The 72089-nt window shown below is 42.7% G+C and overlaps 2 protein-coding genes across 4 annotated transcripts; one reads left to right on the forward strand and one right to left on the reverse strand.

Annotated features, from left to right (window-relative positions):
- Positions 1 to 26081: 26081 nt before the first annotated feature.
- Positions 26082 to 26615, reverse strand: LOC127913372 (zinc finger protein 853-like; the record flags this gene model as incomplete). The annotated part of the gene is made up of 1 exon (XM_052485229.1): positions 26082 to 26615. A coding segment is annotated over one exon (525 nt), but the record flags the coding sequence as incomplete, so codon positions are not given.
- Positions 26616 to 26835: 220 nt separating this feature from the next.
- LOC118362940 (ice-structuring glycoprotein-like) lies at positions 26836 to 35456 on the forward strand. 3 transcript variants are annotated; one of them, XM_052486599.1, is made up of 13 exons: positions 26836 to 27598; positions 27781 to 27845; positions 28001 to 28155; positions 28249 to 28700; positions 29663 to 29727; positions 29883 to 30037; positions 30131 to 30456; positions 31416 to 31480; positions 31636 to 31790; positions 31884 to 32209; positions 33174 to 33232; positions 33329 to 33462; positions 33589 to 35456. In XM_052486599.1, the coding sequence occupies exons 4-13, from the start codon at positions 28260 to 28262 to the stop codon at positions 33690 to 33692; spliced, it is 1830 nt and encodes a 609-aa protein (XP_052342559.1). In that variant the 5' UTR covers positions 26836 to 27598; positions 27781 to 27845; positions 28001 to 28155; positions 28249 to 28259; the 3' UTR covers positions 33693 to 35456. The 3 variants fall into 3 exon arrangements, with proteins under 3 accessions (XP_052342559.1, XP_052342561.1, XP_052342560.1); XM_052486601.1 differs by lacking the exons at positions 28001 to 28155; positions 28249 to 28700; positions 29663 to 29727 and having other exon boundaries at positions 27277 to 27598; XM_052486600.1 differs by lacking the exons at positions 27781 to 27845; positions 28001 to 28155; positions 28249 to 28700 and having other exon boundaries at positions 27277 to 27598.
- Positions 35457 to 72089: the final 36633 nt, after the last annotated feature.

Below are 72089 nucleotides of genomic sequence, written 5' to 3' on the forward strand. Positions count from 1 at the left end.
ACCGCCGTGTCTTTGTGAGACACGGTATGGTCGAACGGATGATCTCTGCATGTGTATTTCACAACGTAAAGCATGGAGGAGGAGGTGTTATCATCTGGGGGTGCTTTCCTGGTGACACTGTCTGTGATTTATTTAGAATTCAAGGCACACTTAACCAGCATGACTACCAAATCATTCTGCAGCGATACGCCATCCCATCTGGTTTGGGTTTAGTGGGACTACCATTTGTTTTTCAACAGGACAATGACCCAACACACCTCCAGGCTGTGTTAAGGAGAGTGATGGAGTGCTGCATCAGATGACCTAGCCTCCTCAAATCACCCAATCTCAAATCATCAAATCACATTTATTTATAAAGCATTTATAAAGCCTTTCAGCTGATATCTCAAAGTGCTGTACAGAAATACAGCCTAAAACCCCACACAGCAAGCAAATGCAGGTGTAGAAGCATGGTGGCTAGGAAAAACTCCCTAGAAAGGCCAGAACCTTGGAAGAAGGGGGCAACCCAGACAGGAAGATCACGTCAGTGACTCAACCCACTCAAGTGACGAACCCCTCTTTGGGACGGCATGGAAGAGTACCAGTAAGCCAGTGACTCAGCCCCTGTAATAGGGTTAGAGGCAGAGAATCCCAGTGGAAAGAGGGGAACCGGCCAGGCAGAGACCGCAAGGGCGGTTCATTGCTGCAGTGCCTTTCCGTTAACCTTCACACTCCTGGGCCAGACTACACTCAATCATAGGACCTACTGAAGAGATGAGTCTTCAATAAAGACTTAAAGGTCGAGGCAGAGTCTGCATCTCTCACATGGGTAGGCAGACCATTTCATAAAAATTGAGCTTTATAGGAGAAAGCCCTGCCTCCAGCTGTTTGCTTAGAAATTCTAGGGACAGTTAGGAGGCCTGCGTCTTGTGACCGTAGCGTACGTGTAGGTATGTACGACAGGACCAAATCGGAAAGATAGGTAGGAGCAAGCCCATGTAATGCTTTGTAGGTTAGCAGTAAAACCTTGACATCAGCCCTTGCCTTAACATGAAGCCAGTGTAGAGAGGCTAGCACTGGGGTAATATGATCAAATATTTTGGTTCTAGTCAAGATTCTAGCAGCCGTGTTTAACACAAACTGAAGTTTATTTAGTGCTTAATCCGGGTAGCCGGAAAGTAGAGCATTGCAGTAGTTTAACCTAGAAGTGACAAAAGCATGGAGTAATTGTTCTGCATTATTTTTGGACAGAAAGTTTCAGATTTGTGCAATGTTACGTAGATGTAAAAAAGCTGTCCTTGAAACAGTCTTGATATGTTTATCAAAAGAGAGATCAGGGTCCAGAGTAACGCCGAGATCCATCACAGCTCTATTTGAGACGACTGTACAACCATCAAGATTAATTGTCAGATTCAACAGAAGATCTCTTTGTTTCTTGGGACCGAGAACAAGCATCTCTGTTTTGTCCGAGTTTAAAAGTCGAAAGTTTGCAGCCATCCACATCCGCCATCCAGACCTCAACCCAATTGAGATGCTTTGGGATGAGTCGGACCACAGAGTGAATGAAAATCAGTCAACAAGTGCTCATCATATGTGGGAACTCCTTCAAGACTTTTGGAAAAACATTCCAGGCAAAGCTGGTTGAGAGAATGCCAAGAGTGTGCAAAGCTTTACTAAAATAATAGTGAAGAATCTAAAATCTAAAATATGTTTTGATTTGTTTAACACTTTTTTGGTTGCTACATGATTCCATATGTTACAGTTTTTCTCAGTCGCTTTGGTGCATTTCTTAGATTAAAAGTGCAATTCTTGATACTACTTGTACAAATTCCAAATCATCTAGTCACTTGTGCACATCATTAAAGCACTTTCCTATTCCTTTGAACAAATTGCAATTGATAATGTACAAGTGTCAGCTTTTTTCCACATTATCAATTGCTCATGTCATGTTGATCAAAATATAGTAGATGGTTCTCTGTTGAATAGTCTTACCCCTCAAAACATCTAGGCATTAGTTACTTGCATAAGCCATTACATGCAAAATTGTTGAACTGTTTGTCATAAACTGTCAAGCATGGTTTTACACATTTCTATTAGACCTTTTGTACAAAAATGTGAATTGATGAATTGTGCAGCTGAAATTGACCCTCACTCATGAAGGAATGTAAAAGTGTTAGTTCAACCAACAATCAACCAGTTGTCTAAATTGCTCAAAGGTGCATCACATGAAGAATCAATTGGCAAGCATATATAGACAGACCACAACACAGAGTTGCAATTTTCCAATAATGGATGGACCAGGAAACGAACATGGTCAACATCCAAGAGGAGGAAGAAGAGGAGCAAGGATGCGTGGTGGAAGGCAAAACAGAGGAAGAGGCAGAAGAGGACATAGGCTCATATCTGATGACATAAGGGCCACTATTGTAAACCATGTTGTCAATCATGGCCTTACAATGGCTGAGGCGGGTCGAAGGGTGCAGCCCAATATTGGGAGATCAACCGTGTCCTCAATAGTTCAAACGTTTCGAAGAGAGAACAGGTATGTCCACCAATGTTACTGTATATAAGCAGTATACTGTATACTTCCTACAATTCTTCATATTACAGTAGTCCACTTGTATTTCACATACAGAGACGGACGGATGGACAGACAGAAAGATCAACATCTTACAGTGCCTTCATTGGAATTTTTCACTGAGCTGCACAACCTTCTCCACATGTTCAGTGAAAGACATTGTCCTGATCCAGACAATTCTGTCTATTCACTCCTCAGCAAGGGAGAAATATGGGCCATTTGCTCGAGGCAAAGAAGACTTGACATATGGTTTCAGGTTACAGAAATTCCTACCATAAAATGTCATGTACCCTGTCAATCCTGAATTAGCTAACATGTATCCTCAGAAAGCAATTCTGTCGATACATACAGTACGTACTGTATGTTTTGTCCTAGACCTAGAATATTCTTTCGCATTTTTGTGCTGTGAGCGTCATTAGTTCCGTTACCTTTACACCTTTTGCATATTTGGAATGCCTTGCACTATCTGACCGATCATCTCAGTTCATTAGCCGGAGCTCTTTTTCACAGAGTGCACATTCCCCAACAAACCTCCCACTGAGTGACAGAAAGACCAGTTTTAGGTTGGGCTGTCTGAAAGGGTCAGAGAGAACACAAGAACAAAAGCAGTCACTCATCACAGGCGGCAGTCACTTTGGACTAGAGTCCAAAATTAGATTCATATTCATGTACCTGCACATTCTTGATTGATGCCTCAACACCTAAACAGCAATAAAGACGTATGAAAGGTCAAACATGTGAGTGCAGCTGATGAAGACAGCTGCTAAGAACGGATAAGAAGTTCAACCTGTTCTGGCCATCCTCCCTTTACTGCTACACACGTTACTACTCAATGATCTATTGTTGTATTGGTTGTAATGTTGCTATGTTTTATTTCAAGGGTGGCCAACCATCCTCCTAGTGAGCTACTGGGTGTGCAGGCTTTTGTTCCAGCACTCCTCTGACACAGCACATTCTACAAATCAAGCTGCTCAGCAGGACCTTGATAAGTAGACTAGGGTGTTTTTCAGGGCTGGATCAGAAGCCTGCATACCCAGTAGCGCTTCAGATGGATGGTTGACCACGTATTTTACACAGTAAAGTTGTCCGTAGAGCTCTGAGACAGGATTGTGTTGAGGCACAGATCTAGGGAAGGGTACCAACAAATGCATATGCAGCACTGAAGGTCCCCAAGAACACAGTGGCCTCCATCATTCTTAATTGGAAAAAGTTTGGAACCACCAAGACTCTTCCTAGAGCTGGCCGCCCGGCCAAACTGAGCAATCGGGGGAGAAGGGCCTTGCTCAGAGAGGTGACCAAGAACCCGATGGTCACTGTGACAGAGCTCTAGTGTTCCTCTGTGAAGATGGGAGAACATTCCAGAATGACAACCATTGCTGCAGCACTCCACCAATCAGGCCTTTATGGTAGAGTGGCCAGACAGAAGCCACTCCTCAGTAAATGGCACATGACAACCCACTTAGTTTTCCGAAAGGCAGCTGAAGGACTCAGACCATGAGAAACACAATTCTCTGGTCAGATGAAGCAAAGATTGAATTCTTTGGCCTGAATGCCCCGCGTCATGTCTGGAGGAAACCTGGCACCATCCCTACGGTGAAGCATGGTGGTGTCAGCATCATGCAGTGGGGATGTTTTCCAGCTGCAGGGACTGGGAGACTAATCAGGATCGAGGCAAAGATGAACGGAGCAAAGTACAGAGAGATGCTTGATGAAAACCTGCTCCAGAGTGCTCAGGACCTCAGACTGGGGCGAAGGTTCACCGTCCAACAGGACCGTAAGCACACGGCCAAGAAAACGCAGGAGTGACTTCGGGACAAGTCTCAATGTCCTTGAGAGGCCAATGCTGTAATCGCTGACAAAGGTGCTTCAACAAGTATTGAGTAAATAGTCTGAATACTATTTCAGTTTTTTTTTTTTTCTAAAAACCTTTTTTTGGGGTCTGAATACTTTCCAAAGGTGCTTTATACCTGGATTCGTGTGGTATACAGCTGTCACACAATTTTCCCATACCACAAAAAGTACCACATTATGTGGTACCACCAAATTACCACACACAAAAACATAAAATAATCACATAAAAAACACAGGATTTGTAACATAGCAAAAACAAATTCCTGTGCTAAAATTTCCCAAAATACACACAATGGCTTGATACCAGAAGAATACCACAGGACAGGTACCACCTGAATAGCCCAGACAACATTAAGACTACCACTGGAGAAGTACCACAGGAATACCTGACTGTATGTGGTAAAATTACCACAGGATTACCGCAATACATTTTTGTAAGGGATGTCAGCACATAAATCTGGTTTAAAAAAATAAAAAAATAAAAGGTTGAATAAAGTATGGTTAGCCTCATATACATTGCGAGCTCAACAATATATAGCTAGCTCAACATTATGTAAACAATGATGTACAATGACAAGAGGTGCACTGCCCCCCATCCAGTGATGCCATCATACTTTTGGCATATAGAATGCCATACGATAAGCTGCAAAATTAGTACCCATGCCTCATGTCCTGAGAGAGAGTGACAATCAAACAAAACAGATTGGAGAGCTTATAACTGGACCAAAGGCAATGTTCATTTTAGAATACAACACAGAAACACAGACAAATTAGAGACACATCACTCCTTTAAAATGGATTAAATTGATATTTTCTGTCTCTGGCTGACACACAATACGCCATAACGTCAAACTGGAATATATTTTTACCAAAATTGTCCAAATTAAGAAAAAATGAAAAGTTGAAATGTATTCAACCCCTTTGTTATGGCAAGCCTAAAGTTCAGGAGTAAAAAAGAGTTTCAGCCTTGATTTTTGAAAAATTTGCTAGAATTTGAAGTTTTTCTAGGTGGCTCCCATTTTGGCTGTGGGGGCGTGGATGAGGGCGAGCACTTTGTTGATTATCTACGGTAATGAACATACAATTCTCTGTCTTAAATTTGATCGTTTATTTACATATTAGGGTACCTGATTAGGAACGTTGTTTGACTTGTTTGGATGAAGTTTATTGGTAACTTCAGGGATTCATTTGTCTGCATTTTGAAAGAGGGAAACCGGTGGTTTACTGAATCAAGCGCACCAACTAGACCAACTTTTTTGGGATATAAAGGACTTTATCGAACAAAACAACCATTTGTTATGTAGCTGGAAACACTTGGGATTGCAAACAGAGGAAGATCTTCAAAGGTAAGGGTAAGGTAAGGTAAGGGTAAGTAATTTATCGCTATTTCTGACTTTCGTGATGCCTCTTGTTTGGATAATATTTGTAATGCTTTTTTATGCGGGGCGCTGTGCTCAGATAATCGCATGTTGTGCTTTTGCCATAAAACCTTTTTGAAATCTGACAAAGCGGCTGGATTAACAAGATGTTAAGCTATTAAACGATGCAAGACACTTATATTTTCATGAATGTTTAATATTACGAATTTTGCACTTTGAATTTCGCTCTCTGCAATTTCCCCCGGATGTTGTCGAGGTGGGGCGCGAGCGGCACGCCTAGCCCAAAGAGGTTTTAAACTTGTGGTTCTTCAGTGATAAACATCAAGATTGCTACATTCCCTTAGCTCTATAGTAAAGTTAACTAACTAGCAGCTTGTACACAGTGGCCTCAATATATTTGCTTACAGAAATAAGTTATCCAACTGCCTTTTGGTCCTTAAAAAAACAAAATACTCTGCAATCATCCGATTTTTTGGCCTCTCTATTTCAGCCAATGGAAAACCTAATTATTGTGAACAAAATAGTGCAAGGGTGACAAGTGAAGCTTGACTAGAGCAAGGGTGATAATTTAGGATGATAATTGACCAATGCAGGGGTGAGAGTTGAGGAGGAGGGGTGACATTTGACGAGTGCAGGCTTGATTCCTGACCACGGGAGGGGTGAGGGTTGAGGAAGAGGTGTGACACTTAACTACTGCAGGGTTGATACTTGACTAGGGGAGGGTTGACTTGTGCAGGATAGGGCTGCAACAACGGGTTCCGAAAGTGGATTCTCAATCCTTGTAACCCGTGGTGATATCAAATAAATATAGCGATATTACTGTGCAGCGTAGACATTCTATTTTCTACCGAGATTGTAAAACAATTCGTATATTGATGTAGTGCCCATTGGTAATGAATGTTTCAACATCTGTGTTGAGAAAGAGCACTAAAACCTCCACTCATCATAATCCTCGCGGTCTGTATCGTACAATCACGCATGGTGTGCCGTCACATGTTTGCTAAAAGATCACGTGACTTGTGTCTGCTCTGTCATTGGACGATACTGCAGCTATCGAGTGCCATCATGTGATCGCTAACAGATCACATGACTTGTATATGCTCTCTAATTTAATGATACAGACCACAATGTTGTATGGAATGAGTAGTTTGTTTGCCCCCTAACTCTGGTATGTACACAGTGTTGTACCCTTGTTTTTTTTTTCTTCATACATCAAGGGATTTCTAATCTTTTAAATGAATGGTTCACCCCAGAGATTTTTTTTTAGCTATTGATCGTTTAAACCACAACAACCAGCATGTTGTTGAAATGTGTAAGCTAAAAATTATACTTGATGAGAAGGGTTGAGGTCTGAGCAGGAGGAATGAGGAAGTTCCTCATATATATTATGTTTCATCATCGCCACTGCATCTCTACCTGGATTATAGTAGGCTACCCAGTGGATATGCTTTTTGACAGGCATGAATGATGCTCAGCAATGGCAGCTGCCAAACAAGTCCTGCAAGTCTGAACAGCCTATAAATGGGTTAGAACCTCAATGGGTTGAACAAATTTCAAGTGTCATTCTTTGCCATCTTCCCAGAAGTTGTTCATCTTCAGTTCACAGAAAACGAGGAGGATACGTTCTTTGTACATCATTTCTCATTTCATTAAGCTACAATCTGCAGGTCCTAGCTGACAACGTCCCGGATATAGGACCATTTATTCTCAGGTAAAATACAGCTGCAGTGAATTTGATGGCCATGATTGCTTGTTCAAATTTCAAAGCATTTTATCTTCATGTTTCAAGACCCTGTAGACTTACCTTTGCAATTGAAAGCTGGCACATCTGCACCATCTGTTATTAACGGGGTCATCTTCCAAAGACAACATAGACAATTAATTCTGATGTACTTTCGATATGTTTTGGTGGCAATTAAAGGCATGGTTGCATCCACAGGGTAAACCCATGGATGTACAACTGCCGAGGGATTGTTTGACAGGATATTTGAATAGCGGGGCGCAAAGATGCTGATATAGCCATTGTTTCTCAAACCTCTCCTCCGGGGACGCCTGGACTGGTTTGATGATTCGTTGACAAATTAAATCAAGTGTGCAAGCTCTGGAATAAAGCAAAAATATAGAGAGGCGAGGAGAGGTTTGAGAACCACTTATAGGCTATGGAATATTTCTGGTTTAATTGATATTTGGAATAACATCCTGCAGTCATCTTTGACGTATTTCCTGTTGGTCAAACACATATTTCAGAAAACGTCCTTAATTGGGTCATAAAAGCATGTTTACACGCACACTAATCATTTGATAAGAAACTGAGTATGGAAATATACTGAACAAAAAGAAATGCAACATGCAACAATCTTCAAAGATTTTACTGAGTTACAGTTCATATGAGGAAATCAGTCAATTGAAATGAATTCAATTGGCCCTAATCTATGGATTTCACATGACTGGGAATACAGATATGCATATGTTGGTTACAGATACCTTAAAAAAAATGGGTATGGGTTTATGCCTGCCCATACCATAACCCCACCGCCACCATGGAGCACTATGTTCACAATGTTGGCATCAGCAAACCGCTCGGCCACACAACACCTTACACATGATCTGCCAAATTCTCTAAAACGACGTTGGAGGTGGCTTATGGTAGATAAATTAACATAAAATGATCTGCCAACAGCTCTGGTGGACATTCCTGCAGTCAGCATGCCAATTACATGCTAACTCAAAACTTGAGACATCAGTTCCATTGTGTTGTGTGACAAAACTGCACATTTTAGAGTGACATTCTATTGTCCCCAGCACAAGGCGCACCTGTGTATTGCTCATGCTGTTTAATCAGCGTCTTGATAAGCCACAACTGTCAGGTGGATGGGTTATCTTGGCAAAGGAGAAATGCTAACTAACAGGGATGTAAACACATTTGTGCTCAAAATTTGAGAGAAATAATATCTTTGTGCGTCTGGAACATTTCTGGGATCTTTTATTTCAGCTCATGAAGCATGGGACCAAGACTTTACATGTTGCATTTATATTTTTGTTCACTGCAGTATGGAAATAGTGATTTAAACACTTTACTTTGCTTAATCGGAATATCAGATTTCAAGGTAAGATCCAGATGCAGACCGTGTCGAAGTAACAATGTTCATTACAGCAACAGGGGCAAAGGTACAGGACAGTATGCAGGCTCAGGGTCAGGTCAGGCAGAGGTCAGTAATCCAGAGGTGGGGCAAAGGTACAGGACGGCAGTCAGGGGCAGGGGCAAGCAGAGTGGTCAGGCGGGTGGGTACAGGGTCAGGACAGGCAAGTGTCAAAAACCAGGAGGACGAGAAAAGAGAGACTGGGGAAAAGCAGGAGCTGACACAAAAACGCTGGTTGGTTTTACAAACAAGACAAAAAGGCAACAGACAAACAGAGAACACAGGTAAAAACATACAGGGGATAATGGGGAAGATGGGCAACACCTGGAGGGGGGTGGAGACAATCACAAAGACAGGTGAAACAGATCAGGGTGTGACACGGAGTAAGGTCAAAATCGAATGATTTTATGGAAACTGCAGTGCGCTTCCAATATTTTGAGCCATCCTTTCCTCAACAGCCTCCTGTGCAACTTGAAGTAGTTTTCACATACTTATTTTATATGTCCCTGAACTCAGAATTTAAAAGGATGTGGTAGAACGTTTAATTTGATTGATCATTTTCTCCATTCATCAAGTCTTATCACGGAGAGAGAGAGAGAGAGAGAGAGAGAGAGAGAGAGAGAGAGAGAGAGAGAGAGAGAGAGAGAGAGAGAGAGAGAGAGAGAGAGAGAGAGAGAATGTGACACAAATTATTTGGCATTATCACATATCTTATCAAGACTGGTTCTGTGAGGTTTGTTCGAATGCCACACTATTCCCCCCCAACAGATTTTAATGTGGCTATAAAATGGGTCTCATCTTTCAGCAGCACTGGGTGTTTGAAAGTGCAGTTATAGATTGCAAGAGAGATGGACCAAAAGCATTTCTGTTTCGGCCTCCTTTGCAGTTCTAGTCTCTTATGTGTTTTAAAGAGTATTTTAAATGTAGGAGTTGTAACAGCGTTCAGGACACCCACTGAGATAGGATCTTCAAAGATTACACAGTAACAAAGAATTTGGATGCGCAGGTTTGGATGTTATGTTTTGAAGTTCTGATCTGGCTGGATAAACTCATCACTGTGTGTGTATATTACAGTCAGTAAAATACCAACCTATGGTTTGTCAATTGTAGTCAGCAGGAATTCTCTGTTGGAATTTTGAGCTGTCACCCTTAGGTGTTGAGTCCCGGTGGTAATCCTTGAATTCACAGATCCCTGCTTCATAACATATAGAATTGCAAAATGCAGTTATCAACAAATCTACATAATTACTAATAATTGGCTGCAAAGGCCAAACATATATAATATTTGAATTTCAAGCCTTGCTTACATTTGTATACAAACACATATATATCTGTATTATGCATGGGGATACTTTGGAATAGATTTCCAAAATTAAAATCACTTGGAGCTGATTTGCTGGTATTTTTACAGTGTTTATCTTCAACAATAAAAAGAAATGTCATGGAGCAGAAAGCCCTTCAATATGGGTTAATGTCATCTAAGATTTGATGTGCGTGTATTGATGTTGTACACCTCAACAGGGACATGGCGGATATGGAACATCTGATGATTCTCCTTCTGCTAGCAGGTAATACACTGTGTGTGGGTAGTTGTGTGTGTGTACATCAGTGTGTGTGTTTTGTGTGTTTGTGGGTGGGTTGGGTGGTTGTCTGTGGGTATGTTCCTCAGGGGTTAAACCTCACAGGTTAAAATAGCTATTTGCTCATGAGGGGTTGCACAGCCACCTTTTACCACTATCGTTGGAAATAGTTTTGACTTTCTTTTTCTAACAGGACTAGTAGGGAAGACATCAGCAACGACCACAAGTGTTTGGGACAAAACAACAACGGGTAATGTACCTGTATATGTATCAACATTCCAACTACTTCAACACAATCCATTGCAAGGAAACCCCAGTTGATAAATGTGACCACACTAGATGCAGTCGAAAATCCCTGCTTCCTAACATTTAGAATTGCAAAACGCAGTTATTATTAACAAAGCTACCGAACAATGCCTCAAAGAGATGCTACCAAGTGGTTAGGGTAAACGTAGAAAACGAAGCCACACAAAAAACAAGCCTGCATTCAATTCATTGCCACTTGTGGGTGGTGTGATTTCAGGCTGAATATGACTGGAGTGTCACCAGATACCAACCGTACGTAAACACTTGGACAAAATAGTTGGTAGCCGGAGTACTTGTCTTATCTTTGCATGCAAAATTTACTTTGGATCCCACTTCACAATAAATGTCCCGAATACTTTTAAATGGTAGTTACATACAGTGAATTTGGAAAGTATTAAGACCCCTTGACCTTTTCCACATTTTGTTACGTTACAGCCTTATTCTAAAATTTATTTTTTAAATCATCAATCTACACACAATATCCCACAATGACAAAGCAAAAACAGGTTTTTAGAAATTTTTGCAAATTTAGTAAAATAAATGCAAAACTGATGTATTCAGACTATTTACTTAGTACTTTGTTGAAGCACCTTTGGCAGCAATTACAGCCTTGACTCTTCTAGGGTATGACACTACAAGCTTGGCACACATGTATTTGGGGAGTTTCTCCCATTCTTCCTTGTTGAGCGGCCTTTCAGATTATGTCGATATAGGACTCGTTTTTACTGTGGATATAGATACTTTTGTACCTGTTTCCTCCAGCATCTTTACAAGGTCCTTTACTGTTGTTCTGGGTATGATTTGCACTTTTCGCACCAAAGTGCGTTCATCCCTAGGAGACAGAACACGTCTCTTCCTGAGCGGTATGACGGCTGCGTGGTCCCATGGTGTTTATACTTGCGTACTATTGTTTGTACAGATGAACGTGGTACCTTCAGGCGTTTGTAAATTGCTCCCAAGGATGACTAAGACTTGTGGAGGTCTAACATTTTACTTTGCTGATTTATTTTGATTTTCCCATGATGTCAAGCAAAGAGGCACTGAGTTTGAAAGCCTTGAAATACATTCACAGGTACACCTCCAATTGACTCAAATGATGTCAATTAGCCTATCAGAAGCTTCTAAAGCCATGACGTCACTTTCTGGAATTTTCCAAGCTGTTTAAAGGCACAGTCAACTTAGTGTATGTAAACTTCTGACCTACTGGAATTACAGTGAATTATAAGTGATACAGTGAATTATAAGTGAAATAATCTGTCTGTATACAATTGTTGGAAAAATTACTTGTGTCATGCTTGTGTCATGCTTGTGTCATGCACGAAGTAGATGTCCTAACCGACTGTCAAAACTATAGCTGGTTAACAAAAACATTTGTGAAGTGGTTGAAAAACAAGTTTTAATGACTCCAACCTAAGCGTATGTAAACTTCCGACTTCAACTGTAGGTATTCCTCTTTTCCAGATGGGATAGGGCTGTGTGCAGTGTGATGGCGATAGCATCGTCTGTGGACCTATTGGGGTGGAATGCAAATTGGAGTGGGTCTAGGGTGTCAGGTAGGGTGGAGGTGATATGATCCTTGACTAGTCTCTCAAAGCACTTCATGATGACAGAAGTGAGTGCTCCGGGGCGATAGTCATTCAGCTCAGTTACCTTTGCCTTCTTGGATACAGGGACAATGGTGGCCATCTTGAAGCATGTGGGGACAGCAGACTGGGATAGGGAGAGATTGAATATGTCCGTAAACACACCAGCAAGCTGGTCTGCGCATGCTCTGAGGACACGACTAAGGATGCCGTCAGGGCCGGAAGCCCTGCGACTGTTAACACGTTCAAATGTCTTACTCACGTCGACCACAGAGAAGGATAGCCAACAGTCCTTTGTAGTGGGCCATGTCGGTGGCACTGTATTAGCAACCACTGTGGCTTCAGCAGTAAATCCTGTTTCATTTCCCACTAAGCGGGTATTTAACAATATCAGCTCAGTCTCTGAGCCCAGTGCTGTGGCAGCCATGATGGTAGAGGCAGTTTCAAGCAATAGCTCGAATTTCTCTCTCCCAGTGAGCACAGACTCTATTGTGGATACAAGTAGGACTCAAATATTATTTGCACTTGTTGTTCATTACAGATTCACTGGTACTACTTTGTTATAATACATCAGTTAATTATAGCTTGCATATGCAAGGGATGGTTAATTCAATGCTCTGCAATTCTATTAAAATAGATCACAACGTGGGAGTTGTGATACGGTCCCAAAGAGGGAGCTGAGGTGGAGTAGGTCATTTCCATTGAACTATGCAGCCTTGAGTTGATAATCGGTCTTTTATTTTTTACCATAGCAGTTTCTACATCAACCTCAGATGCTACAACTACAGCCGTCTCCACAGCTCCCACAACAACTACAGCCATCCCCACAACAACCCCAGCTGCTCCCACAACAACCACAGCAGGTCTCACAACAACCACAGCAGGTCTCACAACAACCACAGCCATCCCCACAACAACCACGGCTGCTGCAACATCAACAACCATCCCCACAACATCCACGACTGCTGCAACATCAACAATCATCCCCACAACAACCACAGATGCTCTTACAACAACCACAGCCATCCCCACAACAACTACAGTCATCCCCACAACAACCACAGCTGCTCCCACAACAACCACAGCAGCTCTCACAACAACCACAGCCATCCCCACAACAACTACAGCCATCCCCACAACAACCCCAGCTGCTCCCACAACAACCACAGCAGGTCTCACAACAACAACAGCAGGTCTCACAACAACCACAGCCATCCCCACAACAACCACGGCTGCTGCAACATCAACAACCATCCCCACAACATCCACGACTGCTGCAACATCAACAATCATACCCACAACAACCACAGATGCTCTTACAACAACCACAGCCATCCCCACAACAACTACAGTCATCCCCACAACAACCACAGCTGCTCCCACAACAACCACAGCAGCTCTCACAACAACCACAGCCATCCCCACAACAACTACAGCCACCCCCACAACAACCCCAGCTGCTCCCACAACAACCACAGCAGGTCTCACAACAACAACAGCAGGTCTCACAACAACCACAGCCATCCCCACAACAACCACGGCTGCTGCAACATCAACAACCATCCCCACAACATCCATGACTGCTGTAACATCAACAATCATCCCCACAACAACCACAGATGCTCTTACAACAACCACAGCCATCCCCACAACAACTACAGCCATCCCCACAACAACCACAACTGCTCCCACAACAACCACAGCAGGTCTCACAACAACCACAGCCATCCCCACAACAACCACGGCTGCTGCAACATCAACAACCATCCCCACAACATCCATGACTGCTGCAACATCAACAATCATCCCCACAACAACCACAGATGCTCTTACAACAACCACAGCCATCCCCACAACAACTACAGCCATCCCCACAACAACCCCAGCTGCTCCCACAACAACCACAGCAGCTCTCACAACAACCACAGCCATCCCCACAACAACCACGGCTGCTGCAACATCAACAACCATCCCCACAACATCCACGGCTGCTGCAACATCAACAACCATCCCCATAACAACCACAGATGGTCTTGCAACAACCACAGCCATCCCCACAACAACTACAGCCATCTCCACAACAACCCCAGCTGCTCCCACAACAACCACAGCAGGTCTCACAACAACCACAGCAGCTCTCACAACAACCACAGTCATCCCCACAACAACCACAGCTGCTCCCACAACAACCACAGCAGGTCTCACAACAACCACAGCCATCCCCACAACAACCACGGCTGCTGCAACATCAACAACCATCCCCACAACATCCACGACTGCTGCAACATCAACAATCATCCCCACAACAACCCCAGCTGCTCCCACAACAACCACAGCAGCTCTCACAACAACCACAGTCATCCCCACAACAACCACAGCTGCTCCCACAACAACCCCAGCAGCTCTCACAACAACCACAGCCATCCCCACAACAACTACAGCCATCCCCACAACAACCCCAGCTGCTCCCACAACAACCACAGCAGGTCTAACAACAACCACAGCAGGTCTCACAACAACCACAGCCATCCCCACAACAACCACGGCTGCTGCAACATCAACAACCATCCCCACAACATCCACGACTGCTGCAACATCAACAATCATCCCCACAACAACCACAGATGCTCTTACAACAACCACAGCCATCCCCACAACAACTACAGCCATCCCCACAACAACCCCAGCTGCTCCCACAACAACCACAGCAGCTCTCACAACAACCACAGCCATCCCCACAACAACCACGGCTGCTGCAACATCAACAACCATCCTCACCACATCCACGACTGCTGCAACATCAACAATCATCATCACAACAACCACAGATGCTCTTACAACAACCACAGCCATCCCCGCAACAACTACAGCCATCCCCACAACAACCACAGCTGCTCCCACAACAACCACAGCAGGTCTCACAACAACCACAGCCATCCCCACAACAACCACGGCTGCTGCAACATCAACAACCATCCCCACAACATCCACGACTGCTGCAACATCAACAATCATCCCCACAACAACCACAGATGCTCTTACAACAACCACAGCCATCCCCACAACAACTACAGCCATCCCCACAACAACCCCAGCTGCTCCCACAACAACCACAGCAGCTCTCACAACAACCACAGCCATCCCCACAACAACCACGGCTGCTGTAACATCAACAACCATCCCCACAACATCCACGGCTGCTGCAACATCAACAACCATCCCCATAACAACCACAGCAGGTCTCACAACAACCACAGCCATCCCCACAACAACCACGGCTGCTGCAACATCAACAACCATCCCCACAACATCCACGACTGCTGCAACATCAACAATCATCCCCACAACAACCACAGATGCTCTTACAACAACCACAGCCATCCCCACAACAACTACAGCCATCCCCACAACAACCCCAGCTGCTCCCACAACAACCACAGTCATCCCCACAACAACCACAGCTGCTCCCACAACAACCACAGCAGCTCTCACAACAACCACAGCCATCCCCACAACAACTACAGCCATCCCCACAACAACCCCAGCTGCTCCCACAACAACCACAGCAGGTCTCACAACAACCACAGCAGGTCTCACAACAACCACAGCCATCCCCACAACATCCACGACTGCTGCAACATCAACAATCATCCTCACAACAACCACAGATGCTCTTACAACAACCACAGCCATCCCCACAACAACTTCAGCCATCCCCACAACAACCCCAGCTGCTCCCACAACAACCACAGCAGCTCTCACAACAACCACAGCCATCCCCTCAACAACCCCAGCTGCTCCCACAACAACCACAGCAGCTCTCACAACAACCACTGTCATCCCCACAACAACCACAGCTGCTCCCACAACTACCACAGCAGCTCTCACAACAACCACAGCCATCCCCACAACAACTACAGCCATCCCCACAACAACGCCAGCTGATCCCACAACAACCACAGCAGGTCTCACACCAACCACAGCAGGTTTCACAACAACCACAGCCATCCCCATAACAACCACGACTGCTGCAACATCAACAATCATCCCCACAATAACCACAGATGCTCTTACAACAACCACAGCCATCCCCACAACAACTACAGCCATCCCCACAACAACCCCAGCTGCTCCCACAACAACCACAGCAGCTCTCACAACAACCACAGCCATCCCCACAACAACCACAGCTACTGCAACATCAACAACCATCCCCACAACATCCGCGACTGCTGCAACATCAACAATCAGCCTCACAACAACCACAGATGCTATTACAACAACCACAGCCATCCCCACAACAACTACAGTCATCCCCACAACAACCACAGCTCCTCCCACAACAACCACAGCAGCTCTCGCAACAACCACAGCCATCCCCACAACAACTACAGCCATCCCCACAACAACCCCAGCTGCTCCCACAACAACCACAGCAGGTCTCACAACAACCACAGCAGGTCTCACAACAACCACAGCCATCCCCACAACAACCACGGCTGCTGCAACATCAACAACCATCCCCACAACATCCACGACTGCTGCAACATCAACAATCATCCCCACAACAACCACAGATGCTCTTACAACAACCACAGCCATCCCCACAACAACTACAGCCATCCCCACAACAACCCCAGCTGCTCCCACAACAACCACAGCAGCTCTCACAACAACCACAGTCATCCCCACAACAACCACAGCTGCTCCCACAACAACCACAGCAGCTCTCACAACAACCACAGCCATCCCCACAACAACTACAGCCATCCCCACAACAACCCCAGCTGCTCCCACAACAACCACAGCAGGTCTCACAACAACCACAGCAGGTCTCACAACAACCACAGCCATCCCCACAACATCCACGACTGCTGCAACATCAACAATCATCCCCACAACAACCACAGATGCTCTTACAACAACCACAGCCATCCCCACAACAACTTCAGCCATCCCCACAACAACCCCAGCTGCTCCCACAACAACCACAGCAGCTCTCACAACAACCACAGCCATCCCCTCAACAACCCCAGCTGCTCCCACAACAACCACAGCAGCTCTCACAACAACCACAGTCATCCCCACAACAACCACAGCTGCTCCCACAACAACCACAGCAGCTCTCACAACAACCACAGCCATCCCCACAACAACTACAGCCATCCCCACAACAACCCCAGCTGATCCCACAACAACCACAGCAGGTCTCACACCAACCACAGCAGGTCTCACAACAACCACAGCCATCCCCACAACAACCACGACTGCTGCAACATCAACAATCATCCCCACAACAACCACAGATGCTCTTACAACAACCACGGCCATCCCCACAACAACTACAGCCATCCCCACAACAACCCCAGCTGCTCCCACAACAACCACAGCAGCTCTCACAACAACCACAGCCATCCCCACAACAACCACGGCTACTGCAACATCAACAACCATCCCCACAACATCCGCGACTGCTGCAACATCAACAGTCACCCTCACAACAACCACAGATGCTCTTACAACAACCACAGCCATCCCCACAACAACTACAGTCATCCCCACAACAACCACAGCTCCTCCCACAACAACCACAGCAGCTCTCACAACAACCACAACCATCCCCACAACAACTACAGCCATCCCCACAACAACCCCAGCTGCTCCCACAACAACCACAGCAGCTCTCACAACAACCACAGCCATCCCCACAACAACCACGGCTGCTGCAACATCAACAACCATCCCCACAACATCCACGACTGCTGCAACATCAACAATCATCCTCACAACAACCACAGATGCTCTTACAACAACCACAGCCATCCCCACAACAACTACAGTCATCCCCACAACAACCACAGCTGCTCCCACAACAACCACAGCAGCTCTCACAACAACCACAGCCATCCCCACAACAACTACAGCCATCCCCACAACAACCCCAGCTGCTCCCACAACAACCACAGCAGGTCTCACAACAACCACAGCAGGTCTCACAACAACCACAGCCATCCCCACAACAACCACAGCTGCTGCAACATCAACAACCATCCCCACAACATCTACGACTGCTGCAACATCAACAATCATCCTCACAACAACCACAGATGCTCTTACAACAACCACAGCCATCCCCACAACAACTACAGCCATCCCCACAACAACCACAGCTGCTCCCACAACAACCACAGCAGCTCTCACAACAACCACAGTCATCCCCACAACAACCACAGCTGCTCCCACAACAACCACAGATGCTCTTACAACAACCACAGCAATCCCCACAACAACTACAGCCATCCCCACAACAACCACAGCTGCTCCCACAACAACCACAGCAGCTCTCACAACAACCACAGTCATCCCCACAACAACCACAGCTGCTCCCACAACAACCACAGCAGCTCTCACAACAACCACAGCAATCCCCACAACATCCACGACTGCTGCAACATCAACAATCATCCCCACAACAACCACAGATGCTCTTACAACAACCACAGCCATCCCCACAACAACTACAGCCATCCCCACAACAACCCCAGCTGCTCCCACAACAACCACAGCAGCTCTCACAACAACCACAGCCATCCCCACAACAACCACGGCTGCTGCAACATCAACAACCATCCCCACAACATCCACGGCTGCTGCAACATCAACAACCATCCCCATAACAACCACAGATGCTCTTACAACAACCACAGCCATCCCCACAACAACTACAGCCATCCCCACAACAACCACAGCTGCTCCCACAACAACCACAGCAGCTCTCACAACAACCACAGTCATCCCCACAACAACCACAGCTGCTCCCACAACAACCACAGATGCTCTTACAACAACCACAGCCATCCCCACAACAACTACAGCCATCCCCACAACAACCACAGCTGCTCCCACAACAACCACAGCAACTCTCACAACAACCACAGTCATCCCCACAACAACCACAGCTGCTCCCACAACAACCACAGCAGCTCTCACAACAACCACAGCCATCCCCACAACATCCACGACTGCTGCAACATCAACAATCATCCCCACAACAACCACAGATGCTCTTACAACAACCACAGCCATCCCCACAACAACTACAGCCATCCCCACAACAACCCCAGCTGCTCCCACAACAACCACAGCAGCTCTCACAACAACCACAGCCATCCCCACAACAACCACGGCTGCTGCAACATCAACAACCATCCCCACAACATCCACGGCTGCTGCAACATCAACAACCATCCCCATAACAACCACAGATGGTCTTGCAACAACCACAGCCATCCCCACAACAACTACAGCCATCCCCACAACAACCCCAGCTGCTCCCACAACAACCACAGCAGGTCTCACAACAACCACAGCCATCCCCACAACAACCACGGCTGCTGCAACATCAACAACCATCCCCCCAACATCCACGACTGCTGCAACATCAACAATCATCCCCACAACAACCACAGATGCTCTTACAACAACCACAGCCATCCCCACAACAACTACAGCCATCCCAACAACAACCCCAGCTGCTCCCACAACAACCACAGCAGCTCTCACAACAACCACAGTCATCCCCACAACAACCACGGCTGCTGCAACATCACCAATCATCCTGACAACAACCACAGATGCTCTTACAACAACCACAGCCATCCCCACAACAACTACAGTCATCCCCACAACAACCACAGCTGCTCCCACAACAACCACAGCAGCTCTCACAACAACCACAGCCATCCCCACAACAACCACAGCTGCTCCCACAACAACCACAGATGCTCTTACAACAACCACAGCCATCCCCACAACAACTACAGCCATCCCCACAACAACCCCAGCTGCTCCCACAACAACCACAGCAGCTCTCACAACAACCACAGCCATCCCCACAACAACCACGGCTGCTGCAACATCACCAATCATCCTGACAACAACCACAGATGCTCTTACAACAACCACAGCCATCCCCACAACAACTACAGTCATCCCCACAACAACCACAGCTGCTCCCACAACAACCACAGCAGCTCTCACAACAACCACAGCCATCCCCACAACAACTACAGCCATCCCCACAACAACCCCAGCTGCTCCCACAACAACCACAGAAGGTCTCACAACAACCACAGCAGGTCTCACAACAACCACAGCCATCCCCACAACAACCACGGCTGCTGCAACATCAACAACCATCCCCACAACAGATGGGCTTGCAACAACCACAGCCATCCCCACAACAACTACAGTCATCCCCACAACAACCACAGCTGCTCCCACAACAACCACAGCAGCTCTCACAACAACCACAGCCATCCCCACAACAACTACAGCCATCCCCACAACAACCCCAGCTGCTCCCACAACAACCACAGCAGGTCTCACAACAACCACAGCAGGTCTCACAACAACCACAGCCATCCCCACAACAACCACGGCTGCTGCAACATCAACAACCATCCCCACAACATCCACGACTGCTGCAACATCAACAATCATCCCCACAACAACCACAGATGCTCTTACAACAATCACAGCCATCCCCACAATAACCCCAGCTGCTCCCACAACAACCACAGCAGGTCTCACAACAACCACAGCAGGTCTCACAACAACCACAGCCATCCCCACAACAACCACGGCTGCTGCAACATCAACAACCATCCCCACAACATCCACGACTGCTGCAACATCAACAATCATCCCCACAACAACCACAGATGCTCTTACAACAACCACAGCCATCCCCACAACAACTACAGCCATCCCCACAACAACCCCAGCTACTCCCACAACAACCACAGCAGCTCTCACAACAACCACAGTCATCCCCACAACAACCACAGCTGCTCCCACAACAACCACAGATGCTCTTACAACAACCACAGCCATCCCCACAACAACTACAGCCATCCCCACAACAACCACAGCAGGTCTCACAACAACCACAGCCATCCCCACAACAACCACAGATGGGCTTGCAACAACCACAGCCATCCCCACAACAACTACAGTCATCCCCACAACAACCACAGCTGCTCCCACAACAACCACAGCAGCTCTCACAACAACCACAGCCATCCCCACAACAACTACAGCCATCCCCACAACAACCCCAGCTGCTCCCACAACAACCACAGCAGGTCTCACAACAACCACAGCAGGTCTCACAACAACCACAGCCATCCCCACAACAACCACGGCTGCTGCAACATCAACAACCATCCCCACGACATCCACGACTGCTGCAACATCAACAATCATCCCCACAACAACCACAGATGCTCTTACAACAACCACAGCCATCCCCACAACAACTACAGCCATCCCCACAACAACCCCAGCTGCTCCCACAACAACCACAGCAGCTCTCATAACAACCACAGCCATCCCCACAACAACCACGGCTGCTGCAACATCAACAACCATCCCCACAACATCCACGACTGCTGCAACATCAACAATCATCCCCACAACAACCACAGATGCTCTTACAACAACCACAGCCATCCCCACAACAACTACAGCCATCCCCACAACAACGCAAGCTACTCCCACAACAACTCCAGCAGCTGCTCCCACAACAACCACAGCAGCTCTCACAACAACCACAGCCATCCCCACAACAACCACGGCTGCTGCACCATCAACAACCATCCCCACAACATCCACGAATGCTGCAATATCAACAACCATCCCCACAACAACCACAGATGCTCTTACAACAACCACAGCCATCCCCACAACAACCCCAGCTTCTCCCACAACAACCACAGCAGCTCCCACAACAACTACAGCCATCCCCACAACAACCCAAGCTACTCCCACAACAACCACAGCAGCTCTCAAAACAACCATAGCATCTCCCACAACATCCACGGCTGCTGCAACATCAACAACCATCCCCACAACAACCACAGATGGCCTTGCAACAACCACAGCCATCCCCACAACAACTACAGCCATCCCCACAACAACCCCAGCTTCTCCCACAACAACCACAGCAGCTCTCACAACAACCACAGCCATCCCAACAACAACCACGGCTGCTGCAACATCAACAACCATCCCCACAACATCCACGGCTGCTGCAACATCAACAACCATCCCCACAACAACCACAGATGGTCTTGCAACAACCACAGCCATCCCCACAACAACTACAGCCATCCCCACAACAACCCCAGCTGCTCCCACAACAACCACAGCAGGTCTCACAACAACCACAGCCATCCCCACAACAACCACGGCTGCTGCAACAACAACAACCATCCCCACAACATCCACGACTGCTGCAACATCAACAATCATCCCCACAACAACCACAGATGCTCTTACAACAACCACAGCCATCCCCACAACAACTACAGCCATCCCCACAACAACCCCAGCTGCTCCCACAACAACCACAGCAGCTCTCACAACAACCACAGCCATCCCCACAACAACCACGGCTGCTGCACCATCAACAACCATCCCCACAACATCCACGAATGCTGCAATATCAACAACCATCCCCACAACAACCACAGATGCTCTTACAACAACCACAGCCATCCCCACAACAACCCCAGCTTCTCCCACAACAACCACAGCAGCTCCCATAACAACCACAGCTTCTTCCCCGACATCCACAGCTGCTCCCACAACAACCACAACTGCTTCCACAACGACCAGAGCTGATTCCATAATAACCACAGCATCACCAATGACAACCACAGCTGCAGTTACCACAATCACAGCTGCTACGACAACAATAGCAGATCCCACAACAACCACATCTGTTTTCACAACAAATACACCTGCTCCCACAACAACAGCAGCACCAACGACAACTACAGCTGTGGCTACAACAACTACAGCTGCACCCACAACAACCACTGCAGCTCACACAACAACCACAGCTGCAGTTACCACAACCACAGCTGCTGCTACTACAACAGTAGCAGACCCCACAACAACCATAGCTTCCCCCACAACAACCACATTTGCCCCCATAGCAACAGCAACAGCAACAGCAGCTGCTGCAATAACAACCACAGCTGCGTCAACAACAACCACAGCCATCCCCACCACAACCACAGCTGTTCCCACAACAACCACAGCTGCTGCTACGCCAACTACAGCTGCTCCAGCAACAACCACAGCTGCTCTGATCAAAGCTACCACAACACCGGCACCTCCATCACCGGAGGTGAAGTTGGAGTTCAAATTAGAGCAAAACTTCACGGCAGACTTGAATAATACATCTTCAGCAGAGTTCCATGCATTAGCAACCATTGTGGCTACAGCGGTAATTTCATTTTTATATTCTTTACTACTGTTCATATTTAGTAGTACTTTCTGTCAGGTTCATAAAGAGGGATATTATCCCTCAAATAAGTTTTCATATTTGCCATTATGTCAGATACTTTCCCTCAAATTGTGCATGTCAACATTTAAGTTTTCAAGATAAATTGCTAAAATTGGTTATATTACATTTACAGTTGGACATAGTTTACCAAAACAAATATGGATCCCGTTTCAATCGCACAGAGGTCCTAGGTTTCAGGTTGGTAGTTATTCTTGAGTTTGTATTTTTACTTTGGGCCATTCTTGGAATTAATTTTAAGATAGACATTGTATTCATTAATTATTTTTACGGTAAATTATTAAATTGTGTAAGTGTTCATAATTGTCATATCATTTAAATATGAATCTGCTTTACTGACGGTATCATATTAATTGTTTTTCATTTTGTTGTTTTCCAGTAAAGGTTCGGTTGTGGTAGACGCTAAGCTGATATTTAACAATGCCAGCTCAGTCCCTGAGTCCAGTACGGTGGTCACAACTTTGACAGAGAGTGTCTCAAGCAACAGCTCTAATTTCTCTCTCCCAGTGAACACAGCTTCTATCACGGCAACAAGTATGACACCTTCATTTTCTCAATTCTGCACTCTTAGTAACTCAATATTTCCCTGCACTCTCTCTACCTCATGTTCGTAAAATACCAAGTTATCATACAGCTGCACTTCTTTATATGTCTGCATTTTACTTTTCTATGTTTCATTATATTATATTAATTATATTGATCTGGTCTCTATATCACTTAACTGTTCAACATTATAAGAACATTATGACAACTGACACAAATTCCTGTAAACAATTGTTGATTGGATATTAAAGCCATCTATTCTATCTTTTCATGTTCCAATAGAATTCTGAGAGTTAACAATGATCAGATGTTGTTGAAGCTGTGTGCAATGCTTAATGTTTTATAGAAGACCTATTTTCTTTGAGACCAGTACATCTTCTATTATACGTACATCATGACGTCTGATGATTTGCTGTCTTCCAGGAGTTGTTTCAACCTCAGCTCCAACTACTACTTCTACTCCGGTTCCTCCAATGTCAACAACGTATATGGTCGTGCACGCAACGTCCTCCCCTTTGAACATGTCAATGCAGCACATTACAGTGAATGCAACTTCGGCTCCCTCAAACGTGTCAACTACAAACACGGTAGTTGACACGGTAGTCAACACAACAGCCCCTGCAACGAACACAGTAGTCAATGCAACAGCACCTCCAACTACTCCAGTAGTCAATGCAACAGCACCTCCAACTACTCCAGTAGTCAATGCAACAGCACCTCCAACTACTCCAGTAGTCAATGCAACAGCACCTCCAACTACTCCAGTAGTCAATGCAACAGCACCTCCAACTACTCCTGTAGTCAATGCAACAGCTCCTCCAACTGCCCCAGTAGTCAATGCAACAGCTCCTCCAACTACCACAGTAGTAAATGCTACTGTAGCTCCAACCGCTCCGGTAACCAATTTGACCGAAACACCAAATATCCCAGTACCAACTATCCAAGTACCAACTACCCAAGTGCCAACTACAAAGGCAGCCCCAGCAACAGAGGAGCCATTGACCAGCCCTCAACTGTCACTGCAGTTCAGCCTGACATCTAACTTTACTAGCTCTCTGAGCAATAGCAGTTCACCAGAGTTCCTGGCATTGGCTAAACAAGTGTCTACACAGGTAACTTACATTTGATTTCATTTTACCAACGATAGTGCCCTTAGTTTTCTTGAAAGGCGCTTCACAAAATCATAACCATGATCATCGTTGTCATAATTCATCATATGGCATCTTGATACCAGCCAAACATGGTTGAATTGTTAATATAATATAACTTTTAATTCCGTATCCACTTTTTTCAGCTGGATAACTTGTTCAAGGCTGAATTTGGAGCCAGATTTATTCAAACTGTTGTCAATAGATTCCGGTGGGTACATGATTATAATTTGAATGACTTTGAAACATTGTGGATGATGAAGAAAAATAACATTTCTATGAATATTGTTATTTAGTATGCCTTGGGATGGGTTCTTACTGAAGTAACGCTTTCAAAAGATATTTAAAAAATCATATTATTTTCAGGTCAGGATCAATTGTGGTGGAGTGTACGTTGATTTTCAACAACGTCAGCTTAGTGCCTAACACTAGCCTGGCAGCACAAACTTTACAAACTGCCATTACTTCCAACACCTCTGGCCTGACCTTGCCTGTCAATTCATCCTCCATTGTGGTCACGCGTAAGACAATTCACCAACATATCACTTTACTTTTTCTCATACACTACTTTATTGCAATATGTAAAGATTTCATTGACTGTTACAATATTGCAGGCACTACTACAATGACTACTGCAGCTCCAACCGCAGCAACCACCACCGTTGCAGCAACTGCTGGTTCAACTGCAGCAACTGCTGCTTCAACTGCAGCAACTGCTGCTCCAACTGCAGCAACTGCTGCTCCAACTGCAGCAACTGCTGCTTCAACTGCAGCAACTGCTGCTCCAACTGCAGCAACTGCTGCTCCAACTGCAGCAACTGCTGCTTCAACTGCAGCAACTGCTGCTCCAACTGCAGCAACTGCTGCTCCAACTGCAGCAACTGCTGCTTCAACTGCAGCAACTGCTGGTTCAACTGCAGCAACTGCTGCTTCAACTGCAGCAACTGCTGCTCCAACTGCAGCAACTGCTGCTCCAACTGCAGCAACTGCTGCTCCAACTGCAGCAACTGCTGCTCCAACTGCAGCAACTGCTGCTTCAACTGCAGCAACTGCTGCTCCAACTGCAGCAACTGCTGCTCCAACTGCAGCAACTGCTGCTTCAACTGCAGCAACTGCTGCTTCAACTGCAGCAACTGCTGCTCCAACTGCAGCTGTCACCACGCCACCTCCAACAGTGGCCACCACCACCAACGCTGCTCCGGCGGCAGCCACCACCACTGCTGTCGCATCAACTGATCCTCCATCTTCTAGTGAAGGAACCCTGAGTCTTCGGTTTAGCCTCAACCAGATGTTCACCTCAGATCTTGCCAACTCGTCCTCTTCAGCATTCAAGGCTCTGGCTGGCACAGTGGTCTCGGAGGTAAGTATCCAGAGCCCTTTTCATCAATATACACCACACCAGAGAGACTAGATATGAGTGGGCGTCCTATTGTTAGATAGAACCAAAGATAATTCAGTATGAATATATCGTACTCTGGGACCTCCCCATCCAGACTTTTTTACGGTCTTCTTAGTGGACATGAACCCTTGTGTCTGCCTAACAGCTGCTATAGGCAACAGCGAGTGCAATGCGCACAACATGGGAAACATTTACAGTTTTGCATGTCAGTAATCAAGTCTTCAAGGTACATAACTTTTAAAATGCAGAAATACATCCAGAATTTTCTCGCCAATTTCGTGGTATCAAATTGGTAGTTACAGTCTTGTCCCATCGCTGCAACTCCCGTATGGACTCGGGAGAGGCGAAGGTCGAGATCCGTGCGTCCTCCGAAACACGACATAGCCAAACCGCACTGCTTCTTGACACAATGCCCGATTAAACCGAAACCGGCCGCACCAATGTGTCAGAGGAAACACCGTACACCAGGCAACCCTGTCAGCTCCAGGCAACCCTGTAGCTCCAACCGCTCTAACCGCTCCGGTAACCAATTTGACCGAAACACCAAATATCCCAGTACCAACTATCCAAGTACCAACTACCCAAGTGCCAAATACAAAGGCAGCCCCAGCAACAGAGGAGCCATTGACCAGCCCTCAACTGTCACTGCAGTTCAGCCTGACATCTAACTTTACTAGCTCTCTGAGCAACAGCAGTTCACCAGAGTTCCTGGCATTGGCTAAACAAGTGTCTACACAGGTAACTTACATTTGATTTCATTTTACCAAAGATAGTGCCCTTAGTTTTCTTGAAAGGCGCTTCACAAAATCATAACCATGATCATCGTTGTCATAATTCATCATATGGCATCTTGATACCAGCCAAACATGGTTGAATTGTTAATATAATATAACTTTTAATTCCGTATCCACTTTTTTCAGCTGGATAACTTGTTCAAGGCTGAATTTGGAGCCAGATTTATTCAAACTGTTGTCAATAGATTCCGGTGGGTACATGATTATAATTTGAATGACTTTGAAACAGTGTGGATGATGAAGAAAAATAACATTTCTATGAATATTGTTATTTAGTATGCCTTGGGATGGGTTCTTACTGAAGTAACGCTTTCAAAAGATATTTAAAAAATCATATTATTTTCAGGTCAGGATCAATTGTGGTGGAGTGTACGTTGATTTTCAACAACGTCAGCTTAGTGCCTAACACTAGCCTGGCAGCACAAACTTTACAAACTGCCATTACTTCCAACACCTCTGGCCTGACCTTGCCTGTCAATTCATCCTCCATTGTGGTCACGCGTAAGACAATTCACCAACACATCACTTTACTTTTTCTCATACACTACTTTATTGCAATATGTAAAGATTTCATTGAATGTTACAATATTGCAGGCACTACTACAATGACTACTGCAGCTCCAACCGCAGCAACCACCACCGTTGCAGCAACTGCTGCTTCAACTGCAGCAACTGCTGCTTCAACTGCAGCAACTGCTGCTTCAACTGCAGCAACTGCTGCTTCAACTGCAGCAACTGCTGCTTCAACTGCAGCAACTGCTGCTCCAACTGCAGCAACTGCTGCTCCAACTGCAGCAACTGCTGCTCCAACTGCAGCAACTGCTGCTCCAACTGCAGCTGTCACCACGCCACCTCCAACAGTGGCCACCACCACCAACGCTGCTCCGGCGGCAGCCACCACCACTGCTGTCGCATCAACTGATCCTCCATCTTCTAGTGAAGGAACCCTGAGTCTTCGGTTTAGCCTCAACCAGATGTTCACCTCAGATCTTGCCAACTCGTCCTCTTCAGCATTCAAGGCTCTGGCTGGCACAGTGGTCTCGGAGGTAAGTATCCAGAGCCCTTTTCATCAATATACACCACACCAGAGAGACTAGATATGAGTGGGCGTCCTATTGTTAGATAGAACCAAAGATAATTCAGTATGAATATATCGTACTCTGGGACCTCCCCATCCAGACTTTTTTACGGTCTTCTTAGTGGACATGAACCCTTGTGCCTGCCTAACAGCTGCTATAGGCAACAGCGAGTGCAATGCGCACAACATGGGAAACATTTACAGTTTTGCATGTCAGTAATCAAGTCTTCAAGGTACATAACTTTTAAAATGCAGAAATACATCCAGAATTTTCTCGCCAATTTCGTGGTATCAAATTGGTAGTTACAGTCTTGTCCCATCGCTGCAACTCCCGTATGGACTCGGGAGAGGCGAAGGTCGAGAGCCGTGCGTCCTCCGAAACACGACATAGCCAAACCGCACTGCTTCTTGACACAATGCCCGATTAACCCGAAACCGGCCGCACCAATGTGTCAGAGGAAACACCGTACACCAGGCAACCCTGTCAGCTCCAGGCAACCCTGTAGCTCCAACCGCTCTAACCGCTCCGGTAACCAATTTGACCGAAACACCAAATATCCCAGTACCAACTATCCAAGTACCAACTACCCAAGTGCCAACTACAAAGGCAGCCCCAGCAACAGAGGAGCCATTGACCAGCCCTCAACTGTCACTGCAGTTCAGCCTGACATCTAACTTTACTAGCTCTCTGAGCAACAGCAGTTCACCAGAGTTCCTGGCATTGGCTAAACAAGTGTCTACACAGGTAACTTACATTTGATTTCATTTTACCAAAGATAGTGCCCTTAGTTTTCTTGAAAGGCGCTTCACAAAATCATAACCATGATCATCGTTGTCATAATTCATCATATGGCATCTTGATACCAGCCAAACATGGTTGAATTGTTAATATAATATAACTTTTAATTCCGTATCCACTTTTTTTTTCAGCTGGATAACTTGTTCAAGGCTGAATTTGGAGCCAGATTTATTCAAACTGTTGTCAATAGATTCCGGTGGGTACATGATTATAATTTGAATGACTTTGAAACAGTGTGGATGATGAAGAAAAATAACATTTCTATGAATATTGTTATTTAGTATGCCTTGGGATGGGTTCTTACTGAAGTAACGCTTTCAAAAGATATTTAAAAAATCATATTATTTTCAGGTCAGGATCAATTGTGGTGGAGTGTACGTTGATTTTCAACAACATCAGCTTAGTGCCTAACACTAGCCTGGCAGCACAAACTTTACAAACTGCCATTACTTCCAACACCTCTGGCCTGACCTTGCCTGTCAATTCATCCTCCATTGTGGTCACGCGTAAGACAATTCACCAACACATCACTTTACTTTTTCTCATACACTACTTTATTGCAATATGTAAAGATGTCATTGACTGTTACAATATTGCAGGCACTACTACAATGACTACTGCAGCTCCAACCGCAGCAACCACCACCGTTGCAGCAACTGCTGCTTCAACTGCAGCAACTGCTGCTTCAACTGCAGCAACTGCTGCTCCAACTGCAGCTGTCACCACACCACCTCCAACAGTGGCCACCACCACCAACGCTGCTCCGGCGGCAGCCACCACCACTGCTGTCGCATCAACTGATCCTCCATCTTCTAGTGAAGGAACCCTGAGTCTTCGGTTTAGCCTCAACCAGATGTTCACCTCAGATCTTGCCAACTCGTCCTCTTCAGCATTCAAGGCTCTGGCTGGCACAGTGGTCTCGGAGGTAAGTATCCAGAGCCCTTTTCATCAATATACACCACACCAGAGAGACTAGATATGAGTGGGCGTCCTATTGTTAGATAGAACCAAAGATAATTCAGTATGAATATATCGTACTCTGGGACCTCCCCATCCAGACTTTTTACGGTCTTCTTAGTGGACATGAACCCTTGTGTCTGCCTAACAGCTGCTATAGGCAACAGCGAGTGCAATGCGCACAACATGGGAAACATTTACAGTTTTGCATGTCAGTAATCAAGTCTTCAAGGTACATAACTTTTAAAATGCAGAAATACATCCAGAATTTTCTCGCCAATTTCGTGGTATCAAATTGGTAGTTACAGTCTTGTCCCATCGCTGCAACTCCCGTATGGACTCGGGAGAGGCGAAGGTCGAGAGCCGTGCGTCCTCCGAAACACGACATAGCCAAACCGCACTGCTTCTTGACACAATGCCCGATTAAACCGAAACCGGCCGCACCAATGTGTCAGAGGAAACACCGTACACCAGGCAACCCTGTCAGCTCCAGGCAACCCTGTAGCTCCAACCGCTCTAACCGCTCCGGTAACCAATTTGACCGAAACACCAAATATCCCAGTACCAACTATCCAAGTACCAACTACCCAAGTGCCAACTACAAAGGCAGCCCCAGCAACAGAGGAGCCATTGACCAGCCCTCAACTGTCACTGCAGTTCAGCCTGACATCTAACTTTACTAGCTCTCTGAGCAACAGCAGTTCACCAGAGTTCCTGGCATTGGCTAAACAAGTGTCTACACAGGTAACTTACATTTGATTTCATTTTACCAAAGATAGTGCCCTTAGTTTTCTTGAAAGGCGCTTCACAAAATCATAACCATGATCATCGTTGTCATAATTCATCATATGGCATCTTGATACCAGCCAAACATGGTTGAATTGTTAATATAATATAACTTTTAATTCCGTATCCACTTTTTTTCAGCTGGATAACTTGTTCAAGGCTGAATTTGGAGCCAGATTTATTCAAACTGTTGTCAATAGATTCCGGTGGGTACATGATTATAATTTGAATGACTTTGAAACAGTGTGGATGATGAAGAAAAATAACATTTCTATGAATATTGTTATTTAGTATGCCTTGGGATGGGTTCTTACTGAAGTAACGCTTTCAAAAGATATTTAAAAAATCATATTATTTTCAGGTCAGGATCAATTGTGGTGGAGTGTACGTTGATTTTCAACAACATCAGCTTAGTGCCTAACACTAGCCTGGCAGCACAAACTTTACAAACTGCCATTACTTCCAACACCTCTGGCCTGACCTTGCCTGTCAATTCATCCTCCATTGTGGTCACGCGTAAGACAATTCACCAACACATCACTTTACTTTTTCTCATACACTACTTTATTGCAATATGTAAAGATGTCATTGACTGTTACAATATTGCAGGCACTACTACAATGACTACTGCAGCTCCAACCGCAGCAACCACCACCGTTGCAGCAACTGCTGCTTCAACTGCAGCAACTGCTGCTTCAACTGCAGCAACTGCTGCTTCAACTGCAGCTGTCACCACGCCACCTCCAACAGTGGCCACCACCACCAACGCTGCTCCGGCGGCAGCCACCACCACTGCTGTCGCATCAACTGATCCTCCATCTTCTAGTGAAGGAACCCTGAGTCTTCGGTTTAGCCTCAACCAGATGTTCACCTCAGATCTTGCCAACTCGTCCTCTTCAGCATTCAAGGCTCTGGCTGGCACAGTGGTCTCGGAGGTAAGTATCCAGAGCCCTTTTCATCAATATACACCACACCAGAGAGACTAGATATGAGTGGGCGTCCTATTGTTAGATAGAACCAAAGATAATTCAGTATGAATATATCGTACTCTGGGACCTCCCCATCCAGTCTTTTTTACGGTCTTCTTAGTGGACATGAACCCTTGTGCCTGCCTAACAGCTGCTATAGGCAACAGCGAGTGCAATGCGCACAACATGGGAAACATTTACAGTTTTGCATGTCAGTAATCAAGTCTTCAAGGTACATCACTTTTAAAATGCAGAAATACATCCAGAATTTTCTCGCCAATTTCGTGGTATCAAATTGGTAGTTACAGTCTTGTCCCATCGCTGCAACTCCCGTATGGACTCGGGAGAGGCGAAGGTCGAGAGCCGTGCGTCCTCCGAAACACGACATAGCCAAACCGCACTGCTTCTTGACACAATGCCCGATTAACCCGAAACCGGCCGCACCAATGTGTCAGAGGAAACACCGTACACCAGGCAACCCTGTCAGCGTGCATTGCGCCCGCCCGGCTAAGCACTCCCCTATCCCGGACGACGCTGGGCCAATTGTGCGCTGCCAAATGTTTTATTTATTTTTACCTTTATTTAACTAGGCAAGTCAGTTAAGAACAAATTCTTATTTTCAATGACGGCCTAGGAACAGTGGGTTAACTGCCTGTTCAGGGGCAGAACAACAGACCGTGTCAGCTCAGGGGTTTGAACTTGTAACCTTCCGGTTACTAGTCCAACACTCTAACCACTAGGCTACTCTGCTGCCCTAAATGTGGCTCCTGGTCACGGCCGGCTGTGACAGAGCCTGGACTCGAACCAGGATCTCTATTGGCACAGCGCCTTAGACAACTGCGCCACTCACCACTGTGAGTTCTGGCCCTGTTTACATTTTTATGCGAATGATGTTAAGCTTTGCTAATCGTATTTAAATCTTTCAATGCAGGTGAACAAGATTTTTGTTAACACCCTAAGCTTCAATCGTTCCATTGTCAACTCATTCAAGTAAGTATAAATTCTCATTACTGACTGACTTAAAAACTTTGATGATGACAGCAATGATGATAATGATTTCTGTGGGTTGTCCATTTTCTTTCCTAGGAGTGGCTCCGTAGTTACCAACATGACACTTGTGTTCAGTAACAAAAATTCGGTTCCCAGTGCAGGCAGCGCACAGGCAACTTTCACCAGCAGTTCCACCTCCCTGAACATCCTACAGGGCAGCGTCAGTGTTGGTAAGTATTAATCGTCACCACACTACACATATGTAAGAGCAAAGTCAACATTTGAACAGAAACATTAAAAGACATTCACCTTTTATCATCCAGTAAACCATATCTTTATTGTTCCTACTTTTTCAGAGTCATCAGTCAATTCAGGAAGTGCTCCCCGACCCACTGCCTTCTGTCTGTCTGCCTTGCCTCTCACGTTGGCACTGCTAATGGTACAGTTGCTGGCTAACTAATAGCTTGTGTCATAGCTACTGTGGCATTGGCTTGACCAATGAACTTGACCAATTTTGACCAATTTTCCAGCTCTCATAGAGACACCCTTAAGATGAATGACCTGCTTTAGCAGAAGAATGCACAATGGACTGTACCTGTGTTAATTACAAAATAAGTATCTATTTCATACATACCCCCAAGTACACAAAAACAAAAACACACCTTTTTGATGTCAAGTATGATATTTGTGACATTCCTTAAGACTTCGTGTGTTTTTTTTCTGCTTATGAGTATTGATATTCATAGTATTGATAATTAAGGGATAAAACAAAGGTATGGATTTTTTTTGACAAACCAATGCTAAAATGTGGCAAGGTAAAATGCCTTATCTTTCAAGTGACTGTATTTCCACTTATCCATATAGGCTCTCAAATACATTACTTATTTATTTGCAGCTTGCACATGTTTTATCTGTTAGATTTATATGGAAAATAACTTAAACAATTAGAAAACCTTCCCTGCAACATGAGACATCCAAATCCTATTGTATAATTTGTTTGCTTTTGTGTTGCCTCTTTAATTAGGAACTGCTTGTAACTACTGCATTTAACTACTACATTTAACTACTGCATTTAACTATTGCAGACCAAATACCTTTATGATATTTACTTTGAGTTATTTTGGGCATATCACTGAAGTGTCAAAGTGGCCGAGGAACTAATGCGGACCACTGCCCTGTTTTAAAAACATTGTAACGTCTTACCTTGTTAATAATATTCAATCCAGTATGTAAAACCCATAGAAGTACATTTTCTTCATTACTGTTTTAATATAATTATATTTTGGGTCATGTAAGTGCGTTGAATAATTCATTTATAAATCATTTACAATATGAGTTACCATGTAAGTAACAACTTACAAACAAGCGCCCCAAATGATGTTATGAACAGTAATCATATATTTATACTGAACAAAAATATTAAACGCAAAGTCTCATGTTTCATGAGCTGAAATAAAAGATCCCAAAATTTGTTAACATCCCTGTTAGTGAGCATTTCTCATTTGCCAATATAATCCATCCCCCTGACGTAAACTCAGATATTTGGATATAAATATGAACTTTATCGAACAAAACATACATGTATTGTGTAACCTGAAGTCCTATGAGTGTCTTCTGGTGAAGAGCATCAAAGGTTAGTGATTAATTGTATCTCTGTTTCTGCTTTTTTGTGACTCCTCTCTTTGGCTGGAAAAATGGCTGTATTTTTCTGTGACTAGATGCAGACCTAACATAATCATTTGGTGTGCTTTCGTCGTAAAGCCTTTTTGAAATCGCACACTGTTTATCTTTAAAATGGTGTAAAATACTTCTATGTTTGACGAATTTTAATTATGAGATTTCTGGTTTGAATTTGGTGCCCTGCACTTTCACTGGCTGTTGTCATATCAATCCCATTAGCGGGATCTAAGCAATAAGAAGTTTAAACTAGACATTTGTGGAGTCTTGATGAGATTTGATGACTCCAACCTAAGTGTATTTAAATTTCCGACTTCAACTGTGGGTTAGTATTGTGGAGTAACTCAAATGTTGTTGATCCATCCTCAGTTTTCTCATATCACAACTATGAAACTCTGTAACTGTTTTAATAAGGATCGGATATGACTATTCTTGATACCATTTGAAAGGAAACACCTTGAAGTTTGTTGAAGTGTGAAATGAATGTAGGATAATATAACACATTAGATCGGGTAAAAGATTATACAAAATAAAAAAACATGTTTTATTTTTTGTTGGTTCCATCTTTGAAAAGCAAGAGAAAGGCCATACATTAAGACAGGAGCCTAGGTGTAATTTAGATGTTGTCCACAAGATGGCAGCAGTGTGTGTGCAAAGTTCCAGACTGTTCCAGTGAATAATTACCTCAATACACAATATTTTGCATCAATACTGCCAAGAGTTTGCTCAAATTTGCCAAATTGGTCAATTTATACATTTTTCAAGTAGATAACTTTATTGCATTCAAATGATCTGTTTTAAGGTTGCAATTGTTTTTGTCTTTCACAAATGGTCAGAAACAGCAAATGTCACTGCAAAAGAAAACATTCTGGCGAAACCTATAAAGACATTTGATGAAGTTCCCCATTACTATTTCCTTTAGATACTGTATTGGCCTATTTTCAAAGTATACAGCATACAAGGGTGTGATTGTCACCATAAAAGGTTAAGGATGGGCGTTTCTGAGGTGGAGTTATAATGCTTATTCACACACACAATTTTATGACAGGTCTGATTTATAATGGGAAACATGCGTAGGCTATGTATGGCGTGCACCAAGTTTATGAATCTCAATATATTTAGACTTATGTATTATTTTCAGAAATGGGGTACGCAGATATTTAATGTGAAATTTACTCAACGTTTATAAATTAAGCCCCTGAGTTCTCATTTATGAACATTGCACGAGCACAACATATGCCCCAAAACATGCTGTGTCAGTTTTATATAATAGTTGGCATTTATAAAAACTGAACTTGACTTGAGAATGTGCAGACTTCAGACCAGGCATATGCACATTTTATAGTGGTTGAAGTTGTCACACCCTGATCTGTTTCACCTGTTTTTGTGATTGTCTCCACCCACCTCCAGATGTCACCCGTTTTCCTCATTAGTCCCTGAGTACTTATTCTCTTGCCAGCTCTCTTGTTTTGTCAAGTAAACCAGCGTGTTATTTCCAGGCTCCTGGTTTTCCCTTTTTTCTGTTTCTGCTAGTCCTTCCGGTTTTGACCCTTGCCTGCCTCGACTCTGAACCCGCCTGCCTGACCTGACCTCGAGCCTGCCTAGCACCCTGTACCTCCTGGACTCTGACCTTGTTATGCCTATCCACGACCATTCTCTTGCCTGCTCCTTGGATTATAATAAATATCAGACTCGAACCATTTGCCTCCCATGTCTGCATCTGGGTCTCGCCCTGTGCCAATATAGAAGTTGTTAATATCAAGCAGTCAAAGTAGCCAGGTAGCATTGTGGAGGAATATATGATGACACTCGTATTCATTTAAAAAAACGGGTAGATACATTTAATAACTAGATTTGCAATTAGTGAGAAACAACTCTATTTAATTTGGGCATTCTAAAATAATAGAAAATAGGCATCTATATCCTATTATTTTTAATATCCATGATCATTGCAGAATAAATTCCCCACCTTTTCCGACTCTGATAGTTTCATACTCGCAAAATAGCCTACAGGTCAACAACATGTTAGGTTAGGCTATCATTCATCTCATCTCATTTAATTGGACCCACTTCACAGTGGTAAATACAGTAGGTAAGATATTTCAAGTATTTTACTCTTTGCAATTTGCAATCTGATCTGAAGCGCAGTGTAACTGTAGAACAGACGGTTCACCTTTTCCAATGATCTTTGTAGGCTACGTACTATAAATGTCAAATTACTTGTAGACAATATTTAATTTATAAACATAACAGTATAGCATAACCATTGCAGAATACATTTCTCACTCTTTCTGCCCATGATGAGTATATATTCCTGAATAAGCCATATGACAAACTACCATATGCGTATCTCATTTACAGTGCATTCGGAAAGTATTCAGACCCCTTGACTTTACACATTTTCTTACATTACAGCCTTATTCTAAAATTGATTAAATAGTTTTCCCCCCTCATCAATCTACACACAATACCCCATAACGACAAAGCAAAAACAGGTTTTTAGACGTGTGCAAATTGATGAAACATTAATAACTGAAATATCACATTTACGTAAGTACTCAAACCCTTTACTCAGTACTTTGTTGAAGCACCTTTGGCAATGATTGCAGCCTTTCGTCTTCTTGGGTATGACACTACAAGCTTTGCACAGCTGTATTCAGGGAGTTTCTCCCATTCTTTTCTGCATATCCTCTTGAGCTCTGTCAGGTTGGATGGGGAGAGTAGCTGAACAGCTATTTTCAGGTCTCTCCAGAGAAGTTTGCCCAGTGTAGTATGGGTTTGACCGGTGTAGGCCGTCATTGTAAATAAGAATGTGTTCTAGGCATGCTGAGGATGCTGCAGTACCCCAAGAAAAAAATACATTTGTTTTCCTTTTTTCACAAGAGTAGCGCACTGGTCCTTTACTTGTCCTGTATTAGGAGACCGATATAGCCACCTGTAGCGCAGATATTTAGTGTGAGTTAAGCTGTGTTATAAATTATGCCCAGGGCCCTCATTTGACACCCGATTTGACATGATCCTACGAACTTCACAATGCTGTTCATGGGTCCTTTACATGGAAATGCCCCTTTATTATCCAAATATTTTTGCATTTTGGAAGGGTAGTAAAAGGGCCATAGGCCCCCTGAGGCTGAGGTTACAATCTGAAATATAGGCAAATGTTATTCAAGAAGCTAAAAATAAGTACAAGGCTGGGCAAAGCAAATAGCTAAACTCTTCTGCTTACTTTTTCTCCTGTCAAATTGCCTGATGTTGATCAAACAGCAAGGCTGAGTCCCCATGCCATGAGAAACAGGAGTAGTGCGCATTCTGACTAGGATGTTATGAGATGGCAATTGCTCAGTCACTCACTCTTTTGTTGCTTCTATTTTATTTTGTTTTATTGCCAAGGAACACCACAACTGTTGAAAAGGCTGCCGCCAAAACAGGTTGGCTTCCATGCCTTCCATGGCTTTCATAGGTCAATGACACATTTGAAGCAGGCAAAATAGATACCACACTGTACATGCCTCCTATTGACATTTCAGATACAGGCTATTGATGCAATGAAATGCTATTGTAACCATGCACTTAACAGACACACCAAAAATGTGAAGCTTATAGCATGAAACAATAATTGTTTGTTGTTCATTGTTCTAAAATATGGTGTACATAATATGTCCATGGTATCTAGGTGTTGTTACCATGTTACAAGGAATTTACTATTACCATGTAGTAACCACTTTAACCCATACTGTAATGTAAAGTGTTAACTCTTCTGGTCTTTATCAATAGGTTAATATTTAAATGTGGAAGTGTTGACATAAGGCTCCGAAGTGAACATTGAGTATAAGTAACACGTTAGAATAACTATCATCAGGGTTGTTCCCTATGATTTCAACCACTTTCTGACTGCATCCTTTTTGTTTGAACAAAACCTTCCACGTATGTTAAAAGTGGTGAGAAAGTGACTTTTTGGACCTGAATGCCAAAACATTAAAAAGCGACGGAAAGCACTGATTCCTCATGTGTATCTCTGTTGCATATTAAGAAAAACAAGATTTCAGTCTTTGGGTGTGGTTTGATGTGGCAGTTACTGATGTTTGTCCCCCATGAGACACCATAGGACCAAAGCCAGTATCACTTCCCCCAAACAGTCAAAATGAATCAAAGATTCAAGATATTTGAAGTTAATTTGGATGTTTTAGACGAGTAGGATTAATTTGCACAGTTTAACATCTAGCTAAGGTGTTTGGTGCTGTATTTCTCAAGTAAAAACATGCTCAAAGTGTTGTCTTATGTAATCAAAGTCTGATCAGCTGCGCTGCTGGGCAGTCTATGTTACTGCCAGTGTGTTCTGCCCATACCACAACCTTACCGCCACCATGGGGCACTCTGTTCACAACGTTGACATCAGCAAACAGCTCGCCAACTCGATGCCAAGTACAGTTCAAACTGGGATTAATCCATGAACAGTACACTTCTCCAGTGTGCAAGTGACCATCAAAGGTAAGTATTTGCCCACTGAAGTCGGTTACGGCGCCGAACTTCAGTCAGGTTAAGACCCTGTTGAGGATGATAAGCACGCAGATGAGCTTCCGTGAGACAGTTTCTGAACAGCTTGTCTAGTAATTCTTCAGTTGTGTAAACCCACAGTTTCATCAGCTGTCCGAGTGGCTGGTCTTAGACGACCCCGCGTGGCTGTGAGACCAGTTGGACATACTGCCAAATTCTCTAAAATGATGTTGGAGGCAGCTGATTGTAGAGAAATGAACATTACATTCTCTTGCAACAGCTGGTGGGCATTCCTGCAGTCAGCATGCCAATTGCACGCTCCCTCAACTTGAGACATCTGTGGCATTGTGTTCTGTGACAAAACTGCACATTTAGAGTGGCCTTTTATTGTCCACTGTACAAGGTGCACCTGTGCAATGATCATACTATTTAATCAGCTTCTTGCCCCACCTATCAGCTGTATGGAATTTTGGTAATTTACTTATCCGGAACGATTTACAGGAGCAATTAGGGTTAAGGGCACATTGGCAGACTTCTCACCTAGTTGGCTCGGGATTCGAACCAGTGAATTTTCAGTTACTGACCCAACATTGTTAACTGCTAGGCTAGCAGTCATCCCAAAAATAACGCATGTTTTGGTGGTATGGAGTTTTGGCCTGCCTGGTGACATCACCAGGAGGTAAATGAGCTAATAGACCAATAAGAAAGAGTTCCAAACCTCTCAGTCAATAACAGCTAGTTTTTAGTTTTCCTCTCCAGACTCCCAGACAGTTTTAGAAAAATGTTGCTTAGTAACTTTTTTTGTCTTTATTTTTCTAAATTTTAAATGAAAATAATCAGAGTAAGGCACTTAAATGGTACACAGATATTATTCAATGTTGAGATAAACAAATGACTGCAAAAATTGAATAAATTATGAAGTAGTTTGAAAACCTCTTTTGTAAGCTTTCAAATGATATTAAACTGAATCAAACTCAATCTTTTCAGTAATGAAGACATTTATGTCTCATGGTCGGGTGGGGTGTCCAAATGGGTGCACTTTGAAACAGTCACTATCTGACCACTTCTACCATGGGAAAACATATGGAAGGTCAGTTAGAAAGTGATTTAATTCATATAGAATGACCATAAACAAGCAATAATAAGCTTTTGCAAATGTTAATGGTTAAGTAGGACATTTCATTATTTGTAAGCATTACACTTGTAAGCATTATAAACATTACAAGTCATTAGCACATAACATTTACAACCATTTATAAAACATTTATCAGTATTTATGGTAGTGGTAAACATGTATAAGCATAATGGCTTATCGTGAAAGTTATAAATCGTTTCCAAAGAATCAATATCGCTTGAGATTTGGTTACCAAGACTTGAATTTTACATGACTTATGTCATAGTATTACTATATGAGGTATGCCAAAAAAAAACAGGCTATTCCAGTTTCTATTTATCAGAAGAAGGAAGAGTCGTGATCTGCATCATTTAGTCCCGAGAGGTGTGACGGAAAACATTGCATGCATTCCTGAGCACTCCCTTGAGTTACCTATTGTCATGTTCTGACTTTAGTTCCTTTGTTTTGTCTTTTGTTTTAGTATGGTCAGTGTGTGAGTTGAGTGGGTTGTCTGTGAGTTTGTATGCTTTTCTATTTCTGTGTTTGGCCTGGTATGGTTCTCAGAGGCAGCTGTCAATCGTTGTCCCTGATTGAGAACCATATTTAGGTAGCCTGTTTTCCATTGTGTTTTCCATTCTGTGGGTGGTTGTTTTCAGTCTTTGTGTGTCTACACCAGGCAGAACTATTCCGGTTGTTTTGTTATTCAGTATTCAGTTTACTTTATTAAAAAGACGAACACGTACCACGCTGCGCATTGGTCCTCACCTTCTACCACCGACAGCCGGTACACTGGTTGTGTACGTCTATAAGTGTAAGGACCATCATAATGCAATGATTAAAGCTTATGGATGTCGTGAAGTCTATAGGGTAGGTTGAATTCAAGGGTATTGTGATGTAATCATTATGAAATGTATAGGTTCTAAAACTGAACCTCACGTTTAGGATAAAATCAGTGTCACAGATTGAATCTCAGTAAATAACTACACTGAACAAAAATATAAATGGAACATGTAAACTGTTGGTCCCATGTTTCATGCTGAAATTAAAGATCCCCAAAATGTTCCATATGCAAAAAAAGCGTACCGGTTAGTGATTATTTTTCTTCTGCCAAGATTATCTACGCACCTGACAGGTGTGACATTTCAAGAAGCTCATTAATCAGCATGACTATAAAAGGGCACTTTAAAATGTGCAGTATTGTCACACAACACAATGTCTGATGTTTTGAGGGAGCGTGCAACTGGCGTGCTGGCTGCAGGAATATCCACCAGAGCTGTTGCTAGATCATGTAATATTAATTTCTCTACCATAAGCCGCCTCCAACGTTGTTATAACGTTAGATAATTTGTCAGTACGTCCAACTGGCATCACAACCACAGACCACATGTATGGCATTGATTGAGTGAGCGGTTTGCTAATGTCAACGTTGTGAGCAGAGTGCCCCATAGTGGCGGTGGAATTGTGATATGGGAAGGCATAAAATATGGACAATGAACACGATTGCATTTTATCAATGGCAATTTTAATGCAAGGAGATACCGTGACGAGATCCTGAGGCCCATTGTCGTGCCATTCATCCGTCACAATCACCTCATGTTTCAGCATGATAATGCAAGGCCCCATTTTGCAAGGATCTGTACACAATTCCTGGAAGCTGAAAATGTCCCAGTTCTTCCATGGCCTGCATACTCACCAGACATGACACCCATTGAGCTTGTTTGGAATGCTCTGATCCAAGACACTAACTTTCTTTTTTAAGGTATCTGTGATCAACAGATGCAAATCTGTATCCCAGTCATGTGAAATCCATAGATTAGGGCCTCATTTATTTCAATTAACTGATTTCCTTATGAACTGTAACTCAGAAAAACACAACGTGCAACAATTTCAAAGTTTTATCTTTGAACCGGCACTGTTTGTTACTGCTCATGCTCAACTTGCTCTCTTTCAGAATAAGTTCTGAATATCCATATTTACTCTGTTATACTACAGGCTCTGACTGAGTGACAGGAATTTGCTGAGAGGTGACATTGACATGTTACCCACGCTGTAGGGTTGGGGGAAGGGGCAAGGAACGGGACCGGTCCAATGTAATATAATGAATTGTTTATTTTTGTCAATCAATTTGTCAGTAAAACATATATATATATATATAAAATGTGTATATATACTGCACAGTGCAAGTGATGTGGAGTTATGGAAAACTCATATCAGGCTGAAATACATTTTCTAAATATATTTACAGCACCAATATGGGTTATGAGCATCAATACGTAAAGTGTATGCATGCATTATTCTAAGTCACTTCGGAGAAAGGGTCTGCTACACTGAACAAAAATATAAATGCAATGCCACTCCAATACATTGACAATGTTGTCCTTAAGCCATTTTGCCACAACTGTGGAAGTATGATTGGGGTCATTGTCCATTTGGAAGAACCATTTGCGACCAAGCATTAACTTCCTGACTGATGTCTTGATGTTGCTTCAATATATCCACAATTTTCCTTGCTCATGACGCCATCTATTTCGTGAAGTGCACCAGTCCCTCCTACAGCAAAGCACCCCCACAACATGATGCTGCCACCTCCGTGCTTCACGGTTGATATGGTGTTCTTCGGCTTGCAAGCTTCCCCCTTTTTCCTCCAAACATAACGATGGTCATTATGGCCAAACCAAATGGTCATTATGGTCATTATGGACCTTTCTCCAAAAAGTACGATCTTTGTCCCCATGTGCAGTTGCAAACCGTAGTCTGGCTTTTTTTATGGTGGTTTTGGAGCAGTGGCTTCTTCCTTGCTGAGCGGCCTTTCAGGTTAGGTCAAGATAGAACTTGTTTTACTGTGGATATAGATACTTTTGTACCTGTTTCCCCCAGCATTTTCACAAGGTCCTTTGCTGCTGTTCTGGGATTGATTTGCACTTTTCGCACCAAAGTATGTTCATCTCTAGGAGACAGAACACGTCTCCTTCCTGAGCGGTATGATGGCTGCGTGGTCCCAAGGTGTTTTTAACTGAGTACTATTGTTTGTACAGATGAACGTGGTATCTTCAGGCATTTGGACATTTCTCACAGGGATGAACCAGACTTATGGAGGTCTACAATTTTTTTTTCATGAATTCTTGGCTGATTTCTTTTGATTTTCCCATGATGTCAAGTAAAGAGGCACCGAGTTTGAAGGTAGGCCTTGAAATACATCCACATGTACACCTTCAATTGACTCAAATTATGTCAATTAGCCTATCAGAAGCTTCTAAAGCCATATGATAATTTTCTGGAATTTTCCGAGCAGTTTAAAGGCACAGTGAACTTAGTGCATGTAAACTTCTGACCCACTGGAATTGTGATACAGTGAATTATAAGTGAAATTATATGTCTGTAGCAATTGTTGGAAAAATTATTTGTGTCATGCACAAAGTAGATGTCCTTACCGACTTGCCAAAACGATAGTTTGTCAACAAGAAATGTGTGGAGTGGTTAATAAACAAGATTTAATGACTCCAACCTAAGTGTATGTAAACGTCCGACTTCAACTGTATATAATATCACAAAATGTTTCATTCCACACATCTAAATCAAATGTTGTTTCTTGGCATCTTTGCAGAGTTTTGATGAGTTCCACCACAGCTCTACATGCCATTTCAGAACATAGTAAGTCACATGGCACATTTCTTTTCTTACATTTAGGCCTATGTGGGGTATGTATCTTTTGCCCCAAGTGTTGCACAGTAATACCTGCTTGAGAATCTTTGTGGCCAACAGAAAATATCATAAATAAAAAATAATGATTGTTAATTTGTTTTCCCCCCTCGTCAATCAACAACAAAATAAAAAACTTCAATATAACATCTACATAAGTATTCAGACCCTTTACTCAGTACTTGGTTGAAGCACCTTTGGCAGCGATTGCAGCCTCAAGTATTCTTGGGTATGACGCTACAAGCTTGGAAAACCTGCATTTGGGGAGTTTCTCCCATTCTTCTCTGCAGATCCTCCCAAGCTCTGTCAGGTTGGATCGGTAGCGACGCTGCACAGCTATTTTCAGGTCTCTTCAGGGATGTTAGATCGGATTCAAGTCCAGGCTCCGGCTTTGCCACTTAAGGACATTCAGAGACTTGTCCTGAAGCCACTCTTGCATTGTCTTGGCTGTGTGCTTAGGGTCGTTGTCCTGTTGGAAGGTGAACCTTTGCCCCAGTCTGAGGTCCAGAGACGGTTTTCATCAAGGATCTCTCTGTACTTTGCTCCATTCATCTTTCCCTCGATCCTGATTAGTCTCCCAGTCCCTGTCGTTGAAAAACATGCTCCTCGCAGTATTGTTTACTCTTGGGATTTTACAAGACATAAAACTATCTGTGGTATTGTAACTGTGCTGGTTATAGACCATATCTATGTGTTTTTCCATATAACCTGGGGCACGATCATTTAAGGTGTCAAACATATGATTGTTTAAGCTGGTCCACTTTGGACTCCAAAGGCAAAAAGCCGTCCTCCCAGATCTCCTGTATCCCTATGTTAGTCCTAGGAGGGACATTCAGCATATACTGTATAACATAAGCATTTGGACCAGGCTAATTGTACTAACTACTGACTGTGACAAAAGTAAACAACAGATTATTGTGGATCCTGCCACTAATGGCCTACAGACACAACTCAAGGTAAGAGGAATTTGACCCAAACATACATTTTGGCTGAACAATCTCTTTAAAATGTAAAGGAATAGTTCACCCATTTAAAGAGGAGCTGACCCCCCCCCCAAAAGACAACTTCTTTGGTTAAAAATGGCCTATGTGTCTTTGATAGTAGTCATAAACATCAAGTGTATTCCCAAAAATGGACACAAAAAAAGTGTGAGCTGTACAACTGTGGTCATAATTTCAATATTTTCCTAAACTGATTTTGTGAGATTTAAGGGATCAAGGATGTCACCGCTTTCCTTGTTTTGGGTTTAGATTTCAAACCTGCCCACTAACACAGGACCACTGCTTGGCATCACCCAAATCATTGGAGCATGGCTGCATGTGTGCTGCAGCAGGATCCTCTTACAGCCCTCACATTTCTTTACAGACAGCAGAACCAATTGAGTAATACATCGTCGCCAATGTTGTGTTGAACGAGCGAGACATGTTCTTTATAAACAGCTTGGTCCCCCCGACATATTGGTTTCCTTACCCTCTATGCAGTCTATGGACAAGGTAAGACCGCACTCCAATGCATATCAATACCTCCTATATATTATAATGTGGTCTTAAAGGCCTTTATTATTACATATTAGACATACTGTATTAAGACCTTAATTAGGGGTTTTCTTATTCAAACAGTATCAACATTATTCAAACATTATAACTAGTATAACGATGTCTTTTTCCACAAATTCTCAGACAACCCAACGATTCCTAGATGCCCTCCACCACTAGGTGCCCTCCACCACTAGGTGATCATTTTGTAGATAAAATTATACTGCATATATTCATATTTCATGAAATAATGGATTAAAATACACTGGTTTGCAATGAAGGTATACAGTTGGGGTAGCACCATGGTGTAGCCAGAGGACAGCTAGCTTCGGTCATCCTCTGGCTACATTGACCTCAATACAAAATGTAGGAGGCTCGTAGGCCTCACCCTCTTTTATAGACATACATGGTAATTATGGCCACTTCCAAAGGACTTCCTCCAACCAATCAAAGCTTTTGCAGTATTAACTGACATCTTGTCCATCCAATCATAGAATTAGGATCAGAGAATGAACCTAGTGTGTTGTATTGGGATTGTGCTACAGAGCATTATGGGGTTTATATGTGTTGAGAAACTTGCTGACATTGTTGTATAGAGATTAAGAGTGATAGTTGAACATTTTTTGGATATTATTCAATTCAAATGTTGTTGTTTTTTCAAATTACAGGAGACAGAAGAAGTCTATTATAAATAGTTTTCTTGGTTTTATAACATTATTTTTGTGTCCATTTACTGCAATTTATAACAAATTGTTTAAAGTTAGCCTTGCTAACTTCAGAAGCTAGCTAGGTACCAGCGCTAATGTGCGGTTTTCTCCGCCAGAATGGTCAACTCTGCCGAAAATGTTGTGGACTTTTTGTTGAAGAACCCCTTTCATACCTTAAGGGAAGATTTCGGCAGTACCTGTATGGTTAGTGAGAAAGTCCATATTGCAAATGTACGGTCCCTTACTAGACATCCGAAATCGTTTGTAAAATTCGCGGACGGCGTCGGGCCGAGCGGCAGGGCCGGACCTACCAGGAAGTCATCAAATGAACTTTGTCGGACATTCGGTTTCCGTTTTACAAAAATAATAAGATTTAGGTCATTTTTCCGATGTCCCGGAAATTCCCACAAGAGGGCATAAGCAATCATATTGCTATTGGACAAAACATCACGATTCACGACGGGGCCTTATCTCGAAAACTGAAAATATTTAGAAGCCGAAACTCGTTGAGCGTAGGGGCGGCATAATGGGCAGTTGGCCCCGAACAAGATGGCGTCTAGGCCTCAACGGTTTTTGAGTTATGGCCATTTATCTGGGATTAAAGGTCCAAAATGAAAATAGAGAAATTATTTTTCCACTTCACGTCAAAGTCAAGGAGCCTCCGGTGTCAATAAAAAAAGAACCAGCCATTTATCTATCGTCATTTAAGAGAAATCGTACAACGACACCTTGGTGATGTTCACGGATAGGTGTTTTTTTTTTCAACGGTTACAGATCCAGTTGCAGGTTGTTCTTACGAATCTTTTTAAAGTGTGCTGCGGAGCTCTGCGAGATTTCTGTGATTTTCTATGATTTTCTGAAATAACACACACTCACTAAACCCTCCGTAAATAACTCAGTTCTTAACGTAAAGACTTAAAACTCAGGATTCTGTAAAGGCATACCCCAATCATGATATGAGTTTATTTATAGCTTCCTGTGCCAACCGGAAGTGCCTTTAATGGTGTCACAGTGGCAGTTTCCATGGGTTAAAAAGGTCAGATCTTTTCAAAACTTCATATGTGTGACTAGGTAACCCTCATGAACTGTAAATCAGTCATTTCTCCCAACAGATGTCAAAGAAAATCTCTCACACGCACACACAGCAAGGATGGAGTGAAAAGTGCGGTTCTCAAAGACACAGAGAGCAGGCAATGGCATAAACATAATAATCTCTAGGCCGTGCCGAGTTCAACGAGATATCCCGCTTGACCGTAGCTCGCTCGGTCTAAGCGCAGCGACCATTAGAAAATTAGGCCCAAAATGAAGCCTGCCCCACAACGTCATTTGCTTTTGGGTGACAGTGAGAGAACCGTTAGGGTGAGAAGCACAATTCGACCTCAGGTACGTTCCTAAGGTCCTTCCGATCCGTGCAAGCCTAACGTTGACCGTGTGGCATTAACCCTTAATAGTTAAAAGAAGGTGTTTACTTCAAAGAGTTTGCATTGACTTCTCTCCCCATAGGAATACATTGCCTTTACCCCTAAATTCAACCTGAAGTCTATATGGGTTATGAATGCCGTATGAACCTGTCTTTGGTAACAGTCCATCAGGCCAGTATGAGGTCTACCTGTGTTGATTCTAAGCTTCCTGGACCAACCGGAAGTGGTTAAAATCACCCTAAAAGTGTTTTTCCATTACCTGCCTGCAGTTTGATAGACATAGTGCATTCAACCCTGTGTAAATCAGTCAATTCTTAACGTAAGGACTTAAAACTCAGGATTCTGTAAAAGCATAGCCCAGTGAGGATATGTGTTGACTTATAGCTTCCTGTGACAACCGGAAGTGCCTTAATTGGTGTCTCAGGGGCTGTTTCGAGGGGTTAAAAAGTCAGATCTGTCCAAAACTTCATATGTGTGATTAGGCAACCCCCATGAACTGTAAATCAGTCATTTTTCCCATAAAATTTCAAAGGAAAACTAAATCACACAGACACACAACTTGGAAGGAGGGACGTATTGGGGTTTGTAGAGACAGACAGTGCCTCCAATAGTTAGCTTTGTTCGAGCTAAAAGAACCGTCAGACCTAGAGTTCCGAAACTTTAGAAACCTGTTCTAGGCCTCGGGTCGATAGTGCGTGGTGAGTTAGGTGGCTCTAGAAGGTTCTCGGACCGAGAAATAGCCTCGTACATTTGCAATGACTTCAATTCATTTTGACCATTACGAAAATGGCGACATTTAGAAAAGTCTCAGAGACACAAGACTAGGTGCATTGAAACCGGCTCGGGCCATAGAGACGGACCCCAACGTTTCGGTCCGATAGCTCATTCAAGGACCCCATAGCAAGGCATTGAAAAAAATGGATTTTCAGCACCAATTAGGGTTTTACTCGGGCACCGAAGGACCTATCGAGCCGAAACTCGGGATTCGGGGTCGCCTCACATAGGCCTTCACATAATGTCTGACCTGGACCCGCAGCTAGAACGTAACTATGTGTTTTACGTTTTTATTATGTTTTAAACTAATGGCGCTGTGAATTATGGGCCTGCTCTGACATATGTGATAGTTGGCTTCTAAATGAGTTGGAAAAAGTGGGTTTGGTGTCAATTGGTATCAGTTTGGTGTCAGAATGACATCTAATTGACTGGTGGACACTGACTTGCTAGTTGACTTTTGTACATTAGCAATATGTTTAAACGGAGAGGGACCATCACCAAAAGTGACATTCTGAAATCAACCCTAACGAGCCATGGAGATGAACCAGAATCACTGCCCAGCCATCCCGAGTTCATCGGGCCAGTCAATTTCACATTCCTGCAGGATTTTTATAGCATGACAAATTCGTGATGGTACCTGCCCATTGAACCATATTGCAAATGCACAGTGACTTTGCAAAAGTGAGAAAACATAAACAAATGGACATGATGAAATCAACACAACGAGTGATGGAAATGTACAACTATCACTGCTCAGCCATCCTGTGTTCATCAGACCAGTCAATTTTGCATTTTTGAGCATGTCAAATTTCATATGGTAAATGCACATTGAAACATATTGCAAATGCACGTGCACTTACAATATGATTCTATAGTGAAAAAACATCACCTAATGGACATGATGAAATCAACACAACGAGTGATGGAAATGTACAACTATCACTGCTCGGCCATCCTGTGTTCATCAGACCAGTCAATTTTGCATTTTTGAGCATGTCAAATTTCATATGGTAAATGCACATTGAAACATATTGCAAATGCACGTGCCCTTACAATATGATTCTATAGTGAAAAAACATCACCTAATGTTCACGATGAAATCAACACAACGAGTGATGGAAATGTACAACTATCACTGCTCGGCCATCCTGTGTTCATCAGACCAGTCAATTTTGCATTTTTGAGCATGTCAAATTTCATATGGTAAATGCACATTGAAACATATTGCAAATGCACATGCACTTGCAATATGATTCTATAGTGAAAAAACATCACCTAATGGACATGATGAAATCAACACAACGAATGATGGAAAGGAACAACTATCACTGCCCGGCCATCCTGTGTTCCCATAGCGGGCATTAATATCAGAATGACCGGTAAATGCATTCACAGCCATATTTTTATTTTTGGGTTACCAGGTGTCTATTTTCAATCACCAGTTGCACAACAATGCGTATCCATCAGAATATTTTAAACAGTCCATAAAGCACTCCGGACTGCCCCCATAGATAGAGGGCCGTAGTAGGGTACTCCCATAGCGGGCATGGATAATAGGAGTCCCGGTAAATGCATTTACAACCATATTTTAATTTTTGGGTTACCAGTTGCACAACAATGCACGTGCATTTGCAATATGATTCTATAGTGAAAAAACATCACCAAATGGACATGATGAAATCAACACAACGAGTGATGGAAAGGAACAACTATCACTGCCAGGCCATCCTGTGTTCATCAGGCCAGTCAATTTCACATACCTGCAGGATTTTTATAGCATGACAAATTCGTGATGGTACCTGCCCATTGAACCATATTGCAAATGCACAGTGACTTTGCAAAAGTGAGAAAACATAAACAAATGGACATGATGAAATCAACACAACGAGTGATGGAAATGTACAACTATCACTGCTCAGCCATCCTGTGTTCATCAGACCAGTCAATTTTGCATTTTTGAGCATGTCAAATTTCATATGGTAAATGCACATTGAAACATATTGCAAATGCACGTGCATTTGCAATATGATTCTATAGTGAAAAACATCACAAAATGGACATGATGAAGTCAATATAATGAGCGATGGAAAGGAGCAACTATCACTGTCAGGCCATCCTGTGTTCATCTGGCCAGTCAATTTTGCATTTCTGCATGATTTTTGAGCATGTCAAATTTCATATGGTAAATGCACATTGAAACATATTGCAAATGCACGTGCACTTACAATATGATTCTATAGTGAAAAAAAATCACCTAACGGAGATAATGAAATCAACACAACGAGTGATGGAAATGTACAACTATCACTGCTCAGCCATCCTGTGTTCATCAGACCAGTCAATTTTGCATTTTTGAGCATGTCAAATTTCATATGGTAAATGCACATTGAAACATATTGCAAATGCACGTGCACTTACAATATGATTCTATAGTGAAAAAACATCACCTAATGGACATGATGAAATCAACACAACGAGTGATGGAAATGTACAACTATCACTGCTCGGCCATCCTGTGTTCATCAGACCAGTCAATTTTGCATTTTTGAGCAAGGTCAAATTTCATATGGTAAATGCACATTGAAACATATTGCAAATGCACGTGCACTTACAATATGATTCTATAGTGAAAAACATCACCTAACGGAGATGATGAAATCAACACAACGAGTGATGGAAATGTACAACTATCACTGCTCGGCCATCCTGTGTTCATCAGACCAGTCAATTTTGCATTTTTGAGCAAGGTCAAATTTCATATGGTAAATGCACATTGAAACATATTGCAAATGCACGTGCATTTGCAATATGATTCTATAGTGAAAAAACATCACAAAATGGACATGATGAAGTCAATATAATGAGCGATGGAAAGGAGCAACTATCACTGTCAGGCCATCCCGAGTTCATCTGGCCAGTCAATTTTGCATTTCTGCAGGATTTTTGAGCATGTCAAATTTCATATAGTAATTGTCCATTGAACCATATTGCAAATGCACGTGCACTTGCAATATGATTATATAGTGAAAAAACATCACAAAATGGACATGATGAAGTCAACACAACGAGTGATGGAAAGGAACAACTATCACTGCCCGTCCATCCCGAGTTCATCAGGCCAGTCAATTTTGCATTTCTGCAGGATTTTTGAGCATGTCAAATTTCTTATGTCATTTGGCCCACAAAAAAATTCCTTATGCACAATTTAAAAAAATATATAAAAAAATATGATAATAAAATTGGACAAAAGTATATTCATACAGTTCTTACACATGTGTAATTGACAAAACAATTGAAAGAATTTCAAAAAACGGTCCAGAAAGCACTTTTTTAAGGGTGTGTGAAGTTTTTTACAAAATGTTGACATTTTTGACTTTTGACTTTTGACTTCCTATGAAATCATATTGAAATTGGACAAAACATATTCCTTATGCGCATGTAAAAAAAGAAAAGAAATTATGATAATAAAATTGGACAAAAGTATATTCATACAGTTCTTACACATGTGTAATTGACAAAAAAATCGAAAGAATTTCGAAAAACGGTCCAGAAAGCACTTTTTTAAGGGTGTGTGAAGTTTTTTACAAAATTTTGACATTTTTGACTTTTGACTTTTGACTTCCTATGAAATCATATTGAAATTGGACAAAACATATTCCTTATGCGCATGTAAAAAAAAAAAAATTATGATAATAAAATTGGACAAAAGTATATTCATACAGTTCTTACACATGTGTAATTGACAAAAAAATCGAAAGAATTTCGAAAAACGGTCCAGAAAGCACTTTTTAAGGGTGTGTGAAGTTTTTTACAAAATTTTGACATTTTTGACTTTTGACTTTTGACTTCCTATGAAATCATATTGAAATTGGACAAAACATATTCCTTATGCGCATGTAAAAAAAAAAAAATTACGATAATAAAATTGGACAAAAGTATATTCATACAGTTCTTACACATGTGTAATTGACAAAAATCGAAAGAATTTCGAAAAACGGTCCAGAAAGCACTTTTTTATGGGTGTGTGAAGTTTTTACAAAATTTTGACATTTTTGACTTTTGACTTTGACTTCCTATGAAATCATATTGAAATTGGACAAAACATATTCCTTATGCGCATGTAAAAAAAAAAAAAAAATTATGATAATAAAATTGGACAAAAGTATATTCATACAGTTCTTACACGTGTAATTGACAAAAAAAATCGAAAGAATTTCGAAAAACGGTCCAGAAAGCACTTTTTTAAGGGGTGATAAGTTTTTGACAAAAATTTCATTTTTTCAAAATTTTACTTTTGGACATTGACTTGGGTTACATTTCCAATATGAAAAACCCCGGTGGAGCGCATTCGCCCCCTGTTGAATTTTTAAAGTGTTACAACTGGCAATTGCCATATGGCATTTGCAATACACTTTGCATGAATCAACGCCGAATTGGGTGGTATTGGCCAATGTGTATATGGTTTGTCCGATGCCAATGACTTGCCATTCATTTTTGTCCAATACAGGGGGGTATTCCCTTACATTCTCGGGTACACAGAAAAAGTGCGAATTAAAAGCGAGGGTCGACCTCTGCCTGAGATCAGTTTCATGACGAAGGATGAAAGGGTGAGGGCGTTCAATATCAACTGGTATCAAAAGTATAGCTGGTTAACAGGGAGCCTATCATAAAGCCGCCTGTATTGCTGGCCTTGCCTGCTTTTTGGAAAGTCTGAGCCTTGGATTTGATAGCTTCCATCGCATCATCCATTAAAATGTACATTAACGGGAGAGGTTGAGGCAGCGCATTTTTCGCGTCCGCTCAAATTGGCTTTCCACTTATCTCCGGTATTTATTTAGCAAAGATAACACATAATCACTCCGGACAGACCAAAGCAAAAACTTACACCGAAACATTAGAAATCTGACATTTCTGTATGTGATGAAAATGAGACGACTCTTTCTGATCAACTGTAGGCTACTAATACGGGCAGCTGCATAACGTTACATCCTATGCGCCCTGGGTAACGTTGTGTATTTATGTGTCAGGATAAAATGTCAATGTCATCAATTTTAGTTTATATTCAAAATTGGGCTCGCAAGCCTGTGTCACATGAGTTGACCCTGGAGAGACGAAGCAGGTACGGGGAGTTAAACATTTAATAAAGAACGAGACAGGAACAGCGTCAGCAAAATAGTAATACAAACCAAAAACAATTTATGCATCAGCAGGGAAAATGACAAATATAGGGGAGGTAATAAACAGATGATAACTGAGTCCAGGTGAGTCCAATAATGCTGAAGCGTGTGCCGAGGGGGAGGAGAGCGGGAGCAGACGTGACAGGCTGCCTATACGTTTTTAATCCAAAATTAATATTAATCAGTCGACAATGGTGATGACAGATGTGAGTGAATGTTTTTTAAAGCCTACAGTTGCATAGGCCTGCATGATGCCAACATGCATAAAGCAAGCTCAGCCCTGTGAGTTCTGTGTCTGGGTAGAGGAAATCCCCTTCAATACAATCATTATTATGAACAAATATAAGGTAGCTGCAGTTTGACAGGGGTTTCATCCCCCCCAGGGCCAGGAGTTTTTTTCAAACCATGTGACCTGATTAGGAAAAACGGGTCCCATCATAGCCCATATGAAAGCTTTTTACAACTGGTTAATCACTGTCATACCTTATAGGGTCCAGAGTTTTCCTAGTTAGGTTAAGAGAGGTTAAGAGGTTAACATATAAGGGAAAAACTCCAGGCCCTAGGGGGTAAAAATTGCCCCACTTCTCTGGGACCTATGGTGCTGCCATTCTGCTTGGTATTGTCACTTATCTCCATGGTATGTGGACAATCAGGGCTTTATTCAGGAATGTTTTTTGTGTGTTTTTTTAACTAGGCAAGTCAGTTAAGAACAAATTCTTATTTTCAATGACGGCCTAGAAACAGTGGGTTAACTGCCTTGTTCAGGGGCAGAACAACATATTTTTACTTTGTCGATTTGATCTCGCAACCTTTCGGTTGCAAGTCCAGCGCTCTAACCACTAGGCTACCTGCCACCCCCATTTCTTGGGACACTTTGCGCAACTCACCCACTTGACAGTCTGTGTTTGACTTCATAGAGAAACTCGTTGTCCAAACCTACGATGGCACGGCTGTAATAGAATGTATCTGCTATTTCTATTTACAGCTAAGTCCCCTCCTGTTCCCTGATTAAGAGGTGATGACCACTCCACTACCATTGTCAACTCTCTCATGAGTTGAACCGAAGCCATATCTCATGTGCCCACTCATCGCACATTAAATGTTTCCTCTCCAAGCACTGTGAGTACCCATATCATTTTCCTCTCATTACTGTATGTAGAGTCAATCACATACACAAAAACAATCACATTATTACACATCAATGATTTTACTCCTTGTTGGACTAACTCATTCTTGGCTCTTTGGTCTAACTTTGTAGTGTATTATTGTTTTTAGTCTTCCCAGTCAAATCCTGTCCTGCAATGGTCAAGCTTCTGAACACTTCAACTCATGCCTCACACCCTCATTCAATCACTGCTGTGATCTCTTTCCAAACTGTGTAAGTATCCCTCTCATTCCCATTCCCCACAATATTGTACTATAAATGTCTTTAGGTTAAAATAATTGGTCTTTGACGATTTTTGAAACACACTTTGTTGTCTCCATGCCTTCCGCGCCTATACCATGGGTCTCCCATCCTGCTCAATTCTTCAAGTCACCAGCCTCCACTGCCCTCCACCTACCCAAGGACGTTTGAATACAGAAATACCGTAACCACCTAAATGAGGATCTGAATGTAACCTTGCGTAATACCCTAGATTCAGTTGCACCCCTAAAAACAAAAAAACATTTTTTTTATTTCCCTGGTATACAGAAAATACAAGTGCCCCGAAGCAAGCTTCCAGAAAATTGGAATGAAAATGGCGCTCCACCAAACTGGAAGTCTTCCGACTAGCTTGGAAAGACAGGACCGTGCAATATCGAAGAACCCTCACTGCTGCTCAATTATCCTATTTTCTTCCCAAAACTAATTGAGGAGAATAAGAACAATCCCCTCCCAAAAACGTGATATTGTCGCAAAGCTAACTTAAAAGCAGCATTCCCCAAGAGAGGTTGACTTTCACTTCGGCAGTGAGGAATTCTTTGATGTAAAGGTCATGATCATTAGAAAGAAAATTACAGACTGCTCTTTCAATCTGCACATTTCTCCAAAGCTCAGTTGTTCTGAGTCTGTACAGGACTGCCAGGAAGTTGGATCAATGGAGACATTCAAGTTTTTTAATCCTGTATCTCTTGGCACATTCATGAAAATAGTCATGGCCTCTAAACCTTCACGCTGCATATTGGATCCTATTCAAACTAAACTACTGAAAGAGCTACTTCCTGTGCTTGTCCCTCCTATGTTGAACTTGGTAAATGTGGAAGTAATAAAGCCTCACTTGAAAAAGCCAAACCTTGACCTTGAAATGTTATTTAAACTATCGGCCTGTATCGAATATCCCATTTATCTCAAACATTTTAGAAAAAGCTGTTGCCTGAAGATCCCATAATAGCACCGAGATTGCACTCGTGGTGGCAAATTACCTTTTAATTGCGTCAGACCAAGGCTCTGCATCTGTACTCGTACTCCTAGATCTTACTGTCGCTTTTGACACCATCAATCACCATCTTCTTTTGGAGAGATTAGAAACCCTAATTGGTCTCACCGGACAAGTTCTGCCTGGTTAAGATCTTATCTGTCGAAAGATATCAGATTGTCTCTGGATGGTTTGTCCTCTGACAAATCAATTGTAAGTTTTGGTGTTCCTCAAGTTTCCGTTTTAGAACGACTATTTGTTTTCACTAAATATTCTACCTCTTGGCGATGTCATTTGTGTTTCCCAATGTCAACACTCACTGCTACACGGACGACACAGCTGTACATTTCGATGAAACATAGTGAAGCCCCAAAATTGCCCTCCCTGGAAGCCTGTGTTTCAGACATAAGAATGTGGATGGCGGTAAATGTTTTACTTTTAAAATCAGACAAAACAGAGATGCTAGTAGGTTCCAAGAAACAAAGAGATCAGCTGTTCGATCTGAAAATTAATCTTGATGGTTGTGAAGTCTTTTCAAACAAAACTGTGAAAAACCTTTGCCATTACTCTGGACCTTAATTTGTCTTTTGACAAACTTATCAAGAATATTTCAAGGACTGCTTTTTTCCATCTTCAGAGCATTGCAAAACTCTCAAATGTTTAGTCCAAAAATGATGCAGAAAAACGAATCCATGTTTTGTCACTTCTAGATTAGACTGCTGCAATGGCCTACTCTCCAGCTACCTGGATAAAGCACTAAATAAACTTCAGTTAATGCTAAACACAGCTGCTAGAATCTTGACTAGAACCCAAAAATGTGATTATATTACTCCAGTGCTAGCCTCTCTACGCTGGTTCATGTTAAGGCTGGGGCTGATTTCGAGGTTTTACTGATAACCTACAAAGCATTACATATGCTTGCTCCTACCTCTTTCTCCGATTTGGTCCTGCTGTACATGCCTACACCTACGCTATGGTCACAAGATGCAGGCCTCCTTATTGTCCCTAGAATTTCTAAGCAAACAGCTGGAGGCAGGGCTGTCTCCTATGGAGCTACATTTTCATGGAATAGTCTGCCTACAGTGGTTCTTCAATTAGTTTTGAGATTATGCCACGGGACATTGAGGTATTTTGTGGTTTTGTACACTACTCTGCGTCACTGCTTCATTGCGCCAGACGACAGCAAGGGCGAGGTAGAGCGCTGATTTTGCTTTTGGGTACAGTGTAAAGTGTTGATCGCAAGGCGCTATTGTGTCTCTACCTGAATGAATGCTATCAATGAATGGGCAATATATATACCAAATAGAAACTGATAATTGTGTACAACTTCACAATTTAATTTGAATCAACTGAATGATGAGGATGAAGTAGAAGAGGGCGATTGAATTTAGAACAATAGTGTAAGAATTGCTCTTCCTCTGTCCCGCACGCAAAGTGGTTTGGAACTTTGACTATCTACCCGAGGAAGAGGCGAGAAGCTCACATCAGACCATCACTGGTACAGCTGATTAGCTGTCTTTAAGTCAGATATAGAGAAAATCTAATCTAATTGAGACCATCCTAATACGCTCATCACCAAGGGGAACCGTCAACATGGCTGGTTATCTTTCAGAGTGAACAACAGTAGAAGAGCGTAGTAGGATAGAGGGAGACCCCTTTCGGGCAATCAGTCATACAGCTGGAAGGCAAACAACTTTCAGAGAAGTCTTGGTTGTGGAACTTAGATGGACTGTACGCGAATAGTGTTTAACACTTTTTTGTTGTTGTTGGTTACTTCATGATTCCACGTGTTATTTCATAGTTTTGTTGTCTTCACTATTATTCTACAATGTAGAACATAGTTTAAAAAATAAAGAAAAACCCTGAAATTAGTTGGTGCATCCAAACTTTTTTGTTTGTGTCAGAATCCTTGCGGAACTGTTTTAGATGAGCTGTAGTTTATGAATTGAATTTGCAGGCAGGTCCCCCATGTACTGCTTTCCCATATTCAACTCTGGAGAAGATTAATGCATGGATTAGCTCAGGTGAAAGAATGTTTTACAGACCGGACTAATGTGGCAATTGAAGGAGAGAGCAGAATTGAATTTCACACACAAATTAGTGATGACTGAGGAGAGGGGAATGATGTGGCAATTTATGACAGGATGCTGCTCGAGTTGGTGATTTGCTGGGGGTTGCCTATTAGCATTGCCTCTGTTTTGCTGCTGTTGAATTGGAGGAAGTTGTTCTGGGTCCAATATTTTGCCTCTTCCAGACAGTTAGACAATGTTGACAGAGCAGATGTTGTGTTAGGCTTTGTTTTAATGTACACCTGTGTGTTGGGGGCAGATATGGGTGATGGAGTAAGAACCAGAGTGGGGTTAAGGTTGGAGTATAGCCTAACCTTGTCGGATGGTTTTGATTTTAGCCTTTCAAACTCTGCAAATCTTTAAATTTGTACAGTTGATGTCTCGGGAGGGCCAGAGTCTGTAGAGGAGGAGGAGGAGGTGTCTGAGCGAAAAAGGTCCTGGGATTTCCTCGGGTCCCGTTATGCCTGGTGAAAACCAAACACTGCATTCCACAGTAAGAACCTTACACCAATGGTCAAGCGTGGTGGTAGTGTGACGGTGTGGGGATACTTCGCTGCCTCGGGACCTGGGCGACTTACCTTAATAGAAGGAACCATGAATTCTGCTCTGTATCAGAGAATTCTACAGGAGAAAGTCAGGCTTTCCATCTGTGATTTGAAGCTGAAGAGCAGCTCGGTCATGCATCAAGACAATGATCCAAAATACACAATCATGTCTACATGAATGCCTAAAAAGCAACACATTTGACGTTTTGGAATGGCCTAGTCAAAGCGAAGACTTAATCCCAATTGACATATTGTGGCATGACTTCAAACTGGCAAGTCATGCTTGAAAACCCACAAATGTCGCTAAGTTAAAGCAGTTCTCTATTGAAGAGTGTGCCAAAATTCCTCCACAGTGATATGAGAGATTGATCAACAACTACAGGAAGCATTTCATTGGAGTCATTGCAGCTAAAGGTGGCAAAACCAGTTATTGAGTGTAAAGGGTAATTACTTTTTAACACAGCGGCATTGGGTGTTGTATAACTTTGTTTATGAAATAAATGAAATAAGTATGTCATTGTTGTTATTTGTTCACTCATCTTCCTTTTATCTAGTATTAGGTTTTAGTTGAAGATCTGATAACATGTTGATAAAATTAGAAAAGGGGCAAATACTCTCTCACAGCACTTTATAAATGGGGATAAAGTGACTTGGTAACAGGATAGATAATAAACAGTAGCATCAGCGTATGTGAGGAGCAAAAAAGGTTGATGCAGATAGTTAACCAAATAGCTAACTGGACTAACTATTTAGCAGTCTTATGGCTTGGGGGTAGAAGCTGTTCAGGGTCTTGTTGATTTTAGACTTGGTGCATCGGCACCTCTTGCCATGCGGTAGCAGAGAGAACAGTCCATAACTTGTGTGGCTGGAGTCTTCGACACTGCCTGGTATAAAGGTCATGGATGGCAGGGAGCTCGGCCCCAGTGATGTACCAAGCAGTTGCCATACCAAGCGGTGATACAGCCAGTCAAGATGCGCTCAATGGTGCATCTGTGGAACCTTTTGAGGATCTGTGGGCCCATGACAAATCTTTCCAGCCCCCTGATGGGAAAGAGGCATTGTCGTGCCTTCTTCACAACTGTGTTGGTTTGTGTAATGTGGACACTGAGGAACTTGAAGCTCCACTACAGCCCCTTCGATGGGGATAGGGATGTGCTCGGCCCTCCGTTTACTGTAGTCAGCGATCAGCTCTTTGTCATGCTGACGTTGAGGGTGCAGTTAATGTGTGTGTGTGTGTGTGTGTGTGTGTGTGTGTGTGTGTGTGTGTGTGTGTGTGTGTGTGTGTGTGTGTGTGTGTGTGTGTGTGTGTGTGTGTGTGTGTGTGTGTGTGTGTGTGTGTGTGTGTGTGTGTGTGTGTGTGTGTGTGTGTGTGTGTGTGTGTGTGTGTGTGTGTGTGTGTGTGTGTGTGTGTGTGTGTGTGTGTGTGTGTGTGTGTGTGTGTGTGTGTGTGTGTGTGTGTGTGTGTGTGTGTGTGTGTGTGTGTGTGTGTGTGTGTGTGTGTGTGTGTGTGTGTGTGTGTGTGTGTGTGTGTGTGTGTGTGTGTGTGTGTGTGTGTGTGTGTGTGTGTGTGTGTGTGTGTGTGTGTGTGTGTGTGTGTGTGTGTGTGTGTGTGTGTGTGTGTGTGTGTGTGTGTGTGTGTGTGTGTGTGTGGGGGTACAGGAGGGGATGGTCAGCGTGGCTGTGTTGATGTTGCCTACCCTCACCACCTGGGAACAGCCCATCAGGATGTCCGGGATCCAGTTGCAGAGGTATTGGTTCATTCCCAGGGTCCTAAGATTTGTGCCAAGCTTGGAGGGGACAATGGTGTTGAACGCTGAGCTGTTGTCAATGAACAGCATTCTGACATAGGTATTCCTCTTATCTAGGTGGGTGATGGCAGTGTGGAGTGCATTTGAGATTGCGTCACCTATGGATCTCTTGGGGCGGTATGAAAATGTAAGTTCTAGGATGTCTGGGATGATGAAGTTGATGTGTGCCATAAAAAGCCTTTCAAAACACATAATGGTTACAGATGTGAGAATTACAGGGCTGTAGTCATTATGGCATGAAGCCTTAGAGTTCTTGGAAGCAGGAATGATGGTAAGAGGGGATTACAGACTGGGAAAAGGAGAGGTTGAAGATTACCGTGAATATGCCAGCCAGATGATCTGCGCATTCTCTGAGAACAGTGCCCTGAAATACTGTCCGGCCCCGCAGCCTTGCGAGTGTTGACCTGATCAAAGAGCAAGATAATCCAGTCCTCTAGGTCGGTGGGGCCTTCAAGCACGGCAGAGGAACATTTTGTTGAATCAATGTGAATGTTGAAATCACCTAGGATAGCAACATTGGAGAGGGTAGGACAGGTGAGAGGTGATCAGCTCATAAAACTCTGTAGTAAAATATACATTGTTTGTTGTAGGGGGGTGATAGATGAGTATCACAGTGAGAGAACTGGGAACCTTAGTTTTAAAAGCCATGCCCTCAAATGGCAAGCCAGCAAGGACAGGCAAAATTTTCAGGTCAAAACAGCCTTTGTGGAAAACCGCAAGACCCTGCCATGGACACAGGCCTTTTCCAAACATGTTTAACCAGGTGGAGATCTTCGTAATGATCTTCAACATTATTGTGTTTTGTATTTCTAATACCTTTTTCTGATGTGTTGTTTCCATCGGTTTGACCAGAAATCAAAGCATTTGCTTATTCGTAATAATTAGGATAGAAAATGGTTTAAACATTTGATAAATGTCTTATCCTAAAGTGGATGTCCGTTGGAATGAAATTAACATAATACATATTTCACAGGTAGACAATGTTTCATTTATAAACAAAACATTTGCAGAATATATTACACATCTTTTCAGTTCATGATGAGTACATATTCCCAAAGTAGCAATACGACAAATTACCATGCGCATATCTCATTTAATTGGGCCTATTAGATACGCTATTCTAATTTCAAGTTTTTGCTCTATGCATCCCAAAAAGGAGTGTGGTTTACAACATACAGGTGAACAGACATAATCTTCTTTCATTGAAGTGTGTAGCTTACCACTAGGCCTAGTCATATCCAGGGGAAGTTGGCGTGCTGAGGTTGTTGCAGCACCCCCTAATAAAAAAAGAAGATATATTAATTAAAAAACGACAACATTGTTTTCCTCTTTTCACAAAAGTAGTGCACTGGTCCTTTACTTGTCCTGTATTAGCGGACCGATATAGCCATCTGTAGCACAGCTATTTATTGTGAGAGTTAAGCAATGTTATAAATGATGCCCAGGGCCCTCATTTGACACCCGATTTGACATCAATCAATCAGATGTATTTATAAAGCCCCCTTTTTCATCAGCCGATGTCACAAAGTGCTATACAGAAACCCAGCCCAAACAGAAAACAATGCAGGTGTAGAAAAACTCCAAAACAACCAAAATGTACAAATTAACAAAGTGGGTACAAAACCCGTCGCACACCAACACTACATAGCACATCATATACAATCAAAACAATCTCCGACAAGGACATGAGAGGAAACGGAGGGTTAAATACACAACATGTAATTGATGGGATTGGAACCAGGTGGGAAGGAAGACTAGACAAAACCAATGGAAAATGAAAAACAGGATCAGTGATGGCTAGAAGGTCGGTGACGTCGACCGCCGAACACCGCCCGAACAAGGAGAGGGACAGAGTTCTATGGAAGTCGTGACAGCAACAGGCCAGCACCTCAGGATAAAATGTCAGTTGGCTTTTCATTAGCAATCATTAGAGTTAGAAACAGCAGGTGCGGTAGAGAGTGAGTCGAGAGACTGAAAAACAGCTTCTATCTCAAGGCCATCAGACTGTTAAACAGCCACCACTAACATTGAGTGGCTGCTGCCAACACACTGTCATTGGCACTGACCCAACTCCAGCCACTTTAATAATGGGAATTGATGGGAAATTATGTAAATATATCACTAGCCACTTTCAACAATGCTACCTTATATAATGTTACTTACCCTACATTATTCATCTCATATGCATACGTATATACTGTACTCTATATCATCGACTGCATCCTTATGTAATACATGTATCACTAGCCACTTTAACTATGCCACTTTGTTTACTTTGTCTACATACTCATCTCATATGTATATACTGTACTCGATACCATCTACTGTATGCTGCCCTGTACCATCACTCATTCATATATCCTTATGTACATATTCTGTATCCCCTTACACTGTGTATAAGACAGTAGTTTTGGAATTGTTAGTTAGATTACTTGTTGGTTATCACTGCATTGTCGGAACTAGAAGCACAAGCATTTCGCTACACTCGCATTAACATCTGCTATCCATGTGTATGTGACAAATACAATTTGATTTGATTTGATTTGAAAACAGCAGGTCCGCGACAAGGTAGCACGTCCAAAAAGAGAGAGAGAGAGAGAGAAGGAGAGAATTCGAGGGAGCATGCTTAAATTCACACAGGACACTGGATAAGACAGGAGAAATACTCCAGATATAACAGACTGACCCTAGCCCCCCCCGACACATAAACCTTTGCAGCATAAATACTGGAGGCTGAGACAGGAGGGGTTGGGAGACACTGTGGCCCTGTCCGACGATACCCCCGGACAGTGCCAACCAGGCAGGATATAACCCCACCCTCTTTTCCTAAGCACTCCTCCTACTACTAGAGGGATATCTTCAACCACTAACTTACTACCCTGAGACAAGGCCGAGTGTAGCCCACGAAGATCTCCCCCACGGCACAAAGATGATCCTATGAAAATCACAATGCTGCTCATGGGTCCTTTAACATTGAGTTGTGCGCATTGTGACTAGGATGTTATGAGATGGTAATTGCTCAGTCACTCACTCTTTTGTTGCTTCTATTTTCTTTTGTTTTAATGCTGAAGAACACAACAGCTGTTGAAAAGATTGCAGCCAAACAGGTTGACTTCCATGCCTCAATGCTGCTATCACAGAGCTTTTTTGTGTTCACAATGAAAAAGGGCTTTAATAGGCTAAAGGATCATTGAAGCAGGGAAAATAGATACCATACACGCCTGCTATTGACGTTGCAGATAGAGGCTATTTATACAATCAAATGTTATTGCAACCATACAGTCAACAGAAGTAAAAAAAAAAAAAATGTAGAGCTTATGAAACGATGGTTATTTTTTTTATAAAACATTACTTAGTATTTATATTATACTATAAGTAAAAGTAATATTTCCATTGTTACTATTACATGTTGTTGTTACCATGTTACATGTAATTTAATATTACCATATAGTTACTACTTGAACCCGTACTGTAATGTAAAGTGTTACCTCTTTTGGTCTTTATCAATAGTCTAATGTCTACATTTGGAAGTGTAGGGAGCTGTTCACATAAGGCTCAGAAGTGAACAATGAGCATAAGTAACATATTAGAATAACTATCATCAGGGTTGTTCCCAATGCTTTCAACCATTTTCTGACTGCACCCTTTTGATTTAAACAAAACATTCCTCCAATGTTAGAAGTGGTCAGGAATAAACTTTTTGGACCTGAATGCCAAAACATTAAAGAGCGACTTAACCACAATGATTCCACATTTTTAAAATATTTAGCTAATTAAGAAAAACAGAATTTCAGTCTTTGGTTTTTATGTGGCAGTTACTGAAGTTTGTCCCCCATGAGACACTATAGTATCAAAGCCACAATCACTTCCCCCAAAGATATTTGTAATTAATTTGGGTGTTTTTGACAAGAACGTTTTAGTTTAGCGAAGGTGTTTGGACCAAAGCGCAGCGTGTTACATGTTCGTCATGTTTATTCGAAACTGAACACTACAATGCAAAACAACAAAAGAGACAACCGAAACAGCTCTGTCAGGTGCAACACACACTAAAAAGAAATTAACTACCCACAAAAACCCAGTGGGAAACCGGGTCCGGGTGGGCCTTCTTTACGGCGGCGGCTCAGGTATGGGACGTGGACCCCGCTCCACCTCGCTCTTGGCCCTCGCAGCGGGCCCCGGACTGAAGTTCCTGGACTGAGGGGCGCCTCTGGACTGAGGGGCGCCTCTGGACTGAGGGGCACCTCTGGACTGAGGGGCTGCGACTCTGGCAGCTCCGGAGTGAAGGGCGACTCGGGCAGCTCCGGACTGACGGGCGGCTCCGGCAGCTCCGGACTGACGGGCGGCTCCGGCAGCTCCGGACTGACGGGCGGCTCCGGCAGCTCCGGACTGACGGGCGGCTCCCGCAGCTCCGGACTGACGGGCGGCTCACGCAGCTCCGGACTGACGGGCGGCTCCCGCAGCTCCGGACTGACGGGCGGCTCCCGCAGCTCCGGACTGACGGGCGGCTCCTGCAGCTCCGGACTGACGGGCGGCTCCCGCAGCTCCGGACTGACGGGCGGCTCCGGCGCCTCCGGACTGACGGGCGGCTCCGGCGCCTCCGGACTGGAGGGAGACTTGGTTCTGGGAACAGTAAACTAGTCCATAAAGATTATTTTTATATCCAAAATACCTCTGTTTGTTTGGCGCATTATGTTCAGAAGTCTACAGGAAAGAGCGGTCACGACAACACAGACAAATTCCAAATAATATCCAGTAATGTCCACAGAAACACGTCAAATGTTTTTTATAATCAATCCTCAGGTTGTTTTTAAAATATATGATCGATAATATATCAACCACAAATGTCTTTCACAGTAGGAGAGGGAAAAACAATAGCTGTCCAAATTCTGTTGTGCGAGCAAAACTCATGTGACCGCTTGACGCGATGTTATCGTTCTGGCTCATTTTTTCAAAATAAAAGCCTGAAACTATGTCTGAAGACTGACACCTTGAGGAAGCGATAGGAAAAGGAATCTGCTTGATATCCCTTTAAATGGAGCAATGGGAGGCTATGGAACATTGGCTTTTCAAAATAGAAGCCACTTCCTGGTTTGATTTTTCTCAGGGTTTGCCTGCAATATCAGTTCTGTTATACTCACAGACAATATTTTGACAGTTTTGGAAAATTTAGAGTTTTCTATCCTAATCTGTCAATTATATGCATATTCTAGCATCTGGTCCTGAGGAATAGGCCGTTTACTTTGGGAACGTTATTTTTCCAAACAGTACCCCCTAGCTTCAAAAGGTTAAATTCCACTGATTTCAAAAGTTGGGCCTCCAGAAAGTGGAGAGCAACACGTATGTAGTTTTACTACTATATTTTTTAAAGCCGGTTTAGACAGGATTACCTACACAAATTGACCAGCTCAAATACAAAGAAGTGTGCTATATGGCAGACCAATCTGAACTCATCTCTCAGCATGTCCAGCCCACTCACTGGCTGAGATAATCTTGGCTAGCGGGAAGGTTGCTCACTTTTTCTGTGGCTAAACCAACTAGGCTCGTAATTTAACCATTTTATTCATATTTATTGATGGCATTCACGTTCCTTATTAAGGCACATGAAAGTTCACATGTCCCAGAAGGCATTTCTGCCAAAAAAAACAACACATTTTGATAAAACGTTTACCTTCAAATGGCTCTCTTGTGAAGTAGTGACCTGTGACATACGCCTAGTTTCCTGAAATGAGTCATAATTATCCTGTTTACACTCTATACTGAATTTTGACACTACATTTATAATATAGATTTTTACCTTTAAAATCAATTATTGTGAAATGTATACTCTCCGATTGAATTCATATTCAATTTAGAATATATTTTATATTATCTGAGGTGTTTGGAGAGTGCCCATCATCGGTTGAGTCACATTATGCTCTTGAATACAGGGTGGATGTCATGTTTTGGCTGATAAATTCACTAAAATGTTAATAAAATGTAATTACATTTTAACTTTGAAATGGTACCAAAAAGATGGTTGGATGTCTACACATCAGAAAATGCTTATAAATGTATATAAGGTCCCACAGTTGACAGTACATGTCAGAGCGAAAACCAAGCCATGAGGTCAAATGATTAGTCCGTAGAGCTCCGAGACAGGTTTGTATCTATAGATCTGGGGAAGTGTACCAAAACCTTTCTGCAGCATTGAAGGTCCCCAAGAACCCATTGGCCTCCATCATTGTTTCTTACATGGAAGAAGTTTGGAAGCACCAAGACTCTTCCTAGAGCTGGCCACTCGGCCATACTGAGCAGTCGGGGTAGAAGGGCCTTGGTCAGGGAGTTTAACAAGAACCCGATGGTCACTCTGACAGAGTTCTTCTGTGAAGATGGGAGAACCTTCCAGAAGGACAACCATCTCTGCAGCACTCTAACAATCAGGTCCTTTATCGTAGAGTGGCCAGACGGAAGCAATTTCTCAGTAAAAGGCACATGACAGCCCGCTTGGAGTTTGCCAAAAGGCAACTAAAGGACTCAGACCATGATAAACAAGATTCTCTGGTCTGATGAAACCAAGATTGAACTCTTTGGCTTGAATGCCAAGCGTCACATCTGGAGGAAACCTGGCACCATCCCTACTGTGAAGCACGGTGGTTGTTTTCCAGAGGCAGGGACTGTGAGACGAGGAAAAATGAACAGAGCAAAGTACAGAGAGATCCTTCAGGACCTCAGACTGGGGCGAAGGTTCACCTTCCAACAGGACAATGACTCGAACCACAGCCAAGACAATGCAGGAGTGGCTTCGGGACAAGTGTCTGAATGTCCTTGAGTAGCCCAGCCAGAGCCGGGCTTGAACCCGATCAAAGATCTCTGGAGAGACCTGACAGAGCTTGAGAGGATCTGCAGAGAAGAATGGGAGAAACTCCCCAAATACATGTGTGCCAAGCTTGTAGCGTCATACCCAAGAAGCCTCGAGCCTGTAATCGCTGCCAAAGGTGCTTCAACAAAGTGTTGACTAAACGGTCTGAATACTTATGTAATTGTGAATTTTCTGTTTTTAAAAAGTACATTTGCTAACATTTTTTACTTAGTCATTATGTCACACATTATTGTGTGTAGATTGATGAGGAAAAAATACAATTTCATCCATTTTAGAACAAGGCTCTAACATAACACAATGTGGAAAAAGTCAGGGGGTCTGACTACTTTCCAAATGCACTGTAAATTACAGTGTCCTGAAGGGATCGCTCCATTCTATGGATTCTATTTCTATGGTTGAAATGACCAATGACGGGCACAACATGAACATGAACATATGCAAACATTTGAAATATCTGAGTTTACACCTTTTGAGAAAATGTATGTTAAAGGTAAAAATGATGAAAATTAATAGAGTTGCACACTCAATATATTAGCACCCAGTAATTTATTGGGTAAATCACCAAAGTTTTGGCATCTTCGTGCCTTCTTTCACCCTGAAGAAGGCACAGTGATGTGGAAACGTTGGTGCTTTATCCAATACATTACTGGGAGCTAATATATTGAGTGTGAGAATCTCTTCAGTTATTTTCATAGCTTAAAGTTTATTCTCCGTCAGGCAGCACCTCTACATAAAATAATTTTCTCTGGGTGTGCGCCAGCTCATGTTTTTTATTTGTAATGTTTTTATTAAAGGCCCAGTGCAGTCAAAAACATAATTGTGTTTTATCTATACGCTGAACAAAAATATAAACGCAACATGCAAACATTTCAGAGATTTTACTGACTTACAGTTCATATAAGGAAATCAGTAAATTGAAATAAATTCATTAGGCCCTAATCTATTTATGTCACATGACTGGGAATACAGATATGCATCTGTTGGTCAGAGATACCTTAAAAAAAAGGTAGGGTTGTGGATCAGAAAACCAGTCAGTATCTTGTGTGACCATAATTTGCCTCATTCAGCACTGCACATCTTCTTCGCATACTGTTGATCAGGCTGTTGATTGTGGCCTGTGAAATGTTGTCCCCCTCCTCTTCAATGGCTGTGCGAAGGTGATGGATATTGGCGGGAACTGGAACACGCTGTCGTACATGTCGATTCAGAGCATCCCAAATATGCTCAATGGGTGACCTGTCTGGTGAGAATGCAGGCCATGGAAGAATTGGGACATTTTCAGCTTCCAGGAATTGTGTAGATGACTTTGCAACATGGGGCTGTGCATTACCATGCTGAAACATGACAATGGGCCTCAGGATCTCGTCACGGTATCTCTTCGCATTCAAATTGCCATTGATAAAATGCAATTGTCTTTGCTGTTTGTATCTTATGCCTGGCCATACCATAACCCCACCACATGTTGCACTCTATTCACAAACCGCTCGCCCACACAACGTCATGCACACTGTCTGCCATCTGCCTGGTACAGTTGAAACTGGGATTCATCCATGAAGAGCACACTTCTCCAGCGTGCCAGTGGCCATCAAAGGTGAGCAGTTGCCCACTGAAGTTGGTTACGACGTCGAACTACAGTCAGGTCAAGACCCTGGTGAGGATGACAAGCACTCAGATGAGTTTCCCTGATACGGTTTCTGACAGTTTGTGTAGAATGTTAACATGTTAACATTGTGTTAACATTGAGAACAGAGTGCCCCATGGTGATGGTGGGGTTATGGTACTGGCTGGCATTATCTACGGACAATGAACACAAGATCCTGAGGCCCATTGTCGTAACATTAATCTGCTGCCATCACCTCGTATCAGCATGATAATGCACGGCCCTATTTCGCAAGAATCTCTACATAATTCCTGGAAGATAAAAATGTCACAGTTCTTCAATGGTCTGCATACTCACCAGACATGTCACCCATTGAGCTTGTTTGGGATGCTCTGATCCACCCTCTTACCTTTTTTTAAAGGTATCGGGGCGGCAGCGTAGCCTAGTGGTTAGAGCGTTGGAGTTCAAACCCCCGAGTTGACAAGGTACAAATCTGTCGTTCTGCCCCTGAACAGGCAGTTAACCCACTGTTCCAAGGCCGTCATTGAAAATAAGAATGTGTTCTTAACTGACTTGCCTGGTTAAATAAAGGTAAAATAAAAAAAATAAAAATAGATGCATATACATTGGGGAGAACAAGTATTTGATAACCTGCAAAATCGGCAGTGTTTCCTACTAACAAAGCATGTAGGGGTCTGTCATTTTTATCATTGGTACATTTCAAAAATCCAGAAAATGACATTGTATGATTTTTAAGTAATTCATTTTATTTTATTTTGTATGTATTTCCGGTCATGTTAAATCCATGGACTAGGGACTAATGCATTTATTTCAATGAACTGATTTCATTATATGATCTGTAACTCAGTAAAATCTGTGAAATTCTGGCATGTTGTGTTTATATTTATGTTCAGTATATAAAAATAAATAAATGAATAAAATAAAAATCTTAATAAGAACTATAATAATGAATACAGATGCATCGGCCAGATTCAGGTTAGGTAAATAAAGGACTTTGTGTTTTTATATTACAATGTGGGATTATAATATCAGAGATTGTACCTTTTCAAAAGCAGATGAACCATTCAGTAGTTCACAAATATTTGAAGACATTTCAATGAAACTGAAAATCTTTAGTTTTGATTGGAAGTCAATTAATTATCCATGAGCAGGGTTCATCTGTTTCGTTAAGACCATTCCAGTCTTTGGATCCTGACTGGACTTTACATTCTTTGAAATTCTTGCATGTTGTGTTTATATTTTTTGTTCAGTGGAATGCATTGTGGTCTGTTCGTCTACATGGAGACATTTATGCACGTGTCTCTGAGAAAGCAGTTATCTGTGAGTTGTGGAATAACCGGTATGGCAAATCGTTTTGACCCTCTTTTGCAATCAGACAATGAACAGAAACAACAGATAGGCGGATGGCATTGATGATGTCTAAACAGTGGGGTAGGATAGATGGATTTGCCGGGGTGGAGGAATGTTCAGAAAGGTTATGAACTAGAAAGAGGGCCTAACAACACAAAAGGGGTGACATTGAGCCACCCAACCAGTTGATCGGCAATTGCCATATTAAGGCTGTATATATGGTCTGAGATTCATATTGAACATACTTGCGTTCTCCTGTCGTACTGACATTACTGATCGTGAGGTGATAGAGAGAAAAGACGTTATACTTTTGGACCTGTATTCCTGGTTGACCATAACCTTGTGCCCCTTTGGGAGTACAATGTCAAGTGGACTTCATTTATTTATTTCAAGAAGTTTAGGTGAGTGGAAATTGGCGTGCAAGATACTGAATTTTGTTTAAGCAAGGATTTTCAGAGGATTTTGATTTCATAGCATTACTTTATAAAGTTATCATTATCCAATTGTTATGATAGTGTGTGCATTTCATCATTTTAAACTCAATAGCTTTTGTATGTGCAAACTTTAAACACACTGCACTTCAAAAATAGCAGTTCCACATTTAAAATCCTTCAAAACAAATGGTTGAAAAATAAACACAATTCTTAATATCAAGTTATTTAATCACTTTGCCATCAAAATAGGTACTTGACAGAATTTTGTTTGAAATGACAAAACAATAGACTCAAACATCGAAATTCCTCTCAAAATCAGTGGGTGTTAATTCACCAATCCAATAATATCACATGAAATGATCTTGCCACCAAGTAGACCTGAGCCCCTAACATCATGCATGTATATCTGCCAAATCAATCAAGAAGGTTACCAAGTCTGTTCAAGAAAGGACATCAGACATAGCAGGACTCTATCATTATACAGTGCATTCAGAAAGTAGTCATACCCCTAGACTTGTTTTCACATTTTGTTGTGCTACACCCATCTGCACACAATACCCCATAATGACAAAATAATATAATGAAAAAATGAAAACATGTTTTTAGAAATGTTTGCTAATTTACTGAAAAGGAAATGCAAATATTGGTCATTGACCGAAGTATTCACACTCCTGAGTCAATACATGTTGGAATCATATTTGGAAGCGATTACAGCTGTGAGTCTTTCTGGGTAAGTCTGTACACCTGGAATGTACAATTTGGAATGTGCAATATTTATATATTTATGGAAGTCTTGCCATAGATTTTTCAAGATGATTTAAGTCAACTATAACCAGGCCACTCAGGATCATTCAATTTTGTCTTGGTAAGCAACAAGTGTATATTTCGCCTTGTGTTTTAGGTAATTGTCCTGCTGAAAGGTGAATTTGCCACCCTGGGTCCGTTGGAAACCAGACTGCACAGGGTTTTCTTCTAGGATGTTTTTCTGTGCTTAGCTGTATTCCAATTCTTTTTACCCTAAAAACTCCCTAGTCCTTGCCGATGACAAGCATAACCATAACAGGATGCAGCCACCACCATGCTTGAAAATATGAGGTGTCACTCAGTGATGTGTTGGATTTGCAATAAACATAATGCTTTGTATGCAGGACATAAAGTTTTGCAGTTTTACTTTAGT

Source organism: Oncorhynchus keta, chromosome 29 (assembly GCF_023373465.1).
Source record: "Oncorhynchus keta strain PuntledgeMale-10-30-2019 chromosome 29, Oket_V2, whole genome shotgun sequence".
Taxonomy (NCBI): Eukaryota; Metazoa; Chordata; class Actinopteri; order Salmoniformes; family Salmonidae; genus Oncorhynchus; species Oncorhynchus keta.

Excerpts from the sequence above, each read along its gene's own strand:
- LOC118362940 (XM_052486599.1), top strand. The coding sequence starts at position 28,260 with ATGACTACTGCAGCTCCAACCGCAGCAACCACCACCGTTGCAGCAACT. Across the intron at positions 29,728-29,882 it reads ACTGTTGTCAATAGATTCCG|GTCAGGATCAATTGTGGTGG; the intron begins GTGGGTACATGA and ends TATTATTTTCAG. Across the intron at positions 30,038-30,130 it reads ATCCTCCATTGTGGTCACGC|GCACTACTACAATGACTACT; the intron begins GTAAGACAATTC and ends ACAATATTGCAG.